General features: G+C 45.8%; 3 protein-coding genes and 1 pseudogene across 3 annotated transcripts in view; 2 read left to right on the top strand and 2 right to left on the bottom strand.

The window, feature by feature from the left end:
* The window catches only part of LOC144128083 (uncharacterized), a 16,515-nt gene extending 10,504 nt beyond the window's left edge, over nucleotides 1-6,011 (bottom strand). Inside the window, exons 1-3 of the mRNA XM_077661156.1 lie at nucleotides 5,850-6,011; nucleotides 4,316-4,499; nucleotides 2,799-2,923 (exon numbers count right to left, since the gene is read on the bottom strand). Coding sequence (XP_077517282.1) covers nucleotides 2,799-2,923; nucleotides 4,316-4,499; nucleotides 5,850-6,003 — 463 coding nt within the window. The 5' untranslated portion in view covers nucleotides 6,004-6,011. The remainder of the gene's footprint in view (nucleotides 1-2,798; nucleotides 2,924-4,315; nucleotides 4,500-5,849) is intronic.
* A 7,738-nt stretch (nucleotides 6,012-13,749) lies between these two features.
* On the bottom strand, nucleotides 13,750-18,785 carry LOC144106307 (uncharacterized; annotated as a pseudogene).
* Nucleotides 18,786-25,494: 6,709 nt separating this feature from the next.
* LOC144128078 (uncharacterized) lies at nucleotides 25,495-26,132 on the top strand. Its single transcript, XM_077661141.1, has one exon. The coding sequence runs from the start codon at nucleotides 25,495-25,497 to the stop codon at nucleotides 26,125-26,127; it is 633 nt and encodes a 210-aa protein (XP_077517267.1). The 3' UTR covers nucleotides 26,128-26,132.
* An 8,304-nt stretch (nucleotides 26,133-34,436) lies between these two features.
* Nucleotides 34,437-59,601, top strand: LOC144128072 (uncharacterized). Its single transcript, XM_077661129.1, has 11 exons — nucleotides 34,437-34,598; nucleotides 35,960-36,143; nucleotides 37,536-37,660; nucleotides 41,789-41,896; nucleotides 44,260-44,434; nucleotides 45,125-45,210; nucleotides 45,502-45,597; nucleotides 48,475-48,930; nucleotides 50,733-50,822; nucleotides 50,936-51,009; nucleotides 58,909-59,601. The coding sequence occupies exons 1-11, from the start codon at nucleotides 34,445-34,447 to the stop codon at nucleotides 59,599-59,601; spliced, it is 2,241 nt and encodes a 746-aa protein (XP_077517255.1). The 5' UTR covers nucleotides 34,437-34,444.
* The last annotated feature ends 12,275 nt before the right edge of the window (nucleotides 59,602-71,876 follow it).

The raw sequence follows: 71,876 nt of genomic DNA, 5'->3' as shown, positions 1-71,876 counted from the left end.
AATACGGATTTGATCAAGGAAGATCCACTGAAACAGCTTTTCTAACACAAAAAGAAATAATTCTCGAAGCATTTGAAAATAAAGAGATATGCATAGGAATTTTTGTTGACTTTTCATAGGCTTTTGACCACCTTATTCACCACAAACTACTAAAGAAACTTGAACTCTACGGCATACGTGGCACACCACTCCTCCTCATCGAATCATATCTTCAACATCGTTTTCATTGTGTGCACATAGTAAATGAACTCTCTTCTCTTCAGAAAATTTTTACCGGCGTCCCACAGGGAAGTATATTGGGACCTTTACTTTTTATTCTTTACATTAATGACATTGTTAATATAAGTAATAAGCCTCAATATGTAATTTACGCAGATGACACTAGCATGTTCTTTAAAGGTAATAGTCTCGAATTTCTAGTCCCAACCATTAACAGCGCGTTGGATGCCCTCAAACACTGGAGCGAAGCAAACTCCCTGGTACTAAACGCGAAAAAGACAAAAGCAGTTATTTTCCAAGCGAGAAATAGGGCGATCATGGCAGAGCATCAGTTTCCCATTGGGAATTCTATTATAGATATTGTAGATACGGCCAAAACAATTGGAGTATTTTTCAGTAAGAACATGGTCTGGGACGCTCACGTTAGTATAGTTCTATGTCGCCTCACGAAATATGTAGGAATGCAAGCAAAATTTCGGTATTTTCTTCCGACGTCTATAAAAATACTAATTTACAACACGCTGTTCCTCCTTCATTTAAATTACTGTTTCTTAGTATGGGGCAATACAACGCAGGCCAACATAAATAAAATATTCATGCTCCAAAAGAAAGCAGTCCGGCACATAGCAAACGTCGATTACCGTGCGCACACAGAATTTTTCACGCGCTTTCACATTACACCAGCTCATGACCTATATGAATATCATTTAGCACTGAGATATAAAAAGTGTATACGCTACCACCAGTATACGTTCCTAGAACTATCCTGCCTGAAAGCCACTATTCCAACATATGCATTTCGAAATCAGTCATTCTGGTGCGTTCCCTTCTGTCGTACAGAATACGGACGTTCTATGTTACGCTTTGCAGTTCCACATGTATTAAATAAGCTGCTGAGTAGAGGAATATCTGTGGAAAAAAGTAGCCCACGTGACATTCTTGTCGCTTTAGAGCGGTGACTTTCAGTCCCTTTTGATAAATGTGCTGACATACGCAAGCATTTTTTTTAATATGTGTACTTGATTCTATCAATCAGTTTGTCATATTATAAAAAGCGTACAAAAGCTTTAGTGTTCTTGTTTTGGGCGTATAAGTTATTTTCTTTGTCTTTTAACAATATATGCTCGCAGCGCCTCTTAACTTTTTTTTTCTACCTCGTCATTGTTAACCAAGCTCTGTTGCTTTCGTTGTATTTTGCCTTGTAGAAGGGGCCCGGACTCCTTCAAGTGAATTTTTATCACTTTTCTGTCAGGGCCTACCTACATCTTCCTGATGTAAATAAAGACGAACTTGAACTTGAACTTATTGAGTTTATCTTTATAGTGTTTGCAGTTTTTCGGTTTCTGACAGCTTTTGCTTCATTTGTTTACTCTGCTTTCGCTAAGATTGTTATTTGTTATTGGTTTTTTAGTGTCTGACCACTTTTGCGTCTCATGTAGGAGGACTCTGCTATAGCTACGATTGTGTGACGCTGTTTTTTCTAAAAGATGGCCCCCTCCTTTAAGTTTTTTAATTCCTTTTATCAGAATCTGTTACTTTTTTTTCAGCAGGGGTGAAATTTTCTTGTTCGTTTTCCTGATGTTGATGTTTTTTTTCCACGTGCTGGGTTTGGAGCGATAACGCGATGTTACATGCTTGAGCTGAATGTTTAAACAAGCCACCTTTCCGCGCGATAAACAGTTGGTAGTGTGAGCATGTGGTGTCTCTTTCTTGTTACTGTCCTTGTTTGCGCCGCCGGTCATTTCGTACTGATAAAGTGTTTACGCAATTTGTCCTGCATGTCAGTGCCAGCCATATGGCTTACACTGAACGGCACCAGCTAAGACGTCGCTCTTCTTTTATTCGTCGTAAATTAGAGCAACAAATCGGCAGTATTGACTAATGCCATAGCCATACCGTAGCCGGTAGAATCTTCTATCTAGAGCGCAGCCTCGCAAAGAAAAGGTCAACGAAATTAGTCCGCCCCTCTTCCGTGCTCTGCTGCTAATGATTGGGTGCTACTTAGCTGATTTCTTTTTGTTTCTGCACATGTGCAGCAGGCACGTACAATGGTCAGTGGGAGAGCATGAGAAAGTGTAACTGGGCGTAGGGAGGTAGGGTAGGGAAGTAGACAATAGTTTATCCGGCAGCGAGCGACTGCACACAAGTTCACAACTTGTCATCTTGTCAAAAGCAGCGGTGTCGACTTGCTGAACCAGTTTTGGGCTATCGCTGACGGTTTATTCACGCTAAACTGGCTTGTCTGATATGAAAAGGCATAAGCGTACAGCAGCATAAGGACGTCATTGAAATCCTATCCCCAGAAATGCTACATCACAGTTCTATATCACACTTCACTAATAACGTGTGAAGCAAAATTTTTCTCTTAAAAGATGGCTGCCAACCATAGGGCCGCTACCCCATGCCAAAGAAGTTAGAACTCTCCTGCTAAACTCGTTGTGGGTGTCCCTGTTGTATTGAATTTTCGCGAATTGTGACCCCCCCCCCCCCCCCTTCCAGCCGTACTTCACTTGTGGCACTATTTTTCTTCGTGCTGACTGCACGCCTTAGCTGTGCGAAATCCTAAAGTATAGCTTTACCCGGGCGCCGGTGTTTTGCTTCATCAGATTCCTGAAGTGTGTGCAGGGACGAGTTGCTTCTGCAGGATGTGCGGGAATCCGCTGACGTGGTTGATGACGACTGACGTCTTTTGTACCACCACCACCTGCGATGTCGACCACACTTTTTTGAGACGCGATGTGGGAATTGCGGACACTCTAAAGGTTTTATCTACACCTTGTAATTTACTAAAACCTTGCACCTTAAATGGTGAAGATTTAGTGGTATGCTAAACTTTCTGATGTCTTATGCCTTACATTTGATTTGTTTCTATATAAGGGAATTTTCAAATATAACTGGACGGCAATTAAGAATCCTTGCTATGCCTCTTATATAGGCAAGGAGAAGTCGAAAACCAAATTCCACTGAAGTGAATCACATGTGCAAGTAATCTTAGTTTTAAAGCGAAGCATTCTTGCGTTCATCTTTTTTCCATGGGACCCCCAAACTTCTTAATGTTGACCATTCAAGCTGGACATAGAGCACTCATGTATGGAGTGCTTGCAAAAATCTCTACTGGAAGACGTTCGTAATACAGAGCTCAAAAAACAGGGTAAAGGGTATCTATTAGATATGAATAAGGTTTGAGGCTTTCTAGTTTCTTGCAATTTAAAGCGAGCTGTAAGTAAGAAGAAAATAATTGAAAGCTCCAGCTGCTTGGGGGAATTTTGCCGCCACACCGTGTTTAGAGAAACCTCTCCAAAACGCTTGTAATGAGATTTTTATAAGAAAACTAATACACAACGCTATAGGTATATGCCTAAATTGCGAAACTCGGGGCAGCTGTTCAGCATCACCAGTTCAGCATCGCTTTTGCATCCAACGTTCTCGTTGCTATGTGGCCCACCATACACATGCCTGCATCCGGCCGGTTCTTCTTATTACTGTCGAGGATACTCGTATGGCCTACGGAATCCCAGCAACCAAGGCTGCCACACCGCGAGACCACCTTCAGTCCTGATGCGAGGCAGAAAACTGAAGCTGTGAACAACATTGGTACCTCAGCTTAAACAAAGTGATACCCTCTCTAGCGTATAACTTGCCACCAGCACCTTATACCCGCGCGGGGCTGTGCGTGCAGGGACTCGCTCCGTAACTAAGCCGCCGATTCCACACCTAGCGCCAGAAGCGCCATCTCTCGGGCCCGCCATAAATCTGTCTAGCACGGAGAGCACCCACCCGAGGCACCGCGACTGTGTAGCACTCAAATGTGTATCACCTGTAAACTTCTTGCAAGGATATACAGCAGCTCTAAAAATTAACGCATATTTCTTTCGACAGCACAAGCAAGATAGGCTTCTTTTTTTTTTACTGAAAGGAAGCGCCAAAAGCTTATGTTTGTTTTTCTTCCTTCAAATCTTACCTGTGATGACATAGTACAGCTTGTACGAATTAGTAATGCACTTCAAAAAAAAGTTACCGATTTTTTTACGTTGAATTCATTAAGCGGTCTCCGGATAGCGTTCCCCACGCGAAATGTCAGAAGGCTCACACGCACCCCGTCAGGACCAGGCTGAGCAGCAGTGGCACGATGATCGTCAGAGACTCGACAGGGATGGCTTCCTTCGCAGAGTGAACCACCCGGAGGGCTTGGGTGACGCTCTCGAAGCTGCGAAAATCGACTCGCCCGGTGGCTTCGTGGACGTAGTCCAAGGTGGGTGGTAAAGGTGCCGCTACTTGTGCTGCAAAGTAATAGCGCAGTTGCGCTATTCAGAATCTGGCAACAGGTGAGAGTAATTAGGCTTCACTGCTGCTCGCTTTTCTAAACGCCTACAAAGCTCAGTACACTGCTGAAATACTGCTGATGTAGACGGGGAAGTAGAAAAGAAATTGTACCGCGAACCGCGGTGGCTGTGCACTGTGGGGAAACGTTCGCACAACGGGCGTTTTTCTCCTTACCGGTTTTCTCCCTAGATATAATCACCTTGCAGAGGACGTTTCTTCAGAACAGTTTAATTTATGTCGACCCCGTTTATTTTCTTGCGCCGGCTGCGTTCTTATGAAGGAAAAACGCTAAGACGCCCGTGTGCTGTGCGATGTCAGGGCACGTTAAAGATCCCTAGGTTGTCGAAGTTATTCCGGAGCACTCCACTACGGCACCTCTTCCTTTTTTCTTTCACTCCCTCCTTTATCCCTTCCCTTACGGCGCGGCTCAGGTGTCCAACGATATATGAGACAGATACTACGCCATTTCCTTTCCCCCAAAACCAATTATTATTATTACTTTATAGGACCACAGGGCAGATACTTTTTTTTTCAAAATGCTGAATTATAAGTTAAATGTGCCAAATTTTCTTCTAACTCTAGATATATCAACGAACGCTGCAACATAAAAATTCAAAATCAAAATGTATGCCTCTCGCAATCAAGATTATAAGAACGTTTCGACCTCTACCACTCTGCTAGGAATGCGATGATTGTTGAGCAAGCCTTCTGCCACATTTTCTAAACTCTGCCGCCATTTAGCAAGATTGTCAAGAAAAGCATATACTACAAAACAATTTTCTGAAGATATAACAGTTGAATATTGGTTGAGTAGTCACAAAATTATTTTTAGTATACTTAAAAATTTCATTTGTGCATATCGAGAAATAAAAAAAATTGAAAACACCCATCCTTTCTATACATAGTCTTTTTTTTTATGCGGCACAAGTGGGTCATAAGCGAGGAAAAACTTGAGGTCTGACGGTCTGCTTTCTCCCTTCCTTACTGAAATAGTGACTTCGTTTTGACTGATGACCTAGGCACGAAAACAAAAAAAAAATGTGAAAGTCCGTCTCCATTTGGCGGCAGTTGGGCGCGCGCACTATACACACAAGAAACAACTTGACATTTTGAGATCCCCTAATTTTACCTACCTCGTACATCAAGGTTTACTTCGTAGAAACGGTTCCTGTTTCTGCCGTTATTACACGATTCTGATATAGAACCCCTACTGGCGTTAGAGGTAAACTGTCCAGGAATCTTTCCTATCTATTGCCGCGACGTCTAGAAAGGCCTCATGCAAAGTGTTCGAATGAGTGAATCCTCACGAGGGTCATGATAGGCGGTTAGACGCCGAAGTCCAGGGACGTCTTCGGCTTGCCTATGCCAGATGCCCAGCAGGACGAAAGGCCATGGCTTGTGGTACAAACCAACGAAAATCGCAGCCAGCAGCGTCCCAACGCAAGTAAGCAGCAAAATCATGGCGACCCGTCTTGTGTTTTTCTTCTTCTTCAGCGCTTCTTTTACTTACGTTTTTAGTTTATTTTGCCAATCTAAATGTATTTTTACTAAGCCTCGCACGGCGGCCAAAGCGACTTCTGATATTTTGTTTTATAAGGCCATAATAATAATGGCTACCATCTATGGATACAGTTTACCGCCGTTTAATGCGTTCTATCGGGAGCAAGAGAGAGAGTGAGAAAGAAGAAAGCCAAGGAGCTTAATACTATATGGTCGCGGATATTCAATAATGTGGTAAATGTGTGAATGACTCTAAGTGGGAAGCTAATACAAGTATAATTATGTTACACTCCTTAGCATATCGCATATTGGGAGTGTAGTCTGTTTTGCCTTCCACGTACCAACTAAATACGGAAGTTCTAACTTCACGACACAGTGAGAATTCAGGAAGAAAAGAAGTGTAGGGCAGTCTGTTGAAAATGTGGCGGTGTGCTCATGAGCGATTCCCTTTGGAGGAAGATCCACTTCATTAACATTGTAAGTGTGCACTATCGACTTATCCAATGCAAGTTGATTGATTTATTTTGCCCTCAGGGCGGAAGACTTCAGAGGGAAGTGGAGAATACAAAAGGTTATTATGAAATCACAAGTACAGAACAAGATCAGAGGACAAGATATCAAATAAAGAATGCAGGTACTGCGCAGAGAGTGTAGTTGGAGCAAAGTGTCATCTTCAGAAGCTTCAGCAATTGTAAAAAAACCAGCGTGTAAAAAGCACACCGCTTACAATATTTACTTGCAAATCATGCAGCGTTGCTCGTTTTGCCTCGCCACCGTTCTAAACACCTCAATAGAGAAAGAAGTCGCATTCTTACGCCTCCGAAGCTTAGCTCTTCATTTTACTCTTGAGATAAACCTGGATGAGTTTTTTCCTCTTTGGATCTGTGCCAAACCCTGGCTAATCCCCCACCATGGGTATGCGCCATCGTATTTGAGACAACAACAACAACGACAAAAACAGCACTTTCAGGAGTACAGGCGAGTCCTACGGAATGGCTGTACGTACTTTGTTCGGCGACTGTGTAAGAATTCGTTCGGACTTGGTTGACATATGACGAACCTCCAGTCGCACTGTCCGTATGGTGACCATTCAGTTCGGGCCGAACAAAACAGAAATAGAAAATGGTAAAACAGCGGGGAAAATGCGGTATTTACAATGAAAACGATGGCTCGGTTTGAAGATTCTCGAATGCCTCAGTGATGCTTCCACCACTCTCTATTCTGCACGGGTTTCCTAGCAAGAACTTCGTCCGAAACAGCAGTAGTCGGTGCGCGCCATTCGCCTCTCCGTTGGCGACGCTCTCGATGCTGGGGCGCCTCCGTCGTCAGTTGTACCTCGGCGGTGGCGTTGAGGCGCTCTCCATTACTTTGCTTCTTTCTGGCTGCTTCAGGTTCGATTATCTTTAGTTATGTAAGCGGTGTAGTTCTCTTTCGGCGAATAAGCAGTGTGTGTATGCGTGCGTGCGTGCGTGCGTGCGTGCGTGCGTATGTCTAAGTCACCGTCACCGTCGAGGTGTGCAGCTGGTAGCAAGGCTGAGAACTTCGTCAGCATCAAGGCGCAAACGGCGAGGAGGCGCTGGACTATGCCACGGCTCTCGCAGATCACTGCACGGGGCATACGGCCGAAGTTCCGGCATTCGATTCCATTATAATCCAGTTCGAATGGCCGTGGGCCGAGGAGGTACATGGTAGTGACGACTGGTAGCCGGTGTCGGAAGGCTCGACGCATGGTCACTATACGTGATGCTTGGTTCCGCGTTGCGACCGCGAGAATGGCTCCAAATGCGCTCAAGAACACTGAACGCATTCACACACGATTTCTTTCAAATGTCAACAAGTCGCCGTCTGTGTGAGCACCTATCAATGAATGAAAAGAAATTCACGCGCCTTATATAACCGCCTTGAGGGTTGGTGTTCTAGCGAAGGGCATGCGCAATAGAATAAAAAAGCAGAAGCACGCTGTCGCATGAATTATTGGGGCGATGACGATAAGCGAAGTATTCGGAAAGTATATCATCACCCCGTAGTTTTCCGCGTTTCTAAAAGGCAATCTTTACGTCTTATCGTCACGGGCGCTGTGACATAAGCAAGCGTGAAGGGGAGGATAAGGGGAGAATGATTATGTCTTCGTGCAAATCTCCATAAACTTTGTTTTCTATTTATTATACGTTATTCCGCCCCCTCTTGCTGATGAATGCATACAAACTGACTACGCTGGGCTATGTCAACAAACTAGCCCAATCGCTAAAGGTTCTGATATCAGTCTAAACCTAAACGTTTAGAAACAAACCGCCATGACAGCCGCAATCAAGTTTTTTTATTTTCATTCGCGAATCTTGCTTACTTTTCTGACGACAAACCAAAGCAGTATCTGTAGTGATGACAAGCGTTTCCGCGGTCTCCTCTACCGAACAATCTTCATGATATACCGATGCCCAGGGAAACAAAATCTGTTCTCGTGTGCTTAGACAAAAGTGTATTGACCATTTTTTGAACTTTCCTCGTCGTAAGAATGATGCCCAGTACGGTTTCTCTTGAAAATCATGAAAGCTTGGTTGGAGGTGGAAGTCCACCTCTAGCGGCATCGTACTTGCATTAGTTTTCGTTGTCTTTCGCTACATGCGCAAATGACACATATGATTTATTTTTCACCAAATGATTCCAGCAGCCTCACATCTGAAATAAAAAAAGAGCATTTCATGTATCGGTGTATTGTTTATGGGGGTTTAAGGTCCCAAAGCGACTCAGGCTACAGAGGACGCTGTAGTGAAGGGCTCCAGAAATTTCTACCACCTGGGGTTCTTTAATGTGCACTGACACCACACAGTACACGGACCTCTGGAATTTCGCCTCCATTGAGATTCGACCGCCGCGGACAGGCACCGCGGTGGCGCCCATTTCATGTATCGGTAATACCGCTGCTCTTTCGTGTATCAAAGAACTGCTAAAGGAAGTAATCGCCAAGTCCTGCCTTGTGTGTGTGTGCTGTCTCCGTCTTCTAGCGCCTGTACGCTTTTTGCCTAAACCATGTCATGCTACAACCAACTAGCTCAAATCAAAGTCTCGCTCTAATCGCCAAACATTATAGTCAAGCCCTGACGTCACCGTTCTTGAAGGCACATAGACTGGCCCAGTGGAGTGGTCCGCCCCACAAATTTGCTGTCCTGAAAAGATCAGTTCTCAAACCATGCGCCACATTAAAGATGTATTGCAGAGTGAATGCGCCGACGTTGCTGGTTGCTTCAGTCTTTCAATAATAATAATAATAATAATTGGTTTTTGGTGGAAAGGAAATGGCGCAGTATCTGTCTCATATATCGTTGGACACCTGAACCGCGCCGTAAGGGAAGGGATAAAGGAGGGAGTGAAAGAAGAGAGGAACAAATAGGTCCGTAGTGGAGGGCTCCGGAATAATTTCGACCACCTGGGGATCTTTAACGTGCACTGACATCGCACAGCACACGGGCGCCTTAGCGTGTTTCCTCCATAAAAACGCAGCCGCCGCGGTCGGGTTCGAACCCGGGAACTCCGGATCAGTAGTCGAGCGCCCTAACCACTGAGCCACCGCGGCGGGGCCGAACTCGTTTTTAGCACAAGTTATAACGATGTATGAATGCCATCTATGGACCGGGTGCCTGCCACTCGAAGACATGCGCGCTCTCATGTCCGCACCGGTGCTGCTTCCAAAGTGCATGGAACAAGCCACAGGCCTCGTTGGCGTGCGGTACCAAATAGCAGCAACGCTTCGAAGAAAAGTAGCTCCGCTAGAAGGCTGAATATTAAAGCAGCTTCCTCAGCTAGAGGGACAGTTCATCTGCGTCGCTTTTCTCTGTCATGCATTCACGAATACATCCAGCATCTTGAGACACGTGCAACGAAGACGCAAATATAGTATGTGTAATAATGGGATGGTTTGCAAATGAGCTCCTGTACGCTTTGGAAGAAGTGGGTGGCCGGAGTTGATGAACTGGAACCGCTGCACAGTGTACATGACAGTCCTAACATGTGCACGTTGAGCACTGCTTTCCTCCCGAGGATTGGGGAAGGAGGGCTTGAACTGCAGAAGCAATCGTGCAGAATATGCCTCACTGGAGCACTCAAAGCAGTCTATCAACCGAGACTTCACGCAGTCGCACACATTCCAAGCGTAGGTACTGCAGGTTCAGGACCTGTTGGAAGCGCATCATAAGCTCCCGCCCGGAAGGATATTAGGCGCCGCTACTTTAGCTCGTTGACCAGTTCACACGTCCCTAGGTTACGACCCACAGGAGGGCAAAAGGTGAACGTCCAGAGCATCATGAACTGGACGTCATTCCGGCACTCTAGCAGGTCCGTACCACTGCAGTCATTGCCGAAGGAAACAGTTGATTCAATCTATTTCGTGCGATTCGTTAAGTTCGGCAACTGTGCAAACCAAAATGAGCGTCATGTTGGAAATGCAACTGGCTGTATTGAGACTATCTTTCGAGCCGTTAGTGGATGCCTGGGTCTGCATATTTGGTGCAGTTACTGCTAACAACATCCGGTCTGAAAGCACACTTCAAGGCATCATGATAGTCGTTTACGCGTCCGCTTTTACGCCATAGTAAAGGGTCACGCCTGCCTCACAGAGGTGTTGGAGCAATGTCACCGAGGTTAACGAAGCCGCCAGGACCAAGAAGTAAGTTGACCGAGCAGGTATATGGAAATGACGAAGGGTGGCCGGAAGAAGAATGCTGGTGCATGGATACAGTACCTGTTGCCTGGTTTCACAATGTGACCAAGAATTGCTGAAAATACGCCCAAAGACTCTGCACGCTTTCACACTAGCCGTCTTTCAAATGTGAAAAAGCCACCGTCAGTGTGTCCGCCTATCAATTATTGACTACAAAATCTCGCCTTATTTATGTTTCTATAGGGTTGGTATTCTGTCAAAGAACATGCGCAGTTATATCATAAAGCAAAACCAAGCTGTCGCGCAAAATCTTAATGCTCTCGCGTTAAAATTCAGAGAAAATTTAAAAGCGAGAATAATGGCGGCTCCATCAAAGAACAGCGCTAGCTCAATGCAGGCAGACCTTTCACGGCAACAGTCTATTATATTTCCGACAACTCCACCCAGTGTCTCAAATTTAAAATACAGACATAAAAATATAGGTGCGGTGGTTCAGAAGAATGCTGTTTCACAGTTTAACATCGAGCAAGAGTTCATTAAATTTTATAACTAAATGACGTTAACAGATCATTAAAGTTTAACAGGACGGAAGTTTCAAATACGAACTTGGACAGATACACCCAAGTTACGCGGACATTTCAATAATATATGTGGCTTGATACCAAACATCAGCGTTTCAAGCTTAGGAAAGAAAGGGTTCCAAGATAATAAACTAGATGACGGCACCAGTACCAAGAAAATCAATTCGTGACAGCCGTAGAGAAAAGAGGGTTCCACCATAAATGATTAGATGGCGCCACGGGTACTGAGAAGTGAACACACAGGAACAGCCGGATGTATGAGGAAACAGGTGTCTGGTATGCTACTAGATGGCGCTACGGGTATCAAAAATGGAATATACTGCTAAATGTCTGCTTCACTTGCTTGAATTTTCAGGGGCAGATTCTTCAGGACGCCTGATGTCCCTGTCGCCAGCCTTTTGAGCATTACTGTGAAGAAAAATAGAACAAAGGAAAACAAGCTAGACATAATAAAGCAATTTCGGATCTCTGCTATGCTCGGAGGAAAAGCGAAAAAAGTAGATAAGAATAGCAGATAGGAAGGACGCAAAAATATTTAAAAAATGCGAGGAATACGGCGGGTATTTTACAACCTGCCGCGGATGGGCAAAATCACCATCGTGGTCATCATTGAAGTGCCCGGTGCAAATGTGTTCTTGGATACAACACAACATTCGATTTTCGCAAAGAACCGGGAGTAATTTTTCTGCGTCTCACGTACGCAGAAATTGCGCTGTTATCAGTGGTGTTGCCAGTGCAGAAGCATCACAAGGTGAGCGGTTGACCACAATGACGACAAATTATTAACGGTTTGACAATACTGCACCCAGAGAGAACTGACACGACATATTAAGGCTGCCTTCCGTTGAGGAGGCGTGTTCGATAAATCGTCCCTAAGATACTACAATTAAAATTATAATAATTAGATTTGCTCAACCTATATGTCCGATCTTCGCTTTCCTGACGGCTTTGTCCAACTACCTCTGTTAAAGATTGCACTTGACCAACCTCCTCAATGAGCCAACTTTTTCCTAAGCTTATTTTTCCTGCTGCTAGTTTACACCGCAGTTTCCTTTGACATATAGGTATATCAAAGTTCACATTCCCTGACCATCTGAAAAAAAAAATATTTTCCCGGCTTCTCGCTCGACGTAAATATACTGGTTAATTTGCACACGCACTGCTCCTTTCAGTTGATTCATGAAAATAATTCAACAGCATTCGAGGACGTCATTTAATTCCTCCATTGTTCAGAACTTCAGATGTTTGCATGGAAAAAGGAAACACGTGCAGTGCGACTAATCTCTCTGACTAAATGGTGCAACAGCAGTACTCCTATATTTTGGGACTGCTATTGCGGTTCAACCTGTTCTAGATCTCCAGCCTTCTCAAAAAATTAAAAAATTCTCGTGATATTTTGCAAGAATGATATCAGAGGTTCTAATTGAGATAATTTTTTACTTCACGTGTATGATGTTTGCAAAGGTCTTAAAGCTATTCACTTTTACTTATGCGACTCTTCATGCTTAGGTTGAGTCTCGATTTGATCTTCTTAACGACTGCCAAATGACCGTTCGTTAAATTTTAGGAACGAGGCCATAGCGGGCGTAGGAATTAGTGCCGGCGTCGATGATTTTGTTGTTTTGATCTTTTTGTACAGACAGCTTGCTCGGCTTCCAAGAGTACTGATGCAAAGGGAGAGCCGGGCACCTTCTTTCGCATTTTTTGCTTGAACTGGATCTAAAGAAGCCTTGCACAGAAGTTTTTTGTTCATGCCATTTGATGGTGTTTTCTGTTAAAATTATTTAGCGCTATGCGGTTAAACGTTATGAAGAACCTGGACCGCCGCGGTGGCTAAGTGGTTATGGCGCTCGGCTGCTGGTCCGAAAGACGCGGGTTCGATCCCGGCCGCGGCGGTCGAATTCCGATGGAGGCGAAATTCTAGAGGCCCGTGTGCTGTGCGACGTCAGTGCACGTTAAAGAACCCCAGGTGGTCGAAATTTCTGGAGCTCTTCACTACGGCGTCTCCCATAGCCTGAGTCGCTTTGGGACGTTAAACCCCCATAAACTAAACTAAACTATTATGAAGAACCCAAGACCAGACTTCGGATGCATTTTAAAGCAGGCTTCTTGCGGATCATGTTTCAATAGCAAGCATTTCACGGCCTGTCATGATGCCTAGTATGCAGCGAGCAATTTGATGGAGGAATAGTGCAAACAAAGGACGGGACATTTGAAGGCACACACGGCGAGCGCTTTCCAGTGTCTCGTGACTTGTTTGCACTATCCTTCCATCAAAATATACCAATACAAACATGGTCACCTTTTCGCTCTGCTACAGTGCGCACATTGCAAAACATTCAAAAATAAAGCACAACAATATTTATCAAGACTCAGAGGAAAGCACTCCATTTTTCAGCACAGCGAACAAGAATTAGTACTTTAGTTATTTTTCACACAGCATAAAATGATTCACTAGCAAAACCCAACAGCTGCTGCACATAACTTTGGCGTGCCTATGGAAACGGTGACGGTATACACAAACGCTTTGTCACCCTTGGCAGATATGGGCGGCAAAGCCGGATGTGTTTTCTAACTAGGCGCTGCGACGTCACCCGGAGTCGTATGTCCAGGCAACACATGTTGTGCAGGTGACGCTGTAGAACCAAGCGCCCCCTCTTAAGTATTCGTTGTCAGTAATTAAGGAACGTGGCTCCTAATCGAGTTATGTAGAATTTCTGCCGTTTTTACTGTCAGCTTACCCTTGCAGTAATGTATAAACATGGGGTTTTGAATCGAAATGATGAAATTTGCGATTATTCGTTCTGGACATCCGAAAAGATCTGAATTGCGCTAAAGTAAGGTAGCATTGTGAACGTGTAAAAACAAAAGCATCATTTATGGTACTCACTCTTAGAAACGCTACCACATTGGAAGCGAAGAAAAGCCTTAAAATCCAAGGTGTCGAAGAATAATGTGCTTTGTTGTACTAAGAGAGATATAGGAGCTGAGCTCATGTCGATCTTGACAACTCCCGAAGGAAGCGCTACAAAACAGTCAATATTGTCGCGTTCGACGGCGACAGGTTTCGTGGCACTCATCCCGGTTGACGAAGGCGTTGGAGCCCAATAAACATCGGTGTCGAAGCAGAAATTCCCACTCCACCCTGTGACACTGGAACGCGGTGCCTTTATCCGTCACCGACGGAGCGGCAAAAAAAACGGAAGGCGAAGCTGCGAAGGTTCGCACAACTGTGACACCGGCAGCAGGCATCCCCGCTCCCGACGTGTCCGCGAATCGTTGCACTGCGCGCCGCACACGGCCGCAGTGTCAAAGACGGGTGCCGAGGCCAGCGGGCATCTGCCACCCGCAAAGGACCATGGGACACACTTGCGGCCGTCGTGGAACCACCAGTCACCGCGAACGTCTTCAGCAGTGCAGGCTACGAACCGCGGCTTCTGAACGCAACGGTGCTCAGGAGCCCACCGGCCCTTGACACAGGCCGCCAAGCAGTCCTCGATGGAGGCGAATTGGTTCGGACTGCGGTTACACACGTGAGCCCTCTGCACTGTCGCAGATAGGCACGATCCTTCGTCCGGGTCATAGAAGAACTGCGCCGCTCCGTTGACATTGCAGAAGGACTTGTGGACGGTTGGGCAGACTGTGCCATCCTTGTCGTTGCTGCTCTGCATGCGGAGAAGTAAGCTTTGATTATCCGCTCCTAGCGTGGCTCTCTACCATGGTAAGTTACTGGGCAGTGGATGGTACTGAGCACATAAGCAGCGCTAGTGCCGACTGGGGCAGATGCACAGTTTCCTTCCCAAATATATAGGCTACGTAGCTCATGGCCCGAGTGGACATCAAATATTTTTGCGAGGTTCATGTGTTACTTTTGTCATGTGCTTCCCAAAAGTGAAGAAGCACGCATACGGATGGATGAACCTTGAGCCGATCCGTGTGTTTCTTGACTTAGTCTTGTTGACCATCCGGCGGATTATGATTAAGAACATGCCGAACGAACTCGCTCCAAAGGATATATGTTCACGGATATGTTCCGTGTTAAGAATATGATGTGTGTAAACAGGCGAGAACTGTTAATTTTGGCAAGCTTTCCAGGAGTGACGGAGCGGAAAAGCTGTTGAAAGTAATATTGCGGTCGGCAGCGGTTACGATCGCATTAGTAATCCGGTTGCTTTGCTGAAAACTCTACGAGTGAACACTAGCGTAAGTGAACATTCTTCAGAGATGAAAGTAGAACTATGTTTTTCTACAATAACTGGCAATTTTTTTCAGATTACCTCTTCCTATCTCTCCGCACTACCGTCAGGATATGAGAGGAATATTGCTGCTGCAGCCTAATGTTCCAGCGCAAAAAACCTTATTTCTCCCTTCTTCGTCGCTGCATACGCTCCGCCATTAATACTGCGTTAAGTCTAAAAACACTTTTAATAGGCTGGGGTCATATCGCGTGAACACTGTGAGCCCGAAATGGGGAAGGACTTTTCCAAACTTGTTTTAACAGCCGATGGTTCATTGATATAGAAGATAAAGAACAGGCATAGATAGGTACTTGCGGAGCGAAAGACATATTCTCTCCAAAGCCGGTGGTGTGCGGAAATGCCGAAAAACTTTACTAGCCGAACTGAAACACTGGTCTGCCTCGAGACTGAAGTCAATATATTTTAGGCTTAGATTGCAAAAATGCGTTATGATTTTTATTTCAGCCTAGCGTGGACTTCAGATACGTTACAGTCTTTGATACGCATGTTATTGCTTTGAAACTTGCTCTAGGTCGAGTTAAAATCAGTGGTTTGAATCAGGCTTGTTAGGCAAAATATACCGCCCTCTGTGGAAGACAAACGGGTACACATGGCACTGTCACAGCCTTACGGCGCGCAAGTCTAGAAGCCACGGAGGAAGACTTGACTTGCTCCGTGCTAGAAGTTGAGCTCGATAAAATTGCTAAAAATGAAACAATATTATACCGCAGAACAATGCTAATCGTGTCCTATGCAGTAAAAGACGTTTTTTAGGACCTTTTTATTACACTTTGGCACATATATGTCAAAACTCTGCTGAGACCAGAAGAAACTAGCCCCATGTCACTATGCAGACAGTACTGCCGAAAAAGATAAAATGAAGAATTCAGTTTGAGGCTCTCCTAGACACTGCGTTACAAGTCGATTAAAAACTGAAAAAAATCTACCGAAATCTAACGAACAGCGGACCTAACGTGGACAGAAGAATTAAGAGAATAGAAGGAATAAACTACCTTCTGCAGTGTGACAAAAAAAGTTACTGGTAAACGTTCCTGGCAGCCCAAAATGAGGCTTAAGCTACTTTTGTGAAATATTTTCTATCTTCAGGAGGAGTTTTCAGACTACCTTAGGCAAAAAATAAAATTGGCGGGATTCGTTTCAGTTTGTGTATCAACGGGCAAAAACACGTTTTAACTCAACTGCAATGTCACGTGCGATGAAAACTCTCAATTTTCCCAACTCCGTCGCTTATTCCACTCCCCAAAAAGGTCTCTCACTACATTACGGTGCAATTAAACCTTTCTAGTTGTTTGTAACACACCTCGCCGTCCATGTTGATGGAGTTTGTATACATGCATGCTACCTCTGATTTTTGTGATACGTTTTGTGCTTATGTTTAAAGTTCACGAAGGAAATTATTTCTTTTTGAACAAGCATTATGGTTCGAGCGGTTCTTTTTAGTACGCGTCGTTTATAATTAGTCTTACATGTTTAATGCAACCTTCAAGCCATAGTTGTTTTTTTGTGGTTGTAAAGCTAATTTCTAAATGCTTTACTAGGCGCCAGTCAGTTGCTAAGATACAAAAAATCAATTAACTCTTCCAGGAGGGGACGAGAAACAGCATTTAATAAAACATCGAGATGGGTCGTTGGGATTTTTTTCACCATCTAACTAGACATATTCATTATATTTGTGGCCACGGGTGTTTAGAAAATACTTGGTTTGGTGTAGTAGAACTAAAGCTAATAATGGCTTGCATTACACACAATATTAAAATGTACGGAAAATGAAATCTGCGCGACCCACAACCGTCTGGACGTTTCCTAATCATTCTCCGCAGAGGGTAGCTGTACGTGACGGAACTAAGGACTCATAATTCTTGAGGGCGGGCAATCGATTTACGTGTTCAAAACAGGAAATGAAAGCCATGATAAACATAGTTGTGCGTTAGTTTTTGAAGGTGGTAATCTACCTTGACCTTCGATGCTTCATCATGAACTAATCACGCGCGCAACCTGTACATATTTATTATTGCGTAAATAGTTTTTGTGTATACTACCTCTCCACCCTATTTTCTCTGCCTGTCCCCTCACCTCTCTCATTTCATTTGTCCATTCTGCCAGCTATCCTTTATTTCCGCTGTCCAAGCTTAGGTGCTTCAGTATCGGTGGCAGATGGCGGGGTTAGCAAAAACCTTTTCCTTTATTTTTATTATTATTTTAATCAACCCCTACTACTACTTGACCATCGGGTGTTTCCTACCAGTCAGCACCACTCGCGTGCGCTTATCTTCGTTTAGTTGCAATACGCACGGGGGAATCACTGACGTTAGTAGTAGGGACGGGTGGATCCTTCATGCCTTGCTTGTCTGAAGCCGTTTCGTTCGCGCCTGGTGACCGATCAGGCGCTGTGGTTTGCTCGGGCACCCGTGTCGGCGTCGGCTTCTCAGTGGTCATGTTCCCAAGACTGGTCTTGCTGGTAGTGCGGGTCGTATGGCCTCCGCTGCTCTCAGTTGTTGGTGAACGCGTTTCCGTTGGCGGTTGGGTGGTGGTATGCGTCTCGGGTGAACTGGGTGCATCTTTCATCTTCAAGGAGCCCTAGAAATAAATAACTTTAATATTAGCCATACGTTTTTAGGAAAAGTCTATTGATACCTAATGTAGTCGCAGTTGCTCCTGCTATGAGTAGATTGCTGTATTCAAGGCTTCATGACTGCAGTGCTCGTAAGGCCGACAACTAACACCGATCAAATCATCTCGCCTATACTACAAGTGTAAAAAGATTAATCTTCCTCTTAAATAGAAATATATCTAGAGAGCGCCATAAATCAGAGAAGTTAAAAAAAATAGTGCTCTCGATCAGCCCAAGTTACCTACAAACCCAGTGGGTGAGCATTCGCCAGAAGGTGAGTATTCGCCTAAAAACCCAAAGAGAACAAAGTTAAGTCTAGCGTGACCTATACGGCATGCTGCAAGCTCACTCCCTAACAAGGGTGACTAAAATCATTTAAGTTCTGTTTGCCGCAAGCCATCATGCAGCACACTATCTCCACGACCACGGCGTTCCGAATAAATGAATACCTGTCCAAGACTTTTGAATAGTGCAGCCGAGTCACCTGGTGAGGCGCAGGTGCATCCGTAGGTGGCGGGCCCAGCGTCAGGTCGAAGATGCGCGGGTCAGGCTTGCGCAACTTGTTGACTTGGTTCCCACCAACCGAGAGTGTGTCTTCTGTCATATCTGCTGTGCGCGCGTACATGTGAATGCCGACCACGATCACCGCTGAGGTGAGCAGCATCGCCAGACTGGTGAGCATGCGCACAATAACACGGGGAACCTGCGCATTGCAAAAAAGGGCACAATGTCGTTAAGAAAGAGGGGGGGGGAGAGCTACTTAGTCCATTGTGTTCAGGCCTCCGGTTTCAGTGCGGGAGCATGAATAGTGGCCATTCCGGGCATTAAGACATAGTGTGTTCGTACGTTTGTCTGAAGCCTGCTTTGTGGCAGGCTGCACAACCGATTGTAAGGAACCATCCCAGGTGTGTATATATACATATATATATATATATATATATATATATATATATATATATATATATATATGGTGTTATATATATATATATATATATATATATATATATATATATAAATATATATATATATATATATATATATATATATATATATATATATATATATATATATATATATATATATATATATATATATATATATATATATATATATATATAACACCACGCGACAACGGAATAAGCTCTCGCTCCTAGCAAACACGAAGAATGACCGGCGGTCTTCGTCGGTGGCATTTTTAACCGCGAATCAGCCACTTGCGATTGCCCACTACTGTCGACTGCAGGCCTTTTCAATGGCGGTCGGCGCTGACTCACTTATCAGCGATAGAACTGTGGCGCCACTTCCATGGGCAGACGGCGCGTCTTCGCTTTTCTTGCGGCCAGACTTTTTTGTTTGTTTGTTTTCCTTCTGCCCCAGGCGCGGCTCGATGAAGTGATACCAAGACTGCTTCAGAGGCGCAAGTTTCGGCATGCATGCGCACTGTAGAGATTGGGCGACGTTTATCGTGTTTTTTTTATCCTGCGCTTAAAACAAAACGTACTAAAAGGATATGAGCCATTTTCGCGTCCCTTCGTGTTAATTGAAAGAATCTAATGGGTTTCAACTTCCGTAGAGTGAGCGAAGTGCCTACAAAGCCATAGGGACAGTTGTGCGTAATACATCCCAGTGCACGTTAAAGAACCCCAGGGGGTCGAAATTTCCAGAGCCCTTCACTACGGCGTTCCTCATAGCATTGGATGCTTTGGGACGTTAAACCACCATAAACCATCTATACACTCAATTTTCCTGATTTCTTCTGCAGCGGCTTTAGACTGGTCGTGCTGTTAGCTCTTGCACAAATGAGAACGTGAAGAGACAAGACTGGCGTCAGCTACTAACTGATTATAGTTGATAGTTACTGAGTTGCAGTTCATAGTTGGCGCCAGCCTGTCTCTGTGTGAAGAAATGGCGAGATGGTTTGGTTTAGGTTTATATTGGTCTAACCTCCCAGAGCGACTCGGGCTATGAGACGCCGTAGTGAAGGGCTCCGGAAATTTCGACCACTTGGGGTTCTTTAACGTGCACTGACATCGCACAGTAAACGGGCCTCTAGAATTTCGCTTCCATCGAAATTCGACCGCTGCGGTCGGGATCGAAACCCACGCCTTTCGGGTCAGCAGCCGAGCGCCAAAGACTGCAGAGACTGCATTGTAGAAATGCGGAAGCATTAGCGTTTGCCGCTATGTCGGTGGCTCAGCCTTTCAACACCTACTTTCCCTCTCCGTTAACATCCGATCGCCACTCTTCGATCTCCGATGCTATCACTAGACGATGTGTACTTTTTGTTGCTGTACTCTGATTGGCTGTAGGCATGACGTCATCAGACGTATGGATGACGTCACAATATTTTGGCGTCACATGGCCTCACTGATTAGTTCCATTGGCTAATCCCATTAAGTCCGTAGTATATACGCCAGGTGTCGCAGCTAAATGACACCAAGCTTTAAATAAAAGACGAGTGTTCTAGCCCAGTGAAACCACCAGTGAAACCAACTGAGGGTTGTTCAGTGTCGCATGGCCTAGTCAGAAGTATCCTTTTTTCGATCTTTAAAGTCAATTAGATGGCTCTAGATAGCCGATTTTATAGTTATTGAGGAAAGAAGTGTCAATGGAAAAGTTGCAGATCATCTCGAAAAACAGCTAGCAGCGTTGTTTCCACCAAGGTACGATTGACGTAGCTTCATTTACTGGCTTTAAAAGGAAGCCATCGCGTAAACAGCTGTTGGCTCACATCTCCGCCCCAATGTGCACACAAAGGCTCATCGGGGGGCTCTCTTCAGAAGAAAAAAGGATTTCGTTCTCTAACACATATCTTGCGAGGTTCAAGTTCCACCGTTGTCGCGTGGTGTTGTCTATTGTGCGAGTTATGGTTTAAGGCAGGTAAAAAACTACTTTACGTAAACGGTAACTTTGCACGAACGTTTGCGTCAGCTGATTTTAAGTCAAAAGTTGAAAAGTTAGCTAATTAGACATAATTATTATCTATGAATAACGAAAAATGTACTGCTATGTCAAGCGACTGTAAACAAACCACACTGGATTTCACGCCGCTGGAACATTCCGTGGTTGGTTACATTCAGCTAGGACACTTGGTGTCTATATATATATATATATATATATATATATATATATATATATATATATATATATATATATATATATATATATATATATATATATATATATATATATATATATATATATATATATATATATATATATATATATATATATATATATACACCTGGGATGGTTCCTTACAATCGGTTGTGCAGCCTGCCACAAAGCAGGCTTCAGACAAACGTACGAACACACTATGTCTTAATGCCCGGAATGGCCACTATTCATGCTCCCGCACTGAAACCGGAGGCCTGAACACAATGGACTAAGTAGCTCTCCTTCCCCCCCCTTTCTTAACGACATTGTGCCCTTTTTTGCAATGCGCAGGTTCCCCGTGTTATTGTGCGCATGCTCACCAGTCTGGCGATGCTGCTCACCTCAGCGGTGATCGTGGTCGGCATTCACATGTACGCGCGCACAGCAGATATGACAGAAGACACACTCTCGGTTGGTGGGAACCAAGTCAACAAGTTGCGCAAGCCTGACCCGCGCATCTTCGACCTGACGCTGGGCCCACCACCTACGGATGCACCTGCGCCTCACTAGGTGACTCGGCTGCACTATTCAAAAGTCTTGGACAGGTATTCATTTATTCGGAACGCCGTGGTCGTGGAGATAGTGTGCTGCATGATGGCTTGCGGCAAACAGAACTTAAATGATTTTAGTCACCCTTGTTAGGGAGTGAGCTTGCAGCACGCCGTATAGGTCACGCTAGACTTAACTTTGTTCTCTTTGGGTTTTTAGGCGAATACTCACCTACTGGCGAATGCTCACCCACTGGGTTTGTAGGTAACTTGGGCTGATCGAGAGCACTATTTTTTTTAACTCCTCTGATTTATGGCGCTCTCTAGATATATTTCTATTTAAGAGGAAGATTAATCTTTTTACACTTGTAGTATAGGCGAGATGATTTGATCCGTGTTGGTTGTCGGCCTTACGAGCACTGCAGTCATGAAGCCTTGAATACAGCAATCTACTCATAGCAGGAGCAACTGCGACTACATTAGGTATCAATAGACTTTTCCTAAAAACGTATGGCTAATATTAAAGTTATTTATTTCTAGGGCTCCTTGAAAATGAAAGATGCACCCAGTTCACCCGAGACGCATACCACCACCCAACCGCCAACGGAAACGCGTTCACCAACAACTGAGAGCAGCGGAGGCCATACGACCCGCACTACCAGCAAGACCAGTCTTGGGAACATGACCACTGAGAAGCCGACGCCGACACGGGTGCCCGAGCAAACCACAGCGCCTGATCGGTCACCAGGCGCGAACGAAACGGCTTCAGACAAGCAAGGCATGAAGGATCCACCCGTCCCTACTACTAACGTCAGTGATTCCCCCGTGCGTATTGCAACTAAACGAAGATAAGCGCACGCGAGTGGTGCTGACTGGTAGGAAACACCCGATGGTCAAGTAGTAGTAGGGGTTGATTAAAATAATAATAAAAATAAAGGAAAAGGTTTTTGCTAACCCCGCCATCTGCCACCGATACTGAAGCACCTAAGCTTGGACAGCGGAAATAAAGGATAGCTGGCAGAATGGACAAATGAAATGAGAGAGGTGAGGGGACAGGCAGAGAAAATAGGGTGGAGAGGTAGTATACACAAAAACTATTTACGCAATAATAAATTTGTACAGGTTGCGCGCGTGATTAGTTCATGATGAAGCATCGAAGGTCAAGGTAGATTACCACCTTCAAAAACTAACGCACAACTATGTTTATCATGGCTTTCATTTCCTGTTTTGAACACGTAAATCGATTGCCCGCCCTCAAGAATTATGAGTCCTTAGTTCCGTCACGTACAGCTACCCTCTGCGGAGAATGATTAGGAAACGTCCAGACGGTTGTGGGTCGCGCAGATTTCATTTTCCGTACATTTTAATATTGTGTGTAATGCAAGCCATTATTAGCTTTAGTTCTACTACACCAAACCAAGTATTTTCTAAACACCCGTGGCCACAAATATAATGAATATGTCTAGTTAGATGGTGAAAAAAATCCCAACGACCCATCTCGATGTTTTATTAAATGCTGTTTCTCGTCCCCTCCTGGAAGAGTTAATTGATTTTTTGTATCTTAGCAACTGACTGGCGCCTAGTAAAGCATTTAGAAATTAGCTTTACAACCACAAAAAAACAACTATGGCTTGAAGGTTGCATTAAACATGTAAGACTAATTATAAACGACGCGTACTAAAAAGAACCGCTCGAACCATAATGCTTGTTCAAAAAGAAATAATTTCCTTCGTCAACTTTAAACATAAGCACAAAACGTATCACAAAAATCAGAGGTAGCATGCATGTATACAAACTCCATCAACATGGACGGCGAGGTGTGTTACAAACAACTAGAAAGGTTTAATTGCACCGTAATGTAGTGAGAGACCTTTTTGGGGAGTGGAATAAGCGACGGAGTTGGGAAAATTGCGAGTTTTCATCGCACGTGACATTGCAGTTGAGTTAAAACGTGTTTTTGCCCGTTGATACACAAACTGAAACGAATCCCGCCAATTTTATTTTTTGCCTAAGGTAGTCTGAAAACTCCTCCTGAAGATAGAAAATATTTCACAAAAGTAGCTTAAGCCTCATTTTGGGCTGCCAGGAACGTTTACCAGTAACTTTTTTTGTCACACTGCAGAAGGTAGTTTATTCCTTCTATTCTCTTAATTCTTCTGTCCACGTTAGGTCCGCTGTTCGTTAGATTTCGGTAGATTTTTTTCAGTTTTTAATCGACATGTAACGCAGTGTCTAGGAGAGCCTCAAACTGAATTCTTCATTTTATCTTTTTCGGCAGTACTGTCTGCATAGTGACATGGGGCTAGTTTCTTCTGGTCTCAGCAGAGTTTTGACATATATGTGCCAAAGTGTAATACAAAGGTCCTAAAAAACGTCTTTTACTGCATAGGACACGATTAGCATTGTTCTGCGGTATAATATTGTTTCATTTTTAGCAATTTTCTCGAGCTCAACTTCTAGCACGGAGCAAGTCAAGTCTTCCTCCGTGGCTTCTAGACTTGCGCGCCGTAAGGCCGTGACAGTGCCATGTGTACCCGTTTGTCTTCCACAGAGGGCGGTATATTTTGCCTAACAAGCCTGATTCAAACCACTGATTTTAACTCGACCTAGAGCAAGTTTCAAAGCAATAACATGCGTATCAAAGGCTGTAACGTATCTGAAGTCCACGCTAGGCTGCAATAAAAATCATAACGCATTTTTGCAATCTAAGCCTAAAATATATTGACTTCAGTCTCGAGGCAGACCAGTGTTTCAGTTCGGCTAGTAAAGTTTTCCGGCATTTCCGCACACCACCGGCTTTGGAGAGAATGTCTTTCGCTCCGCAAGTACCTATCTATGCCTGTTCTTTATCCTCTATATCAATGAACCATCGGCTGTTGAAACAAGTTTGGAAAAGTCCTTCCCCATTTCGGGCTCACAGTGTTCACGCGATATGACCCCAGCCTATTAAAAGTGTTTTTAGACTTAACGCAGTATTAATGGCGGAGCGTATGCAGCGACGAAGAAGGGAGAAATAAGGTTTTTTGCGCTGGAACATTAGGCTGCAGCAGCAATATTCCTCTCATATCCTGACGGTAGTGCGGAGAGATAGGAAGAGGTAATCTGAAAAAAATTGCCAGTTATTGTAGAAAAACATAGTTCTACTTTCATCTCTGAAGAATGTTCACTTACGCTAGTGTTCACTCGTAGAGTTTTCAGCAAAGCAACCGGATTACTAATGCCATCGTAACCGCTGCCGACCGTAATATTACTTTCAACAGCTTTTCCGCTCCGTCACTCCTGGAAAGCTTGCCAAAATTAACAGTTCTCGCCTGTTTACACACATCATATTCTTAACACGGAACATATCCGTGAACATATATCCTTTGGAGCGAGTTCGTTCGGCATGTTCTTAATCATAATCCGCCGGATGGTCAACAAGACTAAGTCAAGAAACACACGGATCGGCTCAAGGTTCATCCATCCGTATGTGTGCTTCTTCACTTTTGGGAAGCACATGACAAAAGTAACACATTAACCTCGCAAAAATATTTGATGTCCACTCGGGCCATGAGCTCCGTAGCCTATATATTTTGGAAGGAAACTGTGCATCTGCCCCAGTCAGCACTAGCGCTGCTTATGTGCTCAGTACCATCCACTGCCCAGTAACTTACCATGGTAGAGAGCCACGCTAGGAGCGGATAATCAAAGCTTACTTCTCCGCATGCTGAGCAGCAACGACAAGGATGGCACAGTCTGCCCAACCGTCCACAAGTCCTTCTGCAATGTCAACAGAGCGGCGCAGTTCTTCTATGACCCGGACGAAGGATCGTGCCTATCTGCGACAGTGCAGAGGGCTCACGTGTGCAACCGCAGTCCGAACCAATTCGCCTCCATCGAGGACTGCTTGGCGGCCTGTGTCAAGGGCCGGTGGGCTCCTGAGCACCGTTGCGTTCAGAAGCCGCGGTTCGTAGCCTGCACTGCTGAAGACGCTCGCGGTGACTGGTGGTTCCACGACGGCCGCAAGTGTGTCCCATGGTCCTTTGCGGGTGGCAGATGCCCGCTGGCCTCGGCACCCGTCTTTGACACTGCGGCCGTGTGCGGCGCGCAGTGCAACGATTCGCGGACACGTCGGGAGCGGGGATGCCTGCTGCCGGTGTCCCAGTTGTGCGAACCTTCGCAGCTTCGCCTTCCGTTTTTTGCCGCTCCGTCGGTGACGGATAAAGGCACCGCGTTCCAGTGTCACAGGGTGGAGTGGGAATTTCTGCTTCGACACCGATGTTTATTGGGCTCCAACGCCTTCGTCAACCGGGATGAGTGCCACGAAACCTGTCGCCGTCGAACGCGACAATATTGACTGTTTTGTAGCGCTTCCTTCGGGAGTTGTCAAGGTCGACATGAGCTCAGCTCCTATATCTCTCTTAGTACAACAAAGCACATTATTCTTCGACACCTTGGATTTGAAGGCTTTTCTTCGCTTCCAATGTGGTAGCGTTTCTAAGAGTGAGTACCATAAATGATGCTTTTGTTTTTACACGTTCACAATGCTACCTTACTTTAGCGCAATTCAGATCTTTTCGGATGTCCAGAACGAATAATCGCAAATTTCATCATTTCGATTCAAAACCCCATGTTTATACATTACTGCAAGGGTAAGCTGACAGTAAAAACGGCAGAAATTCTACATAACTCGATTAGGAGCCACGTTCCTTAATTACTGACAACGAATACTTAAGAGGGGGCGCTTGGTTCTACAGCGTCACCTGCACAACATGTGTTGCCTGGACATACGACTCCGGGTGACGTCGCAGCGCCTAGTTAGAAAACACATCCGGCTTTGCCGCCCATATCTGCCAAGGGTGACAAAGCGTTTGTGTATACCGTCACCGTTTCCATAGGCACGCCAAAGTTATGTGCAGCAGCTGTCGGGTTTTGCTAGTGAATCATTTTATGCTGTGTGAAAAATAACTAAAGTACTAATTCCTGTTCGCTGTGCTGAAAAATTGAGTGCTTACCTCTGAGTCTTGATAAATATTGTTGTGCTTTATTTTTGAATGTTTTGCAATGTGCGCACTGTAGCAGAGCGAAAAGTTGACCATGTTTGTATTGGTATATTTTGATGGAAGGATAGTGCAAACAAGTCACGAGACACTGGAAAGCGCTCGCCGTGTGTGCCTTCAAATGTCCCGTCCTTTGTTTGCACTATTCCTCCATCAAATTGCTCGCTGCATACTAGGCATCATGACAGGCCGTGGAATGCTTGCTATTGAAACATGATCCGCAAGAAGCCTGCTTTAAAATGCATCCGAAGTCTGGTCTTGGGTTCTTCATAATAGTTTAGTTTAGTTTATGGGGGTTTAACGTCCCAAAGCGACTCAGGCTATGGGAGACGCCGTAGTGAAGGGCTCCAGAAATTTCGACCACCTGGGGTTCTTTAACGTGCACTGACGTCGCACAGCACACGGGCCTCTAGAATTTCGCCTCCATCGGAATTCGACCGCCGCGGCCGGGATCGAACCCGCGTCTTTCGGACCAGCAGCCGAGCGCCATAACCACTCAGCCACCGCGGCGGTCCAGGTTCTTCATAACGTTTAACCTCATAGCGCTAAATAATTTTAACAGAAAACACCATCAAATGGCATGAACAAAAAACTTCTGTGCAAGGCTTCTTTAGATCCAGTTCAAGCAAAAAATGCGAAAGAAGGTGCCCGGCTCTCCCTTTGCATCAGTACTCTTGGAAGCCGAGCAAGCTGTCTGTACAAAAAGATCAAAACAACAAAATCATCGACGCCGGCACTAATTCCTACGCCCGCTATGGCCTCGTTCCTAAAATTTAACGAACGGTCATTTGGCAGTCGTTAAGAAGATCAAATCGAGACTCAACCTAAGCATGAAGAGTCGCATAAGTAAAAGTGAATAGCTTTAAGACCTTTGCAAACATCATACACGTGAAGTAAAAAATTATCTCAATTAGAACCTCTGATATCATTCTTGCAAAATATCACGAGAATTTTTTAATTTTTTGAGAAGGCTGGAGATCTAGAACAGGTTGAACCGCAATAGCAGTCCCAAAATATAGGAGTACTGCTGTTGCACCATTTAGTCAGAGAGATTAGTCGCACTGCACGTGTTTCCTTTTTCCATGCAAACATCTGAAGTTCTGAACAATGGAGGAATTAAATGACGTCCTCGAATGCTGTTGAATTATTTTCATGAATCAACTGAAAGGAGCAGTGCGTGTGCAAATTAACCAGTATATTTACGTCGAGCGAGAAGCCGGGAAAATATTTTTTTCAGATGGTCAGGGAATGTGAACTTTGATATACCTATATGTCAAAGGAAACTGCGGTGTAAACTAGCAGCAGGAAAAATAAGCTTAGGAAAAAGTTGGCTCATTGAGGAGGTTGGTCAAGTGCAATCTTTAACAGAGGTAGTTGGACAAAGCCGTCAGGAAAGCGAAGATCGGACATGTAGGTTGAGCAAATCTAATTATTATAATTTTAATTGTAGTATCTTAGGGACGATTTATCGAACACGCCTCCTCAACGGAAGGCAGCCTTAATATGTCGTGTCAGTTCTCTCTGGGTGCAGTATTGTCAAACCGTTAATAATTTGTCGTCATTGTGGTCAACCGCTCACCTTGTGATGCTTCTGCACTGGCAACACCACTGATAACAGCGCAATTTCTGCGTACGTGAGACGCAGAAAAATTACTCCCGGTTCTTTGCGAAAATCGAATGTTGTGTTGTATCCAAGAACACATTTGCACCGGGCACTTCAATGATGACCACGTGACGGTTTGTGATGGTGATTTTGCCCATCCGCGGCAGGTTGTAAAATACCCGCCGTATTCCTCGCATTTTTTAAATATTTTTGCGTCCTTCCTATCTGCTATTCTTATCTACTTTTCTCGCTTTTCCTCCGAGCATAGCAGAGATCCGAAATTGCTTTATTATGTCTAGCTTGTTTTCCTTTGTTCTATTTTTCTTCACAGTAATGCTCAAAAGGCTGGCGACAGGGACATCAGGCGTCCTGAAGAATCTGCCCCTGAAAATTCAAGCAAGTGAAGCAGACATTTAGCAGTATATTCCATTTTTGATACCCGTAGCGCCATCTAGTAGCATACCAGACACCTGTTTCCTCATACATCCGGCTGTTCCTGTGTGTTCACTTCTCAGTACCCGTGGCGCCATCTAATCAATTATGGTGGAACCCTATTTTCTCTACGGCTGTCACGAATTGATTTTCTTGGTACTGGTGCCGTCATCTAGTTTATTATCTTGGAACCCTTTCTTTCCTAAGCTTGAAACGCTGATGATTGGTATCAAGCCACATATATTATTGAAATGTCCGCGTAACTTGGGTGTATCTGTCCAAGTTCGTATTTGAAACTTCCGTCCTGTTAAACTTTAATGATCTGTTAACGTCATTTAGTTATAAAATTTAATGAACTCTTGCTCGATGTTAAACTGTGAAACAGCATTCTTCGGAACCACCGCACCTATATTTTTATGTCTGTATTTTAAAGTTGAGACACTGGGTGGAGTTGTCGGAAATATAATAGACTGTTGCCGTGAAAGGTCTGCCTGCATTGAGCTAGCGCTGTTCTTTGATGGAGCCGCCATTATTTTCGCTTTTAAATTTTCTCTGAATTTTAACGCCAGAGCATTAGGATTTTGCGCGACAGCTTGCTTTTGCTTTATGATATAACTGCGCATGTTCTTTGACAGAATACCAACCCTATAGAAACATAAATAAGGCGAGATTTTGTAGTCAATAATTGATAGGCGGACACACTGACGGTGGCTTTTTCACATTTGAAAGACGGCTAGTGTGAAAGCGTGCAGAGTCTTTGGGCGTATTTTCAGCAATTCTTGGTCACATTGTGAAACCAGGCAACAGGTACTGTAACCATGCGACCAGCATTCTTCTTCCGGCCACCCTTCGTCATTTCCATATACCTGCTCGGTCAACTTACTTCTTGGTCCTGGCGGCTTCGTTAACCTCGGTGACATTGCTCCAACACCTCTGTGAGGCAGGCGTGAGCCTTTACTATGGCGTAAAAGCGGACGCGTAAACGACTATCATGATGCCTTGAAGTGTGCTTTCAGACCGGATGTTGTTAGCAGTAACTGCACCAAATATGCAGACCCAGGCATCCACTAACGGCTCGAAAGATAGTCTCAATACAGCCAGTTGCATTTCCAACATGACGCTCATTTTGGTTTGCACAGTTGCCGAACTTAACGAATCGCACGAAATAGATTGAATCAACTGTTTCCTTCGGCAATGACTGCAGTGGTACGGACCTGCTAGAGTGCCGGAATGACGTCCAGTTCATGATGCTCTGGACGTTCACCTTTTGCCCTCCTGTGGGTCGTAACCTAGGGACGTGTGAACTGGTCAACGAGCTAAAGTAGCGGCGCCTAATATCCTTCCGGGCGGGAGCTTATGATGCGCTTCCAACAGGTCCTGAACCTGCAGTACCTACGCTTGGAATGTGTGCGACTGCGTGAAGTCTCGGTTGATAGACTGCTTTGAGTGCTCCAGTGAGGCATATTCTGCACGATTGCTTCTGCAGTTCAAGCCCTCCTTCCCCAATCCTCGGGAGGAAAGCAGTGCTCAACGTGCACATGTTAGGACTGTCATGTACACTGTGCAGCGGTTCCAGTTCATCAACTCCGGCCACCCACTTCTTCCAAAGCGTACAGGAGCTCATTTGCAAACCATCCCATTATTACACATACTATATTTGCGTCTTCGTTGCACGTGTCTCAAGATGCTGGATGTATTCGTGAATGCATGACAGAGAAAAGCGACGCAGATGAACTGTCCCTCTAGCTGAGGAAGCTGCTTTAATATTCAGCCTTCTAGCGGAGCTACTTTTCTTCGAAGCGTTGCTGCTATTTGGTACCGCACGCCAACGAGGCCTGTGGCTTGTTCCATGCACTTTGGAAGCAGCACCGGTGCGGACATGAGAGCGCGCATGTCTTCGAGTGGCAGGCACCCGGTCCATAGATGGCATTCATACATCGTTATAACTTGTGCTAAAAACGAGTTCGGCCCCGCCGCGGTGGCTCAGTGGTTAGGGCGCTCGACTACTGATCCGGAGTTCCCGGGTTCGAACCCGACCGCGGCGGCTGCGTTTTTATGGAGGAAAAACGCTAAGGCGCCCGTGTGCTGTGCGATGTCAGTGCACGTTAAAGATCCCCAGGTGGTCGAAATTATTCCGGAGCCCTCCACTACGGACCTATTTGTTCCTCTCTTCTTTCACTCCCTCCTTTATCCCTTCCCTTACGGCGCGGTTCAGGTGTCCAACGATATATGAGACAGATACTGCGCCATTTCCTTTCCACCAAAAACCAATTATTATTATTATTATTATTGAAAGACTGAAGCAACCAGCAACGTCGGCGCATTCACTCTGCAATACATCTTTAATGTGGCGCATGGTTTGAGAACTGATCTTTTCAGGACAGCAAATTTGTGGGGCGGACCACTCCACTGGGCCAGTCTATGTGCCTTCAAGAACGGTGACGTCAGGGCTTGACTATAATGTTTGGCGATTAGAGCGAGACTTTGATTTGAGCTAGTTGGTTGTAGCATGACATGGTTTAGGCAAAAAGCGTACAGGCGCTAGAAGACGGAGACAGCACACACACACAAGGCAGGACTTGGCGATTACTTCCTTTAGCAGTTCTTTGATACACGAAAGAGCAGCGGTATTACCGATACATGAAATGGGCGCCACCGCGGTGCCTGTCCGCGGCGGTCGAATCTCAATGGAGGCGAAATTCCAGAGGTCCGTGTACTGTGTGGTGTCAGTGCACATTAAAGAACCCCAGGTGGTAGAAATTTCTGGAGCCCTTCACTACAGCGTCCTCTGTAGCCTGAGTCGCTTTGGGACCTTAAACCCCCATAAACAATACACCGATACATGAAATGCTCTTTTTTTATTTCAGATGTGAGGCTGCTGGAATCATTTGGTGAAAAATAAATCATATGTGTCATTTGCGCATGTAGCGAATGACAACGAAAACTAATGCAAGTACGATGCCGCTAGAGGTGGACTTCCACCTCCAACCAAGCTTTCATGATTTTCAAGAGAAACCGTACTGGGCATCATTCTTACGACGAGGAAAGTTCAAAAAATGGTCAATACACTTTTGTCTAAGCACACGAGAACAGATTTTGTTTCCCTGGGCATCGGTATATCATGAAGATTGTTCGGTAGAGGAGACCGCGGAAACGCTTGTCATCACTACAGATACTGCTTTGGTTTGTCGTCAGAAAAGTAAGCAAGATTCGCGAATGAAAATAAAAAAACTTGATTGCGGCTGTCATGGCGGTTTGTTTCTAAACGTTTAGGTTTAGACTGATATCAGAACCTTTAGCGATTGGGCTAGCTTGTTGACATAGCCCAGCGTAGTCAGTTTGTATGCATTCATCGGCAAGAGGGGGCGGAATAACGTATAATAAATAGAAAACAAAGTTTATGGAGATTTGCACGAAGACATAATCATTCTCCCCTTATCCTCCCCTTCACGCTTGCTTATGTCACAGCGCCCGTGACGATAAGACGTAAAGTTTGCCTTTTAGAAACGCGGAAAACTACGGGGTGATGATATACTTTCCGAATACTTCGCTTATCGTCATCGCCCCAATAATTCATGCGACAGCGTGCTTCTGCTTTTTTATTCTATTGCGCATGCCCTTCGCTAGAACACCAACCCTCAAGGCGGTTATATAAGGCGCGTGAATTTCTTTTCATTCATTGATAGGTGCTCACACAGACGGCGACTTGTTGACATTTGAAAGAAATCGTGTGTGAATGCGTTCAGTGTTCTTGAGCGCATTTGGAGCCATTCTCGCGGTCGCAACGCGGAACCAAGCATCACGTATAGTGACCATGCGTCGAGCCTTCCGACACCGGCTACCAGTCGTCACTACCATGTACCTCCTCGGCCCACGGCCATTCGAGCTGGATTATAATGGAATCGAATGCCGGAACTTCGGCCGTATGCCCCGTGCAGTGATCTGCGAGAGCCGTGGCATAGTCCAGCGCCTCCTCGCCGTTTGCGCCTTGATGCTGACGAAGTTCTCAGCCTTGCTACCAGCTGCACACCTCGACGGTGACGGTGACTTAGACATACGCACGCACGCACGCACGCACGCACGCATACACACACTGCTTATTCGCCGAAAGAGAACTACACCGCTTACATAACTAAAGATAATCGAACCTGAAGCAGCCAGAAAGAAGCAAAGTAATGGAGAGCGCCTAAACGCCACCGCCGAGGTACAACTGACGACGGAGGCGCCCCAGCATCGAGAGCGTCGCCAACGGAGAGGCGAATGGCGCGCACCGACTACTGCTGTTTCGGACGAAGTTCTTGCTAGGAAACCCGTGCAGAATAGAGAGTGGTGGAAGCATCACTGAGGCATTCGAGAATCTTCAAACCGAGCCATCGTTTTCATTGTAAATACCGCATTTTCCCCGCTGTTTTACCATCTTCTATTTCTGTTTTGTTCGGCCCGAACTGAATGGTCACCATACGGACAGTGCGACTGGAGGTTCGTCATATGTCAACCAAGTCCGAACGAATTCTTACACAGTCGCCGTACAAAGTACGTACAGCCATTCCGTAGGACTCGCCTGTACTCCTGAAAGTGCTGTTTTTGTCGTTGTTGTTGTTGTCTCAAATACGATGGCGCATACCCATGGTGGGGGATTAGCCAGGGTTTGGCACAGATCCAAAGAGGAAAAAACTCATCCAGGTTTATCTCAAGAGTAAAATGAAGAGCTAAGCTTCGGAGGCGTAAGAGTGCGACTTCTTTCTCTATTGAGGTGTTTAGAACGGTGGCGAGGCAAAACGAGCAACGCTGCATGATTTGCAAGTAAATATTGTAAGCGGTGTGCTTTTTACACGCTGGTTTTTTTACAATTGCTGAAGCTTCTGAAGATGACACTTTGCTCCAACTACACTCTCTGCGCAGTACCTGCATTCTTTATTTGATATCTTGTCCTCTGATCTTGTTCTGTACTTGTGATTTCATAATAACCTTTTGTATTCTCCACTTCCCTCTGAAGTCTTCCGCCCTGAGGGCAAAATAAATCAATCAACTTGCATTGGATAAGTCGATAGTGCACACTTACAATGTTAATGAAGTGGATCTTCCTCCAAAGGGAATCGCTCATGAGCACACCGCCACATTTTCAACAGACTGCCCTACACTTCTTTTCTTCCTGAATTCTCACTGTGTCGTGATGTTAGAACTTCCGTATTTAGTTGGTACGTGGAAGGCAAAACAGACTACACTCCTAATATGCGATATGCTAAGGAGTGTAACATAATTATACTTGTATTAGCTTCCCACTTAGAGTCATTCACACATTTACCACATTATTGAATATCCGCGACCATATAGTATTAAGCTCCTTGGCTTTCTTCTTTCTCACTCTCTCTCTTGCTCCCGATAGAACGCATTAAACGGCGGTAAACTGTATCCATAGATGGTAGCCATTATTATTATGGCCTTATAAAACAAAATATCATAAGTCGCATTTGGCCGCCATGCGAAGCTTAGTAAAAATACATTTAGATTGGCAAAATAAACTAAAAACGTAAGTAAAAGAAGCGCTGAAGAAGAAGAAAAACACAAGACGGGTCGCCATGATTTTGCTGCTTACTTGCGTTGGGACGCTGCTGGCTGCGATTTTCGTTGGTTTGTACCACAAGCCATGGCCTTTCGTCCTGCTGGGCATCTGGCATAGGCAAGCCGAAGACGTCCCTGGACTTCGGCGTCTAACCGCCTATCATGACCCTCGTGAGGATTCACTCATTCGAACACTTTGCATGAGGCCTTTCTAGACGTCGCGGCATTAGATAGGAAAGATTCCTGGACAGTTTACCTCTAACGCCAGTAGGGGTTCTATATCAGAATCGTGTAATAACGGCAGAAACAGGAACCGTTTCTACGAAGTAAACCTTGATGTACGAGGTAGGTAAAAATAGGGGATCTCAAAGTGTTAAGTTGTTTCTTGTGTGTATAGTGCGCGCGCCCAACTGCCGCCAAATGGAGACGGACTTTCACATTTTTTTTTTGTTTTCGTGCCTAGGTCATCAGTCAAAACGAAGTCACTATTTCAGTAAGGAAGGGAGAAAGCAGACCGTCAGACCTCAAGTTTTTCCTCGCTTATGACCCACTTGTGCCGCATAAAAAAAAAAGACTATGTATAGAAAGGATGGGTGTTTTCAATTTTTTTTATTTCTCGATATGCACAAATGAAATTTTTAAGTATATTAAAAATAATTTTGTGACCACTCAACCAATATTCAACTGTTATATCTTCAGAAAATTGTTTTGTAGTATATGCTTTTCTTGACAATCTTGCTAAATGGCGGCAGAGTTTAGAAAATGTGGCAGAAGGCTTGCTCAACAATCATCGCATTCCTAGCAGAGTGGTAGAGGTCGAAACGTTCTTATAATCTTGATTGCGAGAGGCATACATTTTGATTTTGAATTTTTATGTTGCAGCGTTCGTTGATATATCTAGAGTTAGAAGAAAATTTGGCACAATTAACTTATAATTCAGCATTTTGAAAAAAAAAGTATTTATCTGCCCTGTGGTCCTATAAAGTAATAATAATAATAATTGGTTTTTGGGGAAAGGAAATGGCGTAGTATCTGTCTCATATATCGTTGGACACCTGAACCGCGCCGTAAGGGAAGGGATAATGGAGGGAGTGAAAGAAAAAAGGAAGAAAGAGGTGCCGTAGTGGAGTGCTCCGGAATAACTTCGACCACCTAGGGATCTTTAGCGTGCACTGACATCGCACAGCACACGGGCGTCTTAGCGTTTTTCCTTCATAAGAACGCAGCCGGCGCAAGAAAATAAACGGGGTCGACATAAATTAAACTTTTCTGAAGAAACGTCCTCTGCAAGGTGATTATATCTAGGCAGAAAACCGGTAAGGAGAAAAACGCCAGTTGTGGAACGTTTCCCCACAGTGCACAGCCACCGCGGTTCGCGGTACAATTTCTTTTCTACTTCCCCGTCTACATCAGCAGTATTTCAGCAGTGTACTGAGCTTTGTAGGCGTTTAGAAAAGCGAGCAGCAGTGAAGCCTAATTACTCTCACCTGTTGCCAGATTCTGAATAGCGCAACTGCGCTATTACTTTGCAGCACAAGTAGCGGCACCTTTACCACCCACCTTGGACTACGTCCACGAAGCCACCGGGCGAGTCGATTTTCGCAGCTTCGAGAGCGTCACCCAAGCCCTCCGGGTGGTTCACTCTGCGAAGGAAGCCATCCCTGTCGAGTCTCTGACGATCATCGTGCCACTGCTGCTCAGCCTGGTCCTGACGGGGTGCGTGTGAGCCTTCTGACATTTCGCGTGGGGAACGCTATCCGGAGACCGTTTAATGAATTCAACGTAAAAAAATCGGTAACTTTTTTTTGAAGTGCATTACTAATTCGTACAAGCTGTACTATGTCATCACAGGTAAGATTTGAAGGAAGAAAAACAAACATAAGCTTTTGGCGCTTCCTTTCAGTAAAAAAAAAAGAAGCCTATCTTGCTGGTGCTGTCGAAAGAAATATGCGTTAATTTTTAGAGCTGCTGTATATCCTTGCAAGAAGTTTACAGGTGATACACATTTGAGTGCTACACAGTCGCGGTGCCTCGGGTGGGTGCTCTCCGTGCTAGACAGATTTATGGCGGGCCCGAGAGATGGCGCTTCTGGCGCTAGGTGTGGAATCGGCGGCTTAGTTACGGAGCGAGTCCCTGCACGCACAGCCCCGCGCGGGTATAAGGTGCTGGTGGCAAGTTATACGCTAGAGAGGGTATCACTTTGTTTAAGCTGAGGTACCAATGTTGATCACAGCTTCAGTTTTCTGCCTCGCATCAGGACTGAAGGTGGTCTCGCGGTGTGGCAGCCTTGGTTGCTGGGATTCTGTAGGCGATACGAGTATCCTCGACAGTAATAAGAAGAACCGGCCGGATGCAGGCATGTGTATGGTGGGCCACATAGCAACGAGAACGTTGGATGCAAAAGCGATGCTGAACTGGTGATGCTGAACAGCTGCCCCGAGTTTCGCAATTTAGGCATATACCTATAGCGTTGTGTATTAGTTTTCTTATAAAAATCTCATTACAAGCGTTTTGGAGAGGTTTCTCTAAACACGGTGTGGCGGCAAAATTCCCCCAAGCAGCTGGAGCTTTCAATTATTTTCTTCTTACTTACAGATCGCTTTAAATTGCAAGAAACTAGAAAGCCTCAAACCTTAATCATTTCTAATAGATACCCTTTACCCTGTTTTTTGAGCTCTGTATTACGAACGTCTTCCAGTAGAGATTTTTGCAAGCACTCCATACATGAGTGCTCTATGTCCAGCTTGAATGGTCAACATTAAGAAGTTTGGGGGTCCCATGGAAAGAAGATGAACGCAAGAATGCTTCGCTTTAAAACTAAGATTACTTGCGCATGTGATTCACTTCAGTGGAATTTGGTTTTCGACTTCTCCTTGCCTATATAAGAGGCATAGCAAGGATTCTTAATTGCCGTCCAGTTATATTTGAAAATTCCCTTATATAGAAACAAATCAAATGTAAGGCATAAGACATCAGAAAGTTTAGCGTACCACTAAATTTTCACCATTTAAGGTGCAAGGTTTTAGTAAATTACAAGATGTAGATAAAACCTTTAGAGTGTCCGTAATTCCCACATCGCGTCTCAAAAAAGTGTGGTCGACATCGCAGGTGGTGGTGGTACAAAAGACGCCAGTCGTCATCAACCACGTCAGCGGATTCCCGCACATCCTGCAGAAGCAACTCGTCCCTGCACACACTTCAGGAATCTGATGAAGCAAAACACCGGCGCCCGGGTAAAGCTATACTTTAGGATTTCGCTCAGCTAAGGCGTGCAGTCAGCACGAAGAAAAATAGTGCCACAAGTGAAGTACGGCTGGAAGGGGGGTCACAATTCGCGAAAATTCAATACAACAGGGACACCCACAACGAGTTTAGCAGGAGAGTTCTAACTTCTTTGGCATGGGGTAGCGGCCCTATGGTTGGCAGCCATCTTTTAAGAGAAAAATTTTGCTTCACACGTTATTAGTGAAGTGTGATATAGAACTGTGATATAGCATTTCTGGGGATAGGATTTCAATGGCGTCCTTATGCTGCTGTACGCTTATGCCTTTTCATATCAGACAAGCCAGTTTAGCGTGAATAAACCGTCAGCGATAGCCCACAACTGGTTCAGCAAGTCGACGCCGCTGCTTTTGACAAGATGACAAGTTGTGAACTTGTGTGCAGTCGCTCGCTGCCGGATAAACTATTCTCTACTTCCCTACCCTACCTCCCTACGCCCAGTTACACTTTCTCATGCTCTCCCACTGACCATTCTACGTGCCTGCTGCACATGTGCAGAAACAAAAAGAAATCAGCTAAGTAGCACCCAATCATTAGCAGCAGAGCACGGAAGAGGGGTGGACTAATTTCGTTGACCTTTTCTTTGCGAGGCTGCGCTCTAGATAGAAGATTCTACCGGCTACGTTGTGGCTATGGCATTAGTCAATACTGCCGATTTGTTGCTCTAATTTACGACGAATAAAAGAAGAGCGACGTCTTAGCTGGTGCCGTTCAGTGTAAGCCATATGGCTGGCACTGACATGCAGGACAAATTGCGTAAACACTTTATCAGTACGAAATGACCGGCGGCGCAAACAAGGACACTAACAAGAAAGAGACACCACATGCTCACACTACCAACTGTTTATCGCGCGGAAAGGTGGCTTGTTTAAACATTCAGCTCAAGCATGTAACATCGCGTTAACCCAGCACGTGGAAAAAAAACATCAACATCAGGAAAACGAACAAGAAAATTTAACCCCTGCAGAAAAAAAAGCAACAGATTCTGATAAAAGGAATTAAAAAACTTAAAGGAGGGGGACATCTTTTAGAAAAAACAGCGTCACACAATCGTAGCTATAGCAGAGTCCTACAGGAGAAGCAAAAGCGGTCAGACACTAAAAAACCAATAACAAATAACAATCTTAGCGAAAGCAGAGTAAACAAATGAAGCAAAAGCTGTCAGAAACCGAAAAACTGCAAACACTATAAAGATAAACTCAATAAGTTCAAGTTCAAGTTCGTCTTTATTTACATCAGGAAGATGTAGGTAGGCCCGGACAGAAAAGTGATAAAAATTCACTTGAAGGAGTCCGGGCCCCTTCTACAAGGCCAAATACAACGAAAGCAACAGAGCTTGGTTAACAATGACGAGGTAGAAAAAAAAAGTTAAGAGGCGCTGCGAGCATATATTGTTAAAAGACAAAGAAAAGAACTTATACGCCCAAAACATGAACACTAAAGCTTTTGTACGCTTTTTATAATATGACAAACTGATTGATAGAATCAAGTACACATATTTAAAAAAAAATGCTTGCGTATGTCAGCACATTTATCAAAAGGGACTGAAAGTCACCGCTCTAAAGCGACAAGAATGTCACGTGCGCTACTTTTTTCCACAGATATTCCTCTACTCAGCAGCTTATTTAATACATGTGGAACTGCAAAGCGTAACATAGAACGTCCGTATTCTGTACGACAGAAGGGAACGCACCAGAATGACTGATTTCGAAATGCATATGTTGGAATAGTGGCTTTCAGGCAGGATAGTTCTAGGAACGTATACTGGTGGTAGCGTATACACTTTTTATATCTCAGTGCTAAATGATATTCATATAGGTCATGAGCTGGTGTAATGTGAAAGCGCGTGAAAAATTCTGTGTGCGCACGGTAATCGACGTTTGCTATGTGCCGGACTGCTTTTTTTTTTTTTTGGAGCATGAATATTTTATTTATGTTGGCCTGCGTTGTATTGCCCCATACTAAGAAACAGTAATTTAAATGAAGGAGGAACAGCGTGTTAAATTAGTATTTTTATAGACGTCGGAAGAAAATACCGAAATTTTGCTTGCATTCCTACACATTTCGTGAGGCGACATAGAACTATACTAACGTGAGCGTCCCAGACCATGCTCTTACTGAAAAATACTCCAAGTGTTTTGGCCGTATCTACAATATCTATAATAGAATTCCCAATGGGAAACTGATGCTCTGCCATGATCGCCCTATTTCTCGCTTGGAAAACAACTGCTTTTGTCTTTTTCGCGTTTAGTACCAGGGAGTTTGCTTCGCTCCAGTGTTTGAGGGCATCCAACGCGCTGTTAATGGTTGGGACTAGAAATTCGAGACTATTACCTTTAAAGAACATGCTAGTGTCATCTGCGTAAATTACATATTGAGGCTTATTACTTATATTACCAATGTCATTAATGTAAAGAATAAAAAGTAAAGGTCCCAATATACTTCCCTCTGGGACGCCGGTAAAAATTTTCTGAAGAGAAGAGAGTTCATTTACTATGTGCACACAATGAAAACGATGTTGAAGATATGATTCGATGAGGAGGAGTGGTGTGCCACGTATGCCGTAGAGTTCAAGTTTCTTTAGTAGTTTGTGGTGAATAAGGTGGTCAAAAGCCTATGAAAAGTCAACAAAAATTCCTATGCATATCTCTTTATTTTCAAATGCTTCGAGAATTATTTCTTTTTGTGTTAGAAAAGCTGTTTCAGTGGATCTGCCTTGATCAAATCCGTATTGAGGTGTAGACAGTAACAAAGATTCTAAAAAAAAACTCCACAGACGGCCGCTAGAAAAGGAGGGCTGAAGAGTCGCACTGAACATGATGTCACAAAAAACTGTCCAGAAATGAAACTTGATTTGTACGGAGGGATATCGAAGAGTCGCTAACACAAATGCTTCCCTTCTTTTTAATCATAAAAGCCTCAATAATTTCAGTTGCCACCTGATCGGGACTCCTGCCCAGAATCTGCAGGGGTTGCTCGTTTTCCTGATGTCAGTGCTTTTTTCCCACGCGCTGGGTTCGGAGCGATAATGCGATATCACATGCTTAAGCTGAATGTTTAAATATGCCACCTTTTCGCGCAATAAACAGTTGGTAGTGTGCGCATGTGGTGTCTCTTTCTAGTTAGTGTCCTTGTTTGCGCCGCCGTTCATTTCGTCACGCACCAGCTCTCCCCTCAGGCTGTTATTCGGAAGTTACTTTATTAGTAGTTCGTACTTTCTTGCACAATTTTTCAGACACGATATAGAGCATGGCAAGCCAGCATACATGAAAACGCACTCTTGAAAGCTGTTTTTTTTTTACTTGGTTTATGGGGGTTGAACGTCCCAAAACGACTCAGGCTATGAGGAACGCCGTAGTGAAGGGCTCTGGAAATTTCGACCACCTGGGGATCTTTAACGTGCACTGACGTCGCACAGTACACGGGCCTCTAGAATTTCACCTCCATCGAAATTCAACCGCCGCTGCTGGAATCGAACCCTCCTCTTTCGGGTCAGCATCCGAGCGCCATAACCACTGAGCCAATGCGGCGTCTGCTAAGCTTCTTTGAGAGCAGGAGCAAAATCTTGCAGTTTTGGTGTACGATTCTCTTATGCTTCAAAAGGCGCGTAGCAAACACCCTAACTTGTATGTGTTTAGACGCTTATGCACTCTTAATTCAATAATGAAATAATGCAAAGAGGGCATTTGTTTTTGGATGTTTGTTGAAACGTGCAAGTATTACTGTCCTTTGCTCTGTGGTAATGTGGGCCACTCAGGCACAAATCGGATAAGTGATTACACCTTATAGGTTAAAAAATCAGAGAGTGCGCTGTTTCATTGATTTATTTAATAAAGTTTAATAGCCTCTGTTATCACTGGCGATAAGGAAATTTACTTTGCCGTCTTCAAAGTCTTAATTATTATGTTCGCGGCACATTTCTGCCAGTGGTTTGAATTTTTTTTTCTGCTTCGGGGAACGGTGTTTTCCTACCTAATGGTCGAGCTCAGTGTTATACATTTTTTTTATCGCTATTGCAGTGAATAAACAGAACAACTTCAACAAAAACGCATGCTGTTCACTGCCGCTCTCATGTCCAGGCGGTCCTACACTGCGAAGTTACAGACTTGGTCGGCGACGCCATTCGGTGCCGATCCCGAGCGTGCAATTCCCGGCGCTCGCGAATTTTGGGCCAGCAGAGAGCACAGGTACGCTGTGTCATCGCTTTGGTCAAAGCACTGACATGTCAGCTCCTCTAAATGCCATTTCACATTTACTGGGTCGCTGTAATACCGTGTTTCATCATGTATGCAACGCGCTATAGAGTTTACTGACGAGCACAGCATGCCCATTTCATACCACGTGGCAGTGCGTGCTACCACGTAGCACCATTTCCTGCAGAACAGAGCAATACAACTTGTTTTTCGTTGTGCTGTACAATGAGAAAGTTGGGAAAGCGAAAGAAACGACAATGCCCAGGTTCAACCTTTGTCAGATGCATAGAGCCTAAGGGTGGGCCTGTGGGTCTAATTTAGAGGCTCGCTATTCATTAACAGAGTTCTAGATTTACTAAAAATCAGAAAAGTTCTCTACAACGCCTACGAATTTCGGTGATGCTACAATAGCCTCTCTGCATGAGCTGGAAGCAATCCCCTTCAATTCATTGCTTTGTCAGCGGCTGCACATACGACATATGGCACGAAAGAGAAGGCTCTCGCAGGCGCTAGTGATTCTGGTTAGCTGCTCCCCTATTAAAATCGCGCCTGATTTGCAAGCGCAAGAGCATTTGCACACACATTGGCAGGCTTATCGTGATTGCTGTAGAGGTAGGCAAGTGCCAGACATGTACCGTTCTCAAATTACAAGGTATGGTTTAGTACTTCGCTTCCCGTGATTTATGGGCATGCCTTCGGTTTCAACACAAACACCAGCAAATCGGGCAGTGGTGGTGGTAACTGTATCGGATCTGGTAACCAGGGTCCTCAAGACTGGTAACCATGCTGTGGAAGCCGGTCAGCCGGGTGGCTGATATAAGAGCGCAAGCGCCCAATAAACGCACTGTTACTCTGCACCTCGAGCTCAGCGGTCGTCTGCGTCGCATGCTATCTTGAACGACACATGGTGTCAGAAGTTCTTATCACGCCCATTCCCCGCTTCAACTGAGCCAGCGCAATGGAAGTACTACCGCCCCCTAATCGCCAACTGCTCTCCGAAGCGCCGGCGGAAAAGTGGAAGCAATTCAGGCAGAGGATGGATTTGTACTTCAAGGCAACTTCGCATGTGAACGGTTTCGCGATTTTAATAATAATAATAATAATAATAATAATAATAATAATAATAATAATAATAATAATAATAATAATAATAATAATAATAATAATAATAATAATAATAATAATAATAATAATAATAATAATAATAATAATGGTTTTATTTGCGCCTAATGAATACATGGCGCGGGAGACCCGCAGTAAAAGCTGTCACAAGCGACAGCTTGACAAAGCCGGAGGCCCCCCTATACACTTGACAGCATCATAGGCGCAATGAAACGGCATGTCTCATCCAAAAACAAAATCGAACAAAACACGAAAACATCTGCAATTACAATCACTCACAAGAACTACATAAAATTATACAGAAAATGTGGTAGAATGAAGTTAGAAAGCACTTACAAAAGCAATGAAACATTCATGTGCGATGGCAATGATTTAGCGAAAGTAACAGATAAATTAAGCACATTTTGCTTCAAATAAAATTCAGAACAAAGTGAATACAGACAAGCGGTACAGTCAGGGTAAACAACAACGTGACAGAGTAAACAGGAATGGCAAGCGAAGTGTCCTAGTACATGTTGAAATACCGGCGGAGTGTTTTGAACGTCACCTTTTCAAGTTGGATATGTTTATGATTTAAATCATTTAGTAACCGGGGTAGTTTATTCTGTATTGTTTGTAGGCCGTATGTTGTGCGAAACGTCCTTACTTTCCAGAGCTCCGTGTGACGTGTCTGGCGTGTAGTAGTGTTTGGTTGTAACCTGGCTAGACGATGTAGAAATGAACTGTTGCTAGCGTTTTCATTCTTAATTGCCTTGCAAAGGATATAATCAAACAGTTTGGTAACAGGAATTATGTTGTATTTGGGAAATAGATGATACGTATGTGAATAAAACGGCAGATTTTCTATTACTCTTACAAACCTTTTCTGCAACTTGTGAAGCTTCTGCAAATTTCCGTAAGTTGTCGTAGACCAAACTAAGTGACAATATTTGAGTCGGGAGGAGAATAAGGTATTATAAAGTAACAGTAAGATTTTTGGTGGTAGTAAATTGCGATTGCGGTATACTAGCCCAATTACTTGTGCTAGCTTAATTAGCATGCTGTCCACGTGGACATCCCATGACATATTCTGCTGAAAGATAACACCTAATGTCTTAATGTCGACGTAATAGTGGAAACGGACCATCGACCACTGATAGCCATTGCCCAGAAGAACCTGTCAGACATGCCTCCTCGCCTGCAGCGTTTCTTTATGTGCCTCATGCCGTTCAACATTTCTCTGCTGTACGTCCTAGGGAGAGACCTTGCTCTGGCCGATGCTCTCTCAAGAATCCGATGCGACAGCGATGAGCCACCTGAAAGCGAACTAGAAAATGTGGCCACCCATGCAACGGCCGGCCTCTCCACTCTCGTCAGCGACACAACAGCCAAGCGGATGGCAAAAGAAACGAGTGAAGACGACGAGCCAAGGCGAGTCACTGAAGCCCTACAAGATGGACATAGCGTTATAGGTCAGCTAGCTCCCTTCGAAGCTCAGCTATCAAGTGTGGAAGGCGTACTGTTGCGTGGATATAGACTTGTCATTCCGAAGTCCCTAGAAAAGAAATGTTGCAGCGCCTACACGGGGGCCACTTGGGCGTCGGAAAATGCAAAGCAATGGCCAGAGTATTGATGTATTGGCCTGGTATGGCAGCAGAAATAACTGAGAAAGTTTCCAGGTGCCAAACCTGCCACCGTTTCGCTTACAAGCAACCAAGTGAACCCCTAATGCAAAGGCATTGTCCCGCATTACCGTCGGCTAGGGTAGGCGCGGACTTGTTCGAGCATTACGGAACTACCTTGCAGTCTACGATGCCTATTCCAATTGCCCTGAAGTAGAGCCGCTTTCTCACACTACTAGCCACTGTGTAATAGAGGAGCTGGCCATGATATTTGCACGTCACGGCATCCCGCTTGAAGTATGCACGGACGGCGGACCACAACTTTCATCGCAGGCATTTCATGCTTTCGCAGAACAGTTTGAATTTGCCCATGTTGTTTCTAGTCCCGGTTTTCCACGCTCAAACGGTTTGGCAGAGAAAGGGATGAACTTGGTGAAATGTTTCCTCAAGAAGGCGCTATATGTGAATGAATACTTTTGGATCGCCTTCTTAATTACAGGACAGCACCACTCGAGGCCGGACAAGCCCCGTGCGAGCTACTCATGGGCAGGAGGTTAAGAGCGAGGCTGCCTGACTTCGCAGACCGTAGGGCACCAGAGGTCAAAAAGCACACCCAAGCCCACCCTCAGAGACGTCCACTAGAAGCACTCGGCGAGCATGACACCGTTAGGCTGCTCGAAAAGGGAGGGTGGACCACAAAGGCCCTCGCAGAAAACGCCGTCGCCCCTCGCTCATACATGGTCCGTAAAAAAGACGTGAATCAGCTTCGTCGCAACCGTCAACATCTGCTGCGAACAAACGAAGAGTTCGACCCCTCACTGGAAACCATTCCTGACTGTACGGAAGACAGTGCTAGCGACTGTGCTTCTCTTCCAGGCTTGCGGCACCACAGGAGTCCCTGGGCAACTCGAGCCCCACGTGTGACGATCAAGCCACGGCTGCCCACACGCCTCAAGAGCATCCTGAGCCAGGGCAACATAGTCCTCTGGAAACCATGAATTCCGAGCCGGACGACGCTGGGCTTCGCCGGAGCACCCGGTTAAGGAAAAAGCCCACCCGCCTCGTGTATCAAAAGGACTTTCATCAAATTGCTTGAATCGATCTGCTGTTGTATTGTGCTAGTTTTTTTCTGTTTTTAGAGGGAGAAAGATGTATCGGATCTGGCAACCAGGGCCTTCAAGACTGGCAACCATGCTGTGCAAGCCGGCCAGCCGGGTGGCTGATATAAGAGCGCAAGCGCCCAATAAACGCACTGTTAATCTGCACCTCGAGCTCAGCGGTTGTCTGCGTCGCATGCTATCTTGAACGACACAGCAATGACTTTTATTTTCAAAAGGAATGGTGTGGCGTAGGGTACTGGAATGCTAAGACATTGCTATAGGCTGACAGACACATACACAGGAGATAGCCCTGGACCACAGATGTATGGAGTTCGCACTTTTCTTCCTTAGACAATAGCGTCAAATGCGAAACACAGGGGTCTTTTTTATCTGAATGAAGAGGCTTTTACAAATATGATGATTCTGGGTCATTGAGGAAGCGCACGTACTAGGATTGTACAGGCAGCACTTGCTCAATGAGTGGTCGTTAAATTGTGACATATGATGCGCCTGGAGACCTAGAATCTTTAAAAACCTCTGACACACTCTACGGCCGCTTCTAAGTCAACCGAGTTGTACTGGGTTCTTGCAGGGCGTGGTGCTTGGCTTCACAAGCGCGAAGCGGACTACCAGGAGCCACGTCGTGTCGCAGGCGCGCACCAATCTTATCTATAAATTGCTACCCATTATAACACTTTATGGCTCTCTCCTTTAACTTCCGTTCCGGGGAAAGTGCTGCAGGCTAGGGTATTTTGCATCAAACTAACCTCTCTGTCTTGGGTGTCGTAAACCTTTTTCTGATCACAGTAAAATTGGGTGTGTGAAAAGCTGAACATTGAACTTCATGGCTACTTATGTTGAATAGCCGGCGACTCGAAGGAGTTGGATCAGGTTGAACGCTTCGATGTGTATGTAAACACCTGTGTAAACTGTGAATTTATAGCTTCTTCTTAGCCTGGGCTACAGGCAGCACTGATGCATGTGCTTCAGCCAGTTTTCAGTTTTTTTATGTCGCAACCTGCGGCCCTTATTGTGCCCCAGAGCGAATGTCGTATATAACATTTCTGAAACGAGTGAGCTTGATAACACAGCTTCCACCATACTTTTGTAGGCAATTTTTACCTTCCGTAAACGTCATTTTACCACTACTTTTCTTGCATCATCTCAACATGTATAGAATAGCAAATATGGGATTTGCTGACGTTTCTGGTACTCATCTGCAACCGTTCTAGCATATCTACGAAATTTTTTGTATGTCTATGTATAAATAGCAGCGGGTATTTTTCTTGAAAAGCTTATTAGTTGGCTTCAGGACACACTCAGTTTGGGCGGAAGAAAAAAGCATCTGCCTAAACAACAAATGACGAATGGTGCCTGAAAAGATTAAGAGTTTGCGCTGAATACTTTCTTTGCTTTCGTCACTCTTTCGTATCTGTTATTTTCGCTGCAGGCACTGACGATTCGGCATCAGTACCGGTGCTCCGACAAAGAAGTCCCTTGACGGGTTTTCTGACAGCCAGCGAGGGAACAGCTCTTTCCTTGTACGTCTTGGATATTATGAAAAGGCTCCTGCGCAACGAAGCCGGAACAAAAGAAAACTATGCACCATATCAGCTGTGTGCTCAGTAGTTTAGAACTAACTGGTTAGCAGCACCTGATGATACGTTGTAGGCAGCAATGTTCAGTTCGCAGCCTAGGTTATAAGTTGGCAAATGAAGTTATGTGCAGAACGTGGTTCTAGCTAGCAACCCATCAAAACATAACCTTTCGTAATAATGAAGGCGTCCTAAAGAAGAATCCTACGGAGCCCAAAACCATATAACGCTAGACGAGAGAGAGTTGCTATGCGAGCGCAAAAGCAGATACCGCGCGAACTGCCACTTGCTAAGGGCAATCACTGAGGTGACCAACGCCGACGCGGGGCGGCCCCATGGCAAGACCTTGAAACTTTCTCTTTTTGGATTGGCTTGGTGTCCCGCTAAGGCGCTAGACTTGAAAACAATAAATCAAGGTTTCTGCCGTAGCAAAGCTCGCGCCGCTTAGTCGCAACAGCGAAAAGACGGAAAGACACAGAGGGTTCAAAAAATGCCGACTATATGAACGGTTTACGATATGTAGGACCTCCTAATAAAACACTTTTGTGAACTACTTGAAGGTAGAATCAGGCAATGAAACTTTGGGGACTGCATATTAAAACGAGTAACACGATCAAATACTTTGATGTTCACAAATCCAAATTTTTGGCCATTTTTCGCTATTTGAAAGCCTCATCTCCTGTTTAAAGAATTAAGCTACCAAGAGGTCTGGGAGAAGAAGTAGATGGAGAAACAATAAACTAACAACCGATTTTATTGGAATGCGGTCCGCTGCTTGGTTCTTCCCTTGGAGGAAGTAACCGCTTAATGATTTCAGTCGTTTGCACAATGTTACATTCCCTGTTTCCCTACTTCGTCTCATTAGTCGGCCATTCTTCCTTTCCAAGTTGCTCTTGTTCAATGCAGTGCAAACTGGCTCAAAAGTCTTCAGGCCAAACAGCTTCCATGCGAGCATTATATTAAGGTCCAGAAAATTTTGATGAGGACGATGTTTTTTTTTTAACTAATAGGTATTTAGATCCTACTGGACTGCATATGGGTGCCACGAAACCGGTGAAAATGAAGCCATTAGCCTGAGGTCTTTTGACCGAACATCTACCCATTTCCTTACTTTTCCATATACCTCCCTAACATATGGCGTCTGCAACTCTCAGTGAGCGTCAGCAGCGACACAGATCAACCGTTGAACGTGGGTGGAAGATTGAAACGATGGCTTTGGGACGCCGTTTGGCCAGACCTCCTGGGCTATAACCCGACCATTTGCGGAGGGGTGCTCGAAGACTTCAGCGCCGCCGAATACCACGGCGGCACCTTGCGTACGGAGGAGCTGGCACCGCGTCCTCAGACGTCTTCCTACGGCGGCTGCACCAGAGATGACGTCAACAGAGCCGACGATGCGAATCGTGCGAGCACTGAGGCCTTTGAGACCCCCCTCCTGGACGATATATACTGCCGAAGAAGCGATGCCAGTGAGGACGGCACGGATGAGACCGAAGTCGTAGAGGGCAACTGGGCTGACTTGGATGAATCGCGGCCTCAGCGCCTGGAGTGGCAGCCTTCCCATCACCGCCAGCGCGACGAGAGAAGACGCTCCGGGTTAGCAGACTGGGGTAAACAACTTTTGTTCGTTAGCTGATTTAATTTTAGCTAGATGATCTTCTAGCATCAGGAAAACGTTACGCTGTTGTACTTAGGCAAATAATTTAGAAGTGTGCAGGTAATTAAACACAAAGGAAATCAAACGAATCTTCATGTTCTGCCGCACTCTATGCCTGGTGTTGTTGCTTCCCTGATCCCCTCAGTCCAACTTCCTTAGCTCACTGAAACAGTTCAACAACATACCTTGTAATACATGCAAACTTTGTACATCCTGAATGAAATGTTCTATAAGCGGATAATGCTATTTGATGCCAAAGAGGTAGTTAAATAAAATGCGACTTTTTACGTCGTCATATTTGTGAGGGACTTTCTTGGTGCTGAAGAACGACACCTTTTTGGTGTGGCCTTTGGTTATGCGTATTAACAAAAGTTTCTTCACTGGAGACTAGTGCTAATCGTGCACGTTGTTAGCCAAAAATAGGTCACATATGATTTCGAATGTTCCCTGCTGAGATTCTACCATTTTCAGTCAGTTTAACGAGGCATCCTTATGGGCTTTAGGGTTACGGGGGAGGGCGGGGGGAGTAGTGTGCCAGGATTTGCCAGCTGAGACAATGCGATCGGGATGAGTTTAAGAGCGATCGCAGTTGTGACAGTTTGAGACAGTTTTAACGCTATAACGTTAAGGTTCCCGCTCTGCAGAAAATCTGGCGTCGCCCTCGGTACCCTCGTCGGTACCCTCGTGTGAGGAGAAAATCCCCGCATAAGCAACCTAGGGGGCACCCTAGATCACGTGACGTTATGCAGCCATCACAACCTGACCTTAAGATTGTGAGCAAACTCCCCACTGTGGCAGGTGGCAGTTATTGGAGATTGCTCGGGAAGGCCAACCCGGGCCGCACAACCCTACCGGTGGCAGCACCTGCCATCCCGGGGCACTAGCGCATTGCTTAACCGCTATACCACTGCGCCAGGAGGAGTACGAGGACTCCCAGCGATCTATGAATGTAAATTAGAGAACGACCAATTGCGCATATATGAGTATTAACCCATTAACGATATCGCGTCATGCCCAAACGGCAGTTTCAGAGCGCTAGCGCTGAACCTCTCACTCACTGATTTCTCCGACCTTTGCTCGAAGTTGAACAAACCTCAACGACTTGTGCTGGCGCACCTGTATCACATTTATCCTAAACAAGATAAAACGTCCAATTATTTTCCCAATTATAAGAAGACACATAGCCTATCGCGGACGTTGAGCGAGGGGCTCCGGAATAAGTTAAATCACATGGGTTTTCTTGACGCGCACTGACATCGCACATCACGCAGACACATTTTCCATTTCTCCTCCTGTCTACAGATGCGGCCGCTGCGGCCATAATTACACCAAGGCTCTCAGGCTCAGTAACCGTGGGCGATAATCATTGAGTTCGGCCAGTAAAGTTCGCCGCGGTTATTGAAGATGTTCGCCTGAGTTTGCCGATAACGGGTGCTAAAAGCATTTCGTCCTTAACTGAATCATCTTCAAATATTACGAAAGGCATTGGTTTCGAGACTCTAGAGTTGAGCATCTGTCGGATTAAAATGTGACATCATGCGCGCTGGCCCACTGAAGGAAGTTTTTCGTCTATTTTGCTTTGCCCATTTAACAATTTAAAATATTAATTTGTATCATTACGCATCAGTTTTTGTTTTATTATCCAAGTGAATAGTAACGAGTAATAGCTCTGTAACTGAAATCTACTCCAACGTTGGCTGTCAACAATGTGTAACTGTTTTGTGAACTCAGGGTGTTCCCGATACACTCTCGCAGAGTTGTCGCATGTGAACAACAGCGGTCTCTCGGAGGACACTGCCTACTTGGCTTTGCCTGAGAACAAGTGCCCATCGGAAGAGGTTCTCGGTGCCTGTTCATTCGACCAGCACCAACAAAACGCTTGGTGCGCCGCGGCAGCTGCTGTCGCCCCGTGCTTCGTATCGCCGGTAGAGCCGCTTCGGGCACCCTGTCATTCGCAGGACGTGTTCGAGCAGCTGCTGAAGGCCTGCAGGCAGCCGGAGGCTGTCGCCTTCTCCGAGATCCTGCAGGAACTGTGAGTTGGTTAAGAGGGCAAAGGGCTTGAAGAAGTTCGGGCAGTCGCCCTTTTTTGAGACAGCTAAGAGTGCACACAGAGACACAAAGTCGACACAACCGGGAATGAGTAGCGATTGTACAAACCAGACACATCCGTATGGGTACAGATGCATAATAAACCAAAAGAAACAATATTTAAAGCTAAGTGATAACATCAGTTTCATTAAGCGCATGCGCAAGATGTACCAGGGCTGAAGGATCAAGTGTGAAAATCGCAGCGCGTGTAGCGGCCAGGAAAGACCCCAAAGACACAAGATTGTTTGAGGCTGCTCGTATAGAACCTAGCTTACTTTCCAGTAGTAATAACTACAGCGGAGGTGGTCCCTGCTTTTTTGTTTGCGATACATGCTTCTCAAACTGTCTGTCGAGTGATCATCCATACAGTGGCCGCAGCAAGAAGGGTTGCTGTTCTATCTTTAAGAGCATGAAATGCTTTTAGCTATGCCTTGCTGCCATCCTCCCTTCCACTTTCCGTTGAAAGTTTGTCCCTAATATGTCGTCATAATCTCTTGTGAAGAATGCATTGAAAACTATACGCTATAGTAAAACGGATTAGATTCAGTCAGGTCCCTCATGTTGGAAATGTCGAAAGTCTAAACTCAAAACAAAAACTAGTTCAGCAATGTAAAAAAATGTTCCTGATGATCGCATTCGTCTGCTCTTTCTAACGATACTTTCAAAAGCAACCAAGTTTTTGAGGTACTTTTTCTTTGTTAGGTTTGGCATTAGTTTTCGCGCTCTAGTGAAACGTCGTGTGCTGTAGCGAAACTTAGTGTGCTGTGGCACAACAAAGCAATGACTTATGCCCGCAACTGAACCGTTTGAGACTACGATAGAAACAGAAACGTATTTCGGACGTTAACTTGGCCATAATCGCTTAAACCACTTTCTTTATTATGGGTGGTTCTTGCATGTAAACATGTGGCGGAGCAAAAGGTTTTCATTCTTTATATTTCAGACACCGCAAACATTTACATTAATGGGACACTAAAAAGGGATACTAATCCAGGCTGGATTGATAACTTTGGGGTTTGCTGATAAGTCATGTTACAACTCATAATCTTTGTAAACCAAAAAATTGAGTAAAAATGAGGTGCACGTGGGGCTGCTACTTAAATGTTTGAGCAGCGGCGACGAGTGACGTATTCGTGAACTTTTTGAGAACAACACTATTTCGCCGTCTCGATGGGGAATTACCGTCGAAATACGATAGAAGCAGCGCGGTGAGCTTAACCGGCCGTACGAAGAGTCTCGTAATCAAAACAACACAAAAAGATGACGGAGAGAAAGGTTAATCGCAAACACGAGCGCTGAGTCTTTCGCTTCATATTCTGTGCACTCGGACAGCGAGTAGCCGTTTACGCAGCAAGTTCAGAACCACTCCCTCTCAACGCATTCGCGCTGTGTGTGCTAGACACGCGGCCTGCGAAGCGGTTTGATTCCCCCTTCATCCGCCGAACTGGCTACTTTGCATAGGCTGCTGGCGTTATGAAATTCCAGAGTTTGTTTATTTTTTTACCTTTAGTACGTGCTCATGCTTTTACGGGCATGCCATATGCACATCAACCGCGTGTGAAGCGCTACACAAGTGTGTGGACTTCCACGTTTTCTGCGCAGTGGAAAAGCGGATATGCTTTTAGATGTGCTGAAAAATACGCGAGAAGCACCATATGCATGCACCATCACCTCTTATTTGGCCCATTAAAGAAAAAAGTTTTCCAGTGCTGGTTATCATGTAGTACGCAGTACTGTGAGACGCCGGCACGCAAGTCAGGATTTTCCGCGTGAGAAACGTTGAACCAGCTGACGCGTGTTCGTCATGATTGTGCGTTAATCCCCTTCCGACCGCTACAGCCAGCAGGCGGCAGACTGCAGTTGGGCGCTGCGTACCGTGGTTTGTTTTCGCTTACAACTGACAGGAACCAATTCACAGACGTAAAAGTCACAACTTCCACAGCAAGTGAATCACAAGCGTTCTCTGCAATCATACTGCATAGTTATTCAACAAGCATGCAACCATCGACAGTACTGTGCGCTGCTTGATGGGAAATACGCGTGCAATGTTTCACTCAGAAGTGATGTTGAATAAAATACGTTAGAGCACGGCTGCTGCTCGCATGTTATTGAGTATCCCTCGAAGATTTCGTGTGCACTTCACGACCGCGAACAATGCACCCAAGACCACATGCTCGCGTTATTCTCGCCGATGTACACATGCATCAGCACGATCAGCAGTTTGTTCTGCAGTCTCCGGCTGCTCTCGGTAACTTCATGTAATTTTCTTTCGCAGCAACGGAGCCTATTTTTACCGTATGCGCACGTCGCATCGTGACGCAGACGCACGTGATGCAGCGAAGAGCCCCATCGAAATAGTTCGGGGAGGGGGGGGGGGGGGGGGGGGGGGAAGGTGGCCTGCAATCCCACTTTGCCGCAGATGAATTTTTGAGTTTTCGATTTCCGGCCGCGTTTCCGGTCTTTAGAGGACGGCATAAAAATAACTTCTTGGCAGTTTCTTTTTGGAGGTGCTTCGAACGTGGAGGTGTTTCGGAATTTTCATTTGCTGTTTTCTCAGCAACGCAGACACCTTTCGCGATAGAAAAGTCATTGGTAGCGTTCCCGGGGAATCATCTATCCTCTTGCATAGTTTGAGTTTTTCAGTTAGCGTCCCTCTCAGCTTGATATATCATAAGCTGAAAGCGTGGCATAGTTCATGCGCATACTGCTGCCGCCAAATGATAGGAGCCAGCGAAACTCGCGCTTGAAGCACTAGTGGTGGCGGAAATTCAAGAAACCCTTGATTGGACTACGTTTTATTCTCAGTGAAGTTAGGGCACGACTAGCGTCATAGCCACCAATGTTCAACAACTATTTATCTGACCACCAGCTACAAATCAAACTGCTTACAGATGGCAAATTGGGCGAATTGGAAAAATTATTTTGGCAGCGCAGCGACAGCAAAACAAAAGCACAAATTGTGTTCATGATTACATCACTTTTCTCGTCTAACCGTTTTGGTGTCGTTATGAAATGAAGCTACTTTGAAGAATAAATAACCATCTAAATCAGCCCCTCACCATTTGAGCGGCACGAGTAGAGAAACACTCCATGCCTGCTGATTGCGCGCCTAGGTTAACAATCCTGACAACCATCAATGTGGACCCAAATTTCCTCAGACGAGCTGAAGTAGGTTAACAACTGCTCCTGAGTAACTAGAAAGTTTGCGAGTGCTCCTACACGAGATAGCACTTCATGCTTTAGCTGGGTGATGAGGTGGAGCAAATTCTTTATACAGATAGGCCGGGTTTCAAGGAAGATAAAAGTTTCTCGTGATAATGTATGTCTGACGCTTCCCTGATGCCAGCATTCCTTGTGAACTTAAGGGATTCTACAGAAAAGATTTGGCTTACTGCATATAGACTGAGCCAGAAATGAGCAGTATTAAGCGGGGTTCCTTGTGCGGGGAAGTTACTTGTTCGAGAGCCCAAGGTGTCGGCTCAGCTCTGAATAAGTCTTCATCGAATTGTAGAAAATCAAAAATCGGACGATCACTCGCGATCGTTAACTTATTGCATAATTATGCCGCTGCACACGATGCCAGTTTTGTATATTAACTCACAACCGGCAGCACCAGAATAGGAAGGAAAAGCAGTTGACATTAGCGAACCTCCACCCGAATTCTTAATAAACTCCATATTCTTCGCGCTTAGTAACTGCCCTTGATGACAGAAAACCTTGGCTTTCGCACACAAGGCCACCGAGACGGGTGATGTCATGGGTACGAGCAAGTGCCGGAGAAATCTAACGGCCGGGCTGCTTTAATCATTCGATCTCTAATTGGCTGAACCCAGCTCTGGCTTCCTCTATTGCCACCTGAATGATATCTTGAGTATTTGGCTTCGTACCTTTGGCAGGTCATGGCGCTAGCTTCCGCGAAAGATTGCTCTGTATGAAGGACGAAGATATATGCCTTGGTGCCACTGTGCAGCGGTGTTGAGACCTGCGTGAAGCTCCACGAGAGCGAGCACGCTGACATCTTCCGTGTGTCCGGTGTCCGCTGTGCACCGATGGTGCTCAAGGTCTTCGACTGTAGCTACATCGCGCGCCACGTGCGGTGCCTCTGCAACGAGATAAACACCAGCTGGTGAGTCTATAGGGCTGCCCGACCGAAATGTGCCCCTTTGTGTGCCAGCTAGGATTACAATACAAGCTTCAACAAGGGGTCAGAGGAAAACAGCCCGCTGACCTGTGCTGTGGCAAGACGAGGGGTCTTCGCCAACGGCAAGTCGTCCAGTCGAAACGTTGTTCAGTCTACTCTTTTGTCGCCGTGTGCTGACCTTTTTGTGTTCTCAAGAATCTACTCTTCCCTGCCATTTTCCCCGTGGGATAAACCTAACCGGCCGAATAAAGTAATTTCAGAAAGTGGTCGATGTCTTGCACGCATAATTTCTCTTATGTTGGTCACCGAAGTTGACCTCTTCGATTCAGACAAATAGAGGTGCAGCTTAGCGCCTTACGGCAGTGTCACTTTCCTTTAGAATGCCTCAAGCGGATTCAGAATTTTTCGAAATCAAAGGGGGATCCAGAATTTATTCAAAATATGCGGAGTTCAAATATATATCACGCTCAATCCACATGAAAGAGCGTGCACTGAACGAGGACTACCGCGCTCTACGTCACCAACTTGTTAAGTTGTCCAAAAACTGCCGAGAGCTTGAGAGCTTTCATAAAAGGAGCACTAAATAAGACACCGTGAAGATTCTCTTAGCGGCTGTCACATCGGTTAAAGCTCTGTCAGAGGCTTCACATTTTAGCGCCGGTGATGCACTTGCCATTGCATTTAGTAGGAAAAGGCAGGAAAAAATAATGAAGCTCAAGGAGCAAAACATGTCGAATCCCACTGTCGGTGTGAAAAAAATTGAACGTGCACTTATGTCTTCTCATCTTTCGAGTACCGTTGCCTTCTCTGTTACTTAATATTGTAATAATCATTGATATTACTTATTTAATTACGTAATTGCTCGATCAAATAAATAATACTGTACAATTAACAATTACTTGGTTAAAATTTAAAAAATAGGAATAACTGAATTAATCGATCAATGTAATACATATTTATTGCATACCTTCAATTATTAATTACTTTTAATATTAATCGATTACTTGATTATTATTTTATTGTTTTCTCAATTCTCTAGTGATTACTTCTAATCCACCAATATCATGAATTACTCGGATTATTTAACTAAATTATATGAATTCTTATTTAAATGGTTTTTAGTTTGTAATTCTACCACTTATACCTTCCATGAAATTCTTATTAATCCTTACAAATCATAATTGCACTCTTACCGGATGATCGACATTTCATGAAGACACGCTGTGTCCACAGCCCGTGGTGACAAATTCTGTACACGCCACTCATGAGGCAAGAAATACTTTCGCATTGATACTTCGTTAGTCGTGATAAAGCTGCGCATTCGAGGCAGTCATGCGAAGGAGGACGCAGCTATCAATGTATTTCACGTTCCGTTTAGGTGCGTATTTCGCGGTCTTCCTGAAATAATGACAACACTCCTGCATGTCAGTCTCAAAGTGCTAGCAGAGCCTTAAGGGCGGCGGCACTCACCGGACTGGTAAGGCCAGTGGTGTATTGGCCCTTTTCACAACATCGACGCCGAGATGTAGTCAATGATGGATATGCACGCGGAACCACATCGTTTGATCAGCTCCTTCAGTCCGTCGCCGGCGCATTCTCATGCTGTTGTCATGAGTTTTGCTGTAAAGTATAACGTTTAAGCGCTGTTGCATAGATGTCTCCACGACAACGAATAGATATGCCGCTAAGTGCCGTTGCGATTCATCTGGTGCCATTACACCGAGAGCGTGGGAAGGTGATGGTTCCACCATGACAGCACAGTTCTTGTTCGGTACTGAGCCCTTATCTCTAAGCTGTTTATGTGACTGCTGTAGAATGGCTTGTGTAGTAAATATGAGTCACTATTTTTAACGAGCATCTCTGAGTATTCCTGACTAACGGGCGCATTTCAAGTGCGAGGAGTTTTGCACACGACTCATTCTGCAAAGGCAAGCGTTATTTAGGCACTCGTGTATCGTGATATTGTGCTCTGTTATCAAGGAAAGCGGGTGCGGGGAACGGATCTCTTCGCGCGATGCGGTTTTAAATCCTCCTCCCGGCTGTGACGCTTTCTACTTATTTTTTGAGTAGGGTGTGGCATGAGTGAACACAAAGCGCCTCAACGAAATCCCTGTGCTTTAGCGTAAGAAATTTCCACGCAAAGTGTAGTACTGTTCTCACTATAGCGACTTACATTTCTGACTAGCAGCCAGTAAACGTCTGGTCCAAGCAGAGCATTGCAGCAGTTATAGCCAAAAATATTAAGCCATCGAGACATCTATATACTTGGCCAATGACGGTAGGCCTTGCGGATGCGTACTTCCGATCCGTTTTGCGCGCGAAAGTCGATTTTTCTTTTCAGCGGCCTTTCAGCGCAGCAAAAGCCGATGCATCCCTCACCATGGCAGCTATGCAAGAATTTAATGAAAGGCTCATTAATGAAGTTCAAAAGTAAAAGGTGCTGTGGGATATGTCCTACACGCACTATACGTCACAAGAGCGTCGGAATGTCGCCTGGCGCCTCATCGCAGCGTCCCTCGGGCGCGCTTTTCTGCGTCACGTGACTTTGTGTAGTCGACTAAAAATAAAATTACCAAAATATATTTTTTTTTATTGTGTTTTATCTTGTATGAAGCCTTAAGAGCGTTGTTCTACGCGTTAATTAACGCAATCGAGCAGCGCTGAAAACGCGCCGCTAGCCGACGCCGAGTCCCGTCGCTTCGTGCGGTTTGCGCCAGCGGCATCGATGGGCGACGGCGGCGTCATCCCGCGACGTATCGCGGAGTATCGCCTCAGGCGGTTACCGCTTGAACCCTTACGTCGATAACAGCAGATAGCAACTGCTGCACTGTGTTAAGGCTCGCGTGTCATCGCCTTCCTGTGATGGCTGTCCACAAGGAAGCAATTTTCTTTGGCTAATCAGCTTACTATCGAGCTATACTTCTTTTCTTTTTGTCCTGTTTCGTGTTTGCAAAGTCGGCCCTCGCGCTGCATTCGGGTTATTACGATAGAAAGTGGAACTGTGGCTGTTTTGCCGACGGCGCAAACTCGCGGCCTATGCCACGTGGTCGAGCGCTACAGTCGACCGCCGGGACTGAAATTTCCTTTCGAGGAAGATACCGAAACGGTCTTGAAATATTGTTAACGAAAGCTATCTGTGGTTTCACGAGCCGTGCGCCAATTTTAGTTCCTTCATCTTTTTTAAAGGCAAGAGGGGTTCAAAAATATGTTTGCACGCAATGCAAATATTCAAGTGGCAGCTGAGAACTGCTGTCGGTAGGCTCTATGCATGTTTTACTACGCCTATTACTCGTAAGACGCATCTTTATCTGTAACCCGCCGCGGTGGCTCAGTGGTTATGGCTCTGGGCTGCCGCCCCGTATGACGCGCAGTCGATGCTGGCCGCGGCGGGCACATTTCGATGGAGGCGAAAACCTGGAGGCCCATGTACTGTGCAATGTCAGTGCATGTCAAAGAACACCGGGTGGTAGAAATTACCGGAGCCCTCCACTGCGGCGTCCTTCATAGCCTGCGTCACTTTGGATTGCTAAACCCGATAAAACCAACCAAACCAAACACCTTTATCTGTGAAAAGGTTAGCTCTTTTTTTGTTCTATTATTATGCTGAACGAGATCGACTAGAATCATTGCGTCCTCACGCTCGGATGGCGGCACTGCTCCAAGTATCGCTGATGCCCACATTCATGCCGTTCCCCTGCGCAGGAATTGCAGGCCCAAGATTTCGGACATCGGTACACCGTGCGGGGATACGACTCCTTCGTCGACTGCCGCCGGCTCACTTTCCTTGATCCACTGCCCAAAGCGCGGGTGTGTTGCTTGTGCCACGACGTGCTGCCGGTCCAGTATCTTGCTCCGTGCGGCAATGCCGTATGCGCCAGCTGCCTGGACGTTTCCATCAAAGAGGCCCCCGCCAAGTGCAGGGAAAGACGGGAAGGCACTTCGCCCGAAGGCCATGCCAAGTTCAGCATGCGTGGCGTCACGAGACTTGACTTCAACGCCAAGGACCTGGGAACTCTGCGCGTCTACTGCCCTAACATCTGGTACGGCTGCACGCAGAGCAGTGAGCTTCGGCACCTTGAGGAGCACTACTTGAAGAACTGTCCTCACCACCCGAAGATGTGCTTCCACTGCCGACGGGAGGACATCCCGCCTGGTGACTTCGTCCCGCACATCTACAGCTGCAAAAGACGCCAAGAGGAAGCAAGAAGCGTCGACCGCCAAAGCCCCCCTGTCCAGCAGTCGCTGTCCGAATCACCTGCGAGTCAGACTGAAGACGAGCACTTGTGCGCTACGCAGGCCCTTCTCGCCGAAGTCACTGAGCGTGGTGGAGAGGCGCATCCTGAGCCGGTGGAACACCTGAATCAACTGGCCGCAGACATCAAAAGAGCTCCCTGAGGTCTCCGGGACTCGTGAAGGCGCTACCGTGGGCACGCTGTCCGAGGGTCCTGCAAGTCCCAACGAAGTCTCTACCAGAGGCGAGCGCCCCTTGGAGGACCTGTTTGTGGGGAAGCAACAGCGTTGATCGGCCGGGGCTTCTTCGACCGTCGGCGTCTACTGCGCTCTCTGAAGTACGCCTGTCTTCGTTTGCTTCGACTACTCGCCCGAGACTTCCAACGCAGAAACGTCCGAGGCTCACGCGCCTTCAGTGTTGAATCACTGAGAGCACCTTATTGCCCTTTCGCCATTCTTTTCATTTTCAAAACTGCGCCATTGCATTCTGTTTTTATTGTAAGTATTACCCGAAAACTTCCAAATCTTTCGAAACGTTACTGGTGCTTAAAAACGAACTATTCTCTTCGAGATGATACGTGATATAAGGAATTTGCATTCCAATGTCTATTGGTTATGCGATTAAACTACATCATTATTTGAAATTTAAAAAATCTTAATGGTTGCAGTTCTTTTCCCTGTGTAATAAGTTTACCTCCAATATCCGTACTATATATTCTTAAAAAAAAGCGTGTGATCATTACATCCGTAAATAGGCTGTTACGTGCACAAGCTCGTGACAAAAACTTCTGAAGCGAAGAAAGTGTACTGTAATTAAGGTTTATTTCCAGTAACGTCCCACGCATGCGCATAGCACCTTCGCCACCGTTTTCGATTAAAACTACGTTAAAAATGGCTCATGAGTTAGCTGCAACACACGTGTTCGGAAAATAGCCTTTCTTCTACCAAGCGCACGACGGACTGTCGAAAAAGAGACGCTCGGCATTGCGCCTACTACCGTCATTACCGCTTATTGTTTGTTGACAAGAGGAGAACTGCCCCGTGGGTCACCACGGATCTGGTGTCCAGTTACGTCGTACGTTCGCTCCGTGAGGTTAGCCTCTGGGCCGAATTAGGTCTTGACTGGCCACGTAACTTGCAGAAAAGCCCATATGCTCCAAATACGAGTCCTCTTTGAAATGGCTGGACAACTGAACAATGACGCTATAATTAAAAACAGCAACGGGATGCCAAAGCAGAATGATTTCTGGTGTGAAAAATCGATCAGCGAACACCTCGATGTTTAGGGCACGAGACAGACGAAGAAAGAAGGGAAGATCACAGTATCAGACTGTAGTAATATATAGTCAGTGATCGTTGTCTTTTTCCTTCGCCTTCGCCTTGCGTGTCGAGTTGAATTTCAAAGTTTTGTCGTTTAAACAGTCCCATATAGGGAGTTTGCACGAAAGCCGGCGGCGCTATGCATTCTGGGTAGTCCGCCATTTTGTCGTCCTTGTTAGCAGCCGACGCACCCAGGCCAGGCAGCAGTAATTTTGTCCGAGTGCCGTATCGTCTTCTGCAGTCATCAAAACTAACAAGGGGTTGCATATTCGCCGCCCCGGCGTGCTTTAAAGATGTCGGCAGTTTCGTCAGAGACCTACGTGTCGACTCTGTGCCCGAAAGACCGGGCGCGCTACGAGCAGAAAACAAAACAGTGCGGCGTGGACCCATTCACGCTACGCGCGGATGACTGAACTGTCGATTTCAACTTGTGGCCGCCCGTCGACATCGCCGATATTCACGAATTTCTAGTTCTGAGAACTAGTTTTGTTACTCGGCAGCAGCTTGAGGCCAGAAAAGCTTTGGAAGGGCACAACTTCCTCACAAGTGGATGGGTACGCGAGCCATGCATGAAAACGGTCGTAGCCGACACAGTGATACTCAAAACACAGGTAAGGACATAAAACCTTTTTTTTTCGTGAAGTACTAATTCCTTTCGTCGCCGTTGTCATTTGCGCCCAGGTGAACCACCCGTGGACTGATCTGGTTTCTTTAAGGCATAACCCAGGTGCAGCGATGGGGTCCAGTCAGGGCTGGAATCGTCGAAAAGTTTAGACGGCCGACCTAGAAAATGAATGTACGCGTGTGACCAAGAGTGATCACTTTCGGCAGCAGTTCCTAACTTTCAAATACATTCGAGGCGCATGTTTAGGAAAAACTACGAAGAGACGCGTCGTGAGGTGCCTGTTTTGCAAAGCGTAAAGCGCGAGTGCAGAAGTAAAAAACAAACGCGCAGTAAGCCAAGAAATCGTTGTACGCACCTGAAACGAAGTGGAGTGCATAGACTTTATACTTGTCTGGATTGGCGTCAGTCTCACTCCTGTTAATACGTGCCAGCCACTCGCGTCGGCGTCGATATGAAAGCTGCTTTGCTTTCTCGCACTCGTGCAGGCGTATTTTTGGAATCTTGAAGAACCGGCAGTCGGCCTGTCCTGTCGTCAGTTTCTGCGCTTTGCTTTGGGTTCTGCTGGTGCAGCCCACAACAGCACAGTACACCGTAACGCCAGCACTGTTGCACGCACGTACTACGCGAGCGTAAAAACCAACGTGCGCTTCCTGCGTCGGCTGCTACCAAGGACGACAAAATGGCGGACTACCCAGAATGCATAGCGCCGCCGGCTTTCGTGCAAACTCCCTATACTATCTTATTGTCTTAACGGTATATTTATAGATGCAGCTATAGCTCCTTGTGTGGGAGCTGTTCTTGAGCCCCTGAGTTAGCGAGCAGTTATTTATGACATTGTTATGATGATCGAGTTTAGCTCGAATAAATAGAGACAATGCAAATCTTATTAAGTTTTATTTCAGTAACTGGAAAACAGGACACAAGACTCGCAACAATGACAGAAGAGGCTGTTTAACTAACCCACCAGGTATAAAGTTTGCATGCGCAGATATAGTTGCCTGCTGAGCATAAATGGAATAAGTGCTGTTAATAGAGCAGTACTTTCGTATTCAATTCAGAGGTGCTTTTAGAAAACATGGCGGACAGACATTTTCGTCAATACAGTGAAAAGCTACGCGAACCAAATGAAACAAAATAAAGTGCTCAATGAATCAGAAAGAAAGATAAGCTACGGGAAAATGAAAAAAATACAGATAATAAGCGTGCTGTCACCGGAAACGTTCAATTAAGCGCTTTATCTTGGAGGACGATTTTAAGAGAACTGACCTCATTAAAAGCTGCTGTCTGCCTAACACACAAATAGAAATAGGCTGTTAGCAAGCGAGATTTTACGAAGGGGGCAGATAATGACAAGTGACATACAGAACTCTCTTGTCGATCTTCCATATTTTGCTCGGCGGCCGGGCTGCCGGCACATTCCCGTAATTCGTGGGCGAGAGTGCCCCTCTCCCCACACGTTATGCAATATTGTTCTTTCTCTTCTAAGTTGTTATGCATACCCAGAAGGGGCTTATATGATTTCCCCCTTGCAATCCTCTCCATGCAATTGCCTCCTCGTTTCCGAGGGAACAATCGGGCGGCGGATAGACCCTCCTATTCAGCTTATACTGTTCCGTGACCTCGTGCTATGAAATAAAGCTATCTCTCCTGTCTATGCGAGAGGGCTAGAGACCTATAGGGCAAGCTTGTGTGCAGCGTCATTTCCTGCAGTAGACTCGTGCGCTGGAATCCATATCATCTCCATGTTACGTACGTTCTATCTGCTTCGCTTCGAGGACGCGTTTGGCCTCTTCCGAGATTTTAATAAAAAGAAATGGCGCGTGTCATTGCACAATTCTCCCCCAAAACCAATTTATTTTTCAATTTGGCTTTCTGAAATTATCTGCAGTGTTAGCGCGCCGTTTCGAAGCGCATTTGGTTTCATGTCTCCGCACACAACGAGCAACAATAAAGTTGTAAATATCACCGAAGCTGTATTAAACTTATAATGTCTTGTGTCAGCGCCTTTTATGTCGTTTCGAAAAAAGTAAGATGTTTAACAAATAAAGAAAAATGCCTACTACCCTGTGTGTGTCAGTCAGGCTATCTATGGAAACCGCCAGTCACTGGACCACAGATGTAACCAGGGAGATGCAGCTTTTCGTTTTCGACCAGGGTTAACCAGTGCGAAACCACCAGCAATTTTTAGCAGTTGAACAAAAATTCCTCCTGTTCCAAGAAGAGAAGTCGAGACCACCGCCTGTAAGCGGCAGTCTCGTTACCAATTGAGCTAACCAGAGCAGCGTCGACATGAACACTGCAAGGCGGGCTGTGTCGAGATGGGTATATGTAAACGCCGCAGGGTGTTGTCGGGAGACCACTGGGCTCGACTAACTTTACCGCTCAACTTCCGTTTCAAGGGCTGAGCTGACTCAGAGGTTCCTGTGCAAATTACATTGAACTCCCTTTCACGTTCGCGGAAAGCATTCTCTGCAGGGGAGAACAGAAGCGGGAACCGGTTTCCTAGTCGCGCTGTGGTGGCTCGGAGGGCGCGCCGCGAGAGTGGACTCGCTCCTATCGAGTTCGTGTAAACAGACACTCGTCCCAGATTGGACTATTTTGAACCAAATTGGGCTACTATTATTTTTTCCTGGGTTCTTTTTAGACAGTTTGGCGTTTTGCCTATTTTTGGGCTATACACTCCCTGAAAATCTAAATGGTAAAAGAAACGTCTTTTGAAAAAGTGCGCTTTGTTTGGTTAGCTATCGATGCATCTTTTTTGTTATTCTTGCTCTCTTTTCTTCATTAAGCCCCGTGTACATGGATTCAACAGTAGCGCGTCACATTTTTACAGTATCTCGCGGAGCCGATGCGCTACCGTTTACACGTACCGCATCAAGTCTGGCAGCACGGTGACCCTCGCTCATTGCGCGCCGCAAAGGGGTCCAGTCTTCCGTATCTGGAGCGAAGCCTGCTTTGTTATCCGGCTAAGGGGTATTGTATAGCCACGACAGAGAGGAGGAGGGACACCTCCAAACATGCTTACATTCGCCGCTGAGGTCAACTTGCCATTCTCGATCTGCCCCCGTCTGGAGCTTTGACGCGACGCGTTTTCCTAGCGCATCATCACCGCTTACATGAATGCGATGTGCTGCTGTCGCATTCATGTAAACTCCACTCGGCTACTGTCACAGCGGGCGGTTGAAACTGGTGGGTAGTTAGTCCAAGCAAACGATTTATTTCAGGCAAATACTTTCAAAGAGAACGTTCCCCGTTGTTTCCATGGTAGAGAGAGGGCAGATAAATAGGTTTGTTTACCACACGAAGTGAACAAGATAAGAGGGAGCCAGCGGTTTGGCAAAAGGACTTGTCTTCATCTGGGCAAAGCGTTCATCAGTTTCACTCCCAGGAGGAAGCCCGGATTAGGGGGAGGAGAGTGGATGGGGAAGGCTTAGGAGCGGAAACTTGAAAATCTTGTTTGGGCAGGATGGGTGCTAAAAATGTTTAACTTGCTGACCTACAGAACAGTGATAAATAAACACGCCATCTCAGCAGAAAAGAATGCAGGAGTTGGGGAGATTGAAGAGATAGCGATTGCGGGCTTGAAAGGCTGTGTGACTTAGACATTGTCTAGGGAATGTATCCTCTAAAGAAAATTCTAACAAGCCTGAAAAGCCCTTTCTCGAGTTCACAGCGCTCTCCTCGTCTGGACACAAATCGCACTACAGATAAATTGATCACTGAGCTGCGAAGTTCTGCATTGATCATCGGGGGGAGGGGGCACTCGTTTTAGCTTTCTTTCAGTGAAGAAATGCGTCAGCGTTGAGAATGCGGAACGCCACGAGGGAATTAAAAAGATTCACTGGCAACATTCGCAATGGGCAAAAAAAATAACATCAGTCATTCTACTTTACCAGCGCTGTTAAAGCTATGCGCTTCCCCGAAATGGCACGCATTGCAACCTTTGCCAGCTAGACGTTACTTCAAGGGCCCTGTTCGAGAGCGGGCAACTCTTAGGCGAAGGGCCTGATCACAACGCACAAAGCTGTTTTCTTTCTATGCTCCCTTCATTCTTTCCCACTCGGTTGTTTTATTTCCACTGTTCAGCTCCGATTTGGTGACCCGGAGTGACCTGTTATCCCAAGCAAGAGCGACAGCGGTGGAAATTTGGATCCTGAAACAAGGACTCCACCCACTATTTGTATTTTTTGTTCTTTATTGTTCCTTTCTGTGAATGAATATTTGCCGCTACTATCCGCGGCTCAGGTGCTTCCGGCCTCAATGGCAGATGCGGCTGGTAGCAACATCTTTTATTTCCATTTTTACTTTATTATGAAAACAAAAGCCACTAATAATAGCCAGGAAGGAGAGAATGAATTTTGCAGAGGAGGATGGGCTTAATGCAAAGCTACCCCCCCCCCCCCCCCCGGCTGGTATGACACTACACTCGCAGACCGCTTTTTGTGACTATGCAGCCAAGACTAGTTAGGAAAGTGAAGGAGGCGCGCCTTTGTCAACCAACTGCGATCCCCTCCACAGGTCATTTGTTGTGGCCAGGGCTGCAGGGGGATGAAGGGGGAGATGGTGCAGGCTCACTAATACCCCTGTCACACGGGACGTTGAATGTCATTCGCAGCGAATGACATTACGTTTGAATGGCGTTTTTTTCGCTGCTACACGGGCACAGTCAATGACATTCACAGCTAACGACATTCGCCCATTGATTGAGTTTCCCGAACTCATGCAAGCGCGACCAGTGTAATCTCGACGACAGCGGCTTGGCGAAAAATTACAAAACTGATTAGTGAGAAGAAAACGTATTCAAAGAAAACTTTATTTTAATTGCTGCAATGAACTTTTGAATCATTTTTTGATGTAAAATAAGGTATTTGAAGCGATTTGCGCAACTACACTCTTGTTCCCAGTCGCCGCCAGTTACTGTAGAGACGGCCGCGTTTGTTTACAAACCGTCCTCCATCTTGCCTGAGTAGCTTGGTCGTCACTCCATTTGCCTTCAGTGCTCGCAATGGAAAACAACTGTGCAGCTTCGCCAGCCCAGCAGAAGGCGTGTGAACAAGCAATGTTCGCTTGCACTGTTGCTCATCAGCGACTGTCAAGAATTCGGCACCAATTTCGCAGCCCTCCATAGTGCCGACAGCGGGAGGAAGTGCGGGCGGCATGTACGGGAGGGATCGTGAGCGGCTTTGAGCCTGTCTTGCTTTGGATATTTCAGTGGATTGCTTGTTGACTATTGCTCCCACAAGGCGTTGCAAAAAATTTTTATAGAGTCTATTAATGTGTAACAGTGTGATACTAGCAATAAACATAAAAAATGTGTATGAAAAACATGATTTGTAATGTTCTGCTGTCATAGCAGTTAGCCGATGGACATCGCCATCATTTGCAAATGCCGTTTTGTGTACCCGTGTAGAACGGGAACGCCAGCAAGCAGTGACATTCGTTGTGAATGTCATTCGCTGCGAATGACATTCAACGTCCCGTGTGACAGGGGTATAAGGCTGAGATAAGTCACTCCCCATGACAATGGAACGAAGCCCAGTCCTTAGCTTCTTTCCTGCCTAGCCTTGGCTACCTAGCCACAAAAAGCCCCCCCCCCCCCCCCTTTCTTCGTCCTTCGGGAATGCCTGGTCTGGTCTCTCGCCCCCTCAAGTTCCCTTCTCCCGAGAGCCGTACTCTACACAGGGACGCAAGTTCTCCCTGATTATTAGCTGCATTCTCTTTTACCTCCTCTCCCCCATAGTCCTTCTTAGGGCCCGTCCCAGTGGTCGTGACGATGACAGCACCAATTACAAGGCTCTGATTTCTCTTTCCTTCTTCATCAGCCGCTGTCTCCTCCCCCAGCCTAGAGCAATCAGTTCCGGACCGTCGCTAAGTATGCGCGAGTGTCGAGTTCACTCGAGTCCCTTATTAAAGCAGATATGGACAGGTTTGACGACACTTCCAGCAACTCGGAGGAGTCTGCGGACAAACTTTCCGAAGATGCAAGCAGCATCGGTGTGCACAGTCACATCGACGAGGCGGCCTTTTTAGTTCAGCGTCCCGGACGCAAGCCCATCGTTTGGGGCTACGACTCCTTCATCGATTACCGCCCCATCGTGTTCGTGGATCCGCTGCCTGAGCATCGGGTGTGCTTCCTGTGCTTTGAGGTACCGCCGTTCCTATGGATGATCCCGTGCGGCCATGTGATGTGCAGAAACTGTGTGACGTTTGACACTCAGGTAGTCGACTCCGCCGCAACAGCAATGGCTATCTGCCTCAAAGACAATACAGAGTACACCACAGCCGATGTCCAGAGACTAGACTTCAACGCCAAGAAGCTGGGGACTCTACGCGTCTACTGCCCCAACCTCGAGAACGGCTGCACACAGAGCAGCGAGCTTCGGCACCTCGAGAGCCACTACCCGAGGCACTGTCTCCACGAACCCTCGTCGTGCACGCGCTGCCCATCGCGGGACGGCATCCTCATCTGCAACTTCGCCTGACACCGCTACAGAAGCATTGGAAGAAAGCTCGCTCTTTGGTTTTCCCAGTACCTGCAGGAGGCAGAAAGTGACGTCTCGGCGACGCCCTATTTCCGCCGTCGCAGCACGGGGCAGCTTCGCATGGGACTCCAGGGGAAGTGTCGCGCCCGTCTGAAGCCCCACAAGCTGGCGTGATTGCGCGCAGTGCAAAGGTGGATCCTGAGCTCGTGGGATTCTACAACCGGGCCGAACTCCTCTTGAACACTGGGACTTCAAGTTCGCCACTTTGGTGTTCAACGCCCAGCGTCAGCTATGTGCTCCGGAAGATTGGAGGATAAGCCCGACTGGAAACGCCCTGTAGTCTTTCGCATATCTGCAGCTGCGCCAAAATAGCAACCACTGTGGTCGGAAGGAACAGATACGCTCGTCTTAGCGCTCATCATACTTGGCGTCGACAAGAGAGCTCATGACTGCTCTTGCCACTCCTTTGCATGCAGGTAGGGACCACTGTGTTATATCACTGCTCTGCATAAACTGTAGCTGGAGATTCGGAACAGCTTTTCGTAACATTTTTATTGTGGTTGATTAAAGAACAACGTTTGCCATTCTGATTTCATTACTCCTAGTATTCTAGTAGTTCCTTGCATGCATTTTTCAGTATTGCATTCCAGTATTATGTCATTCATATTATCCTGCATTTCATTCCAATTTACAATTATTGCTGCTTTTTACAATATTGCGGCTGAATAGACAATAAGGGACATTTGCATAGCTTAAGAGGATGTTCGGGCGGGTTCTTTCTGTCGATAATGTGCCCGAAAGCGCGCCACTCTCTTGATATGGTTAAATGCATTGTCCGGTGTACTAGTGTAGTTCGAATCGCATTCGCATATTAAACAAATCACCTGAATTTGTCACGCAAATTTGATTCGTTTTATTAGGCACACGTGCCGAATTAAGATTTATTTATTTTATGTATTGACTCCGGTAAATGCGGTATTATATATTCGGGAGCTAAAACTGCACTCAGCAATGGACCTTTTTCTGGTAGCCTCTTTCGCACGCGCCATGCGTGCCAAAGGAAAATGCTCGATCAGGTCGTTTCACCTCCTCTTCCAAAAATGAAATTCGCATGCCCCTTTAGGCTACGAATGACGGGGCAGCGTTTATGTGCAGTAGCGCGTTTTCTAGGGCCATGCAGAGTAACACGTGCTACTAGCATACACCACACCAAAGCGTTAGGAAGGGGGCTGGTATCGGATGAAGTCTCTTCGCTTTGACTGGCCTTGCTGCACAAGTGCAAGGAGTGTAGCACTTTCGCATTAGTTTTGGAATTGCAGCGCGCGCCTGCGGCACTTCCATCCCTAATTGCTTTGCGAAATTGCCAGCATAGTGCAGCATGAGTTCTTGGCTGCTTTGCATTCCGGCTTCTCTCAGAAATCTTAAAATCTTCCGGAGATTTCGCGAGGCATATCGCCAAAAAGAAAACGCTTTTCAAGCCTGGACTCCATGTGCGCGAAAGAGCGAGCGACGCGACAAGGCGGCACGGCGACGCTGGCTCCGTCGCTTGTGGGCAACCTCCATGCAAGCGAAGGCGGCAGGCGACGCGAACCCGCGACGTGCGCAGCGTACTCCGTGCTTTACGCCCTCAAGCTTAGACACACGCCCGTAACCTGTTCTCTCTCTTAACATTTTGTGAGTGTGCCTCATAGTCAGGGCCAAAGGAATATTTACTCTACGGCAGCGGTGTAGCGGCAGTGGAGATAACCAACGGCGTGCTTGCGGAGACGAAGTCACATCACGGGTTCACGGGGGAGGTGTGCTTCCGTTCGGTGCCTATGCACTCCGGCTTAACGAAAACACTCCCATAAACTGTCACCGCAATCTGATTGTAAGTGAGCAAACTATAATTTACCAGTGAGAATGAGCGCCGCGGAGTGTTTCTGCACAGTTGGAGCGCAGCGGCACGATGGATCGAGCGCCGGTACCCGCGGCTCGACACGCATCTCTCCCTGCAGTACGACAGCTCGCGTAGCCCGCTCCAAATGCTGTTAGGCCTCTGCACCCAACAAGTAGATTGTTTTAATTATTTAAATCATCTGGGTCTGCCTCTCAGCTACAAAACCAAATATTTTCTCGGCGGTGGCGATGACCAACACGACGGGCGGGTTTCGTGAGATGTACCCGTGAGAAACTTTGGACAAACCAGAAACGGCTTTGGGGGGGGCTCTGATTGGCCAGTCGCCTGGGGGGCTTCCGGGCGACGAGCGAAATTTTCTGTGGGTGCTGATCCGAGCGACACAGCAAGCGACACATGCGTTTTACTTCGCGCGACGGCGTCGCTCGTCGCTTGCCGCCGTCGCCTTCCCGTGAGTTTTCGCGTACATGGAGTCCAGGCTTCAAGTGCAGCAATATGGCGGTGCCCACGCGTTGGTTGGAGAAGAAATGACCGCAGTCGTAGTGAAATTATGACAGTTATTTCTTAACTGTTCGTGGCGTCATAATTGCAAACAGACGGTCAAGTCGAGACCCATGACCAGCAATTCAACGGATATTAGTGTATCATCTGCGTGTAGAGATGTTGCGACTTTTTTTTTTCAGTAAAACGACGAGTCCGTAGGATTGGCTGATGGCAACCCTTCATTGCGAGTTGCTGAATGAAAATGTTTCACGTGGTTCGGGATTTTGGCGTCCGTTGATGTCGATGGCTCGCAGCTGGCTGTAATTCGGCGACGACACCACTGCTACCAGCCAAATAAGTCCGCACTCGACCATTCCTTTTGGAAACAGCCAATTGCAAGCTTCACTTGAACCGCCTCAACAAGAGTCCCTCGATGTTCTCGGCCTAGCGCAGGCCTGAGTTGTTCTTTCTTAAGCGGCGGTGGTCAATGCGCCCCCAACGTTTCTCTGCTGCGGGTTGGGAATGACGCGCACGCGGCGCTTTTTTGCAAAATGCTTGTGTGTCGTGCACTCCAGTGCACGAACCACTCACGAAATGACTGGAATATCTTGCGAATTCCAAGAGAAGCCAAAAGGCGACTCCTCTGGCTGGTAAGAAAAAAAAAAGAGCCAACCAACTGCAGTCATGTGAGTGCGGTGTGTTACCATTTCGGCATTTGTCAAGTTTGGCGTTCATTTGGGGGCTTTTGCCCGCGGCATTTACCATTCGTTCATTCTTGATCTCTTGCACATGTGTGCACGTACAACTGGTTGAATCTCTTGGTTACATACACCAATGCGTATGGATGTACACTCTGTGTAATCGGTGCCACCAATACTGGTACACGTTTGGTTTTGCTTACGGGTAAAACTGCGTCCACAATGCAATGGTATACGTAGAGAGAGCTTGGAGCTTTCTTTTTGTTTTCTGCTCAATGCAGTGTGATTCCAGGGAACCTCGATCGAGTTTGTCCTCATTGATAACATGACAAATGGCAGTGAGTGCCGAAGAATTGATGGTTATTTGATCGATTAATAGCACAAATTTCTAAGAGTCAATGACCGGGCTAAGTTGAATAGGACTCTTGTGTGCAGGCTCCGAGCGCTTAGTGCACATTCTGAGCAAAGAACAAAGCTTGTGAAAAAAATGAGTGCTCATCCAGAGCATGGTCCTTGGTTTTTGGAACTCAAATACTGTAAAAGCCGTGTCATTTACGATTTCTGAAATCATTGCTTAGGCTACCACCCGCGTTCTACCTGTAACTCTAGCCTAAAGACTGGTGAACTATATTATTGACTCTTTGTGCTTAATCAGCATATCACTTATGAAGCTAATTTTGCAAGAAGATGTCTTTGTATACACAGGCCCAGCTATTTAGCTCTACTCAAATAGGCAGTACAGCTTAAGGCCCAAGGGGCACAAACTTAGCACTGCTATGACACGCTGTTTGCGAAACCATGTGCTGGGACTACGCAGGTGCTTTATCCAGGAAAAAAAAAACATACTGAACAATTCTGGGGAAAAGCATTTAACGTTTATGAGCGCAATTTTTTCATATATTGTAAGCTTTCACTACAACAATCAAGATATCTGC

The sequence above is a fragment of the Amblyomma americanum genome, chromosome 1 (genome assembly GCF_052857255.1).
Source record: "Amblyomma americanum isolate KBUSLIRL-KWMA chromosome 1, ASM5285725v1, whole genome shotgun sequence".
NCBI lineage: Eukaryota > Metazoa > Arthropoda > Arachnida > Ixodida > Ixodidae > Amblyomma > Amblyomma americanum.
This window is presented reverse-complemented; position numbering and strand designations above follow the sequence as displayed.

Excerpts from the sequence above, each read along its gene's own strand:
- LOC144128078 (XM_077661141.1), top strand. The coding sequence starts at position 25,495 with ATGCTGAGCAGCAACGACAAGGATGGCACAGTCTGCCCAACCGTCCAC.
- LOC144128072 (XM_077661129.1), top strand. The coding sequence starts at position 34,445 with ATGATTTTGCTGCTTACTTGCGTTGGGACGCTGCTGGCTGCGATTTTC. Across the intron at positions 41,897-44,259 it reads TGGGCCAGCAGAGAGCACAG|GGAGAGACCTTGCTCTGGCC; the intron begins GTACGCTGTGTC and ends TGTACGTCCTAG. Across the intron at positions 50,823-50,935 it reads CCCATCGGAAGAGGTTCTCG|GACGTGTTCGAGCAGCTGCT; the intron begins GTGCCTGTTCAT and ends TGTCATTCGCAG.